The 72,089-nt window shown below is 43.9% G+C and overlaps 2 protein-coding genes across 2 annotated transcripts; one reads left to right on the top strand and one right to left on the bottom strand.

The window, feature by feature from the left end:
- Positions 1 to 391: 391 nt before the first annotated feature.
- Positions 392 to 775, bottom strand: LOC308326305 (histone H2A-like; the record flags this gene model as incomplete). The annotated part of the gene is made up of 1 exon (XM_080779111.1): positions 392 to 775. The coding sequence occupies one exon, from the start codon at positions 773 to 775 to the stop codon at positions 392 to 394; it is 384 nt and encodes a 127-aa protein (XP_080635237.1).
- A 36,684-nt stretch (positions 776 to 37,459) lies between these two features.
- Positions 37,460 to 55,510, top strand: LOC308326304 (C2 calcium-dependent domain-containing protein 4C-like; the record flags this gene model as incomplete). The annotated part of the gene is made up of 5 exons (XM_080779110.1): positions 37,460 to 37,802; positions 46,242 to 46,650; positions 48,442 to 48,817; positions 52,868 to 53,104; positions 55,157 to 55,510. The coding sequence occupies 5 exons, from the start codon at positions 37,460 to 37,462 to the stop codon at positions 55,508 to 55,510; spliced, it is 1,719 nt and encodes a 572-aa protein (XP_080635236.1).
- Positions 55,511 to 72,089: the final 16,579 nt, after the last annotated feature.

The raw sequence follows: 72,089 nt of genomic DNA, 5'->3' as shown, positions 1-72,089 counted from the left end.
AAGCAGCAACATGGAATCTTATAAATTAAAGTATTGTGGTTACATGTGATAGAAAATTACTAGATATCATGCAAGCATTACACAAACGGCATTTGGAGCATGAATGTACATTAAACATTTACGACCTTATGTAGAATAGAGCGGGAATGAAAATGGGAAAATAATGCATTAACTACCACGAAACAGTGTGGGTTCAATTTTCCATTCAAACTGAAGAAATTAAGCAATGAACCGCTGTGATGTGATGATTGCAGACATGTGGACAGACTGGATAAATAGAAAGTTAAGCTATAAAATGCGCATTTAGAATATTGGAAATTGCTCTTATGTAGAAACAGTGGGTGGCTCTTAAAAGAGCCTTTGTGGGAGTTTTCAGTCGAGTTAAGTAGATTTATTTCTTGGACGCTTTCTCGGTCTTCTTGGGCAGCAGAACAGCCTGGATGTTGGGCAGCACACCGCCCTGAGCGATGGTCACTCCACCCAGCAGTTTGTTCAGCTCCTCGTCGTTGCGGACGGCCAGCTGGAGGTGACGGGGGATGATACGACTCTTCTTGTTGTCGCGGGCAGCGTTTCCAGCCAACTCCAGGATCTCAGCGGTCAGATACTCGAGGACAGCCGCCAGATAGACCGGGGCGCCGGCACCGACTCTCTGGGCATAGTTCCCTTTACGCAGCAGCCTGTGGACACGACCCACGGGGAACTGGAGCCCGGCACGGGATGAGCGGGTCTTGGCCTTCTGCCTCACCTTTCCTCCGGTTTTGCCTCGACCGCTCATTTTTAAGTAGGTTAGGTTTATTACTAGAATAATAAGCACTCGAAGAGATATGCTGGGGTAGAGCATAGAGTTATTATACAATAGAGAAGACACCCAGAGGAAATCCTGAAGCGCAATGGACATAGTGGCCGAAGAAGGTATTGCAGTTTGGTAAGGTTTTGCCCTCAAACACATGAACGCGCACTAGGCTCCGTCCACTCTGCCGGTCGCTCGCGCGTTCATGTGTTTGAGGGCAAAAATCCAGAATGCACAGGGCTCCTAAACCGGAAGGAGGAGTGGATTCGCCTCATGCGCTTCTGAGCAACTCAATGCAAGTGGACGGGAGGAGAACTTGGGTGTCTTCTCTATTGTATATATACTCTAAGGGGTAGAGGCGTGCGAGACCTTTTATATATTCAGCTTAGTAAAGTATAGTGTGGGGCTGTGCGCCCCACCAATCATAGAGACGGATGAGAACGCGGGCTGAGTGTATGAGTTTCCCACCAATCACTGCTAGTGGTGTGATCGGTTCCTCCCAGTCTAAACTCTGACAACTAAAGACAAGTGATGTGCACTTATCCCTGTGTCACGTGTTATTTTGTCACAACAAGTAAAAACGTTTATTTATTTGCGCCCATAGCGCAAAGGGCGCAAATAAATGCTGAAAACTATTAATCCATAGCTATTACAGCAGCCCCAAAGAGTTCCCCTCCAATCGGTACCAGTGATGCATGGTACCTCCCTAAACAAGGAGTTAATGCACTTTTTTCTACTTTTCTGTGCTTCGAAAGCAGAAGTGCGCGCGCGCGCACACACATTAAGTGAGAGTTTGATTTATTTTAATAATTTTAATCTAATTACATATTTATTTAAATATGATTGTGGGTTTCATTGATGTGTGTGACGTTTAGAAGATGATAAGCATGTGTTTTATGGGTGCTGTTGTAAATGTAAATAGTCTAACTGGCTTCTTATATATCTATTTCTACATATAAATACGGTATGTAGTAATATGTAGACTCGCTGAATGTGTGGACATACACTTTGCTTGAATTTCAAAGGTTTTACTGAACCATTGGATTCAGTACATTATCCAGTCACTGTACAAAATAATGAAAATATGATGGTCTTATTTCTGCTATAGATCTGTAAAGGTAACAGTGCACGATGATGGAATGATGCGTCATTGAAATAAACCTGTCAAACATCCCTTTAGCATCTAATAACAATTCATTAACAATATGTCATAGTATTGTGACATTAGACAGAATTACATGTTATATTATAGAATTCTATTCCTAATGTTGGAGCCAAATTGCCATCCCGTTTTATTTTGTTGCGTTTATTTAAATGAATGGTAGTGACCTCGCTAAACAGTGATGATGACATCATGTCAATCAATCTGGCTGGTTACTATGGCTACCGTGTGATGGCTTGCAGGTGTGCAATGGGAGAATTTAGCCACACGGTTTTCCACTGTGTGTTGCTGCAGCGTTCAATGTAATATTATCAAGTGAGTTTTATGTTTATCTGAATGGCTTTCATGTGCATAAACGGATTGACATAGCCAAAGAAGACACAACAACTCTGGACATTGAAATATTATGTGCACGTGTGTCAAACTATACTTTCAAACTTTTCCGTCGAAGTTTCCCTTATGTTTTTGAGACCGCTGCTGTCCGCTACCGTAAAGTTTGAAAAAAGGACGAAGAAAGGCGCAACAGTTTTCTCAGTGCTCCACGTGTCAAACTAGTCACATACCAGTTTCCCCTCGCTGCAGCATCTAAAGGTGAGGCTCTACACTACACAATAGAAAACAAGGTTACATTTTAACCGGGTGTTGTTGGTAAGGTAAGGGACCTGGGATATTAAATGGGGGCACTGGTCCAAACACCACAACTCTTACACTTGCTTTGTACAGAAGTTTCACATTCCAGGACTATTAATATTTAGTATCTGCTGGTTTTGGTGTGAGCTGTTTAGTTCAACACAATGAAAACAATGCCTCCCCTCCCCCACAGGGTGGAGCTGTAGGACTGCATGTGATTTAGGCGATCCAAGTACTTTTCATGTAGAAGGATCACAAATTGAAATCCATTTGGTTTTGGCTTAATTTCATTTTGTGTAATTATTATTTCTGATCAAACCAGTAAGGGACCCGGATATTGGATAGGGGCCCCCCAAAAAGATTGAGAAACACAGCTGGTTGAGGCAGATTTGTATGTTTTGTTTTTGTATCCTTTGATTGTATGTTTTTTATTTGAGCTAATTGAGCTAATCGAATGAAAACAGCATTGTAGACCAAGGACCTCAAAAAGAACAAAGTTTGCAAGTAACTTGTTTAATTGTAGACACACACACTGTGATTGTGTAATGACTTTAGTCCATGCGATCCAAAGTTTGACCGTCACTTAACACCATACAGCTGATGGAGACATCTCAGGGAAAGAACCAGTTGATTGTGTTTTATACCGTATGTTGGGTATGTGATGCATGCTGTTGCTGTGGTGTGTGTGTGCGTGCGTGTGTGTGTGTGTGTGTGTGTGTGTGTGTGTGTGTGTGTGTGTGTGTGTGTGTGTGTTGGCGCTGTTGTGACAGTACAATAATAGAATATGCATACTATGTTGTGTTGTTGAAGTTGTGACAGTGTAGACTAGAGTATACGTATACTAGGGTCAGTGTGCAGTATATGTATATTAGCACCGAAGTCTGACGTCCCTTTCAGTAGAGGGCGCCAATACACAGGTTCATGTATTTTTTTATTTGCAAAATGAAATCTCCATGATTTTAAGGTTGCTTCATATAAGAACTGTGTTTAATATGATTGGGTTGATGGAAACACCTTTCTTTCTTTCTTTCTTTCTTTCTTTCTTTCTTTCTTTCTTTCTTCCAATCTTCAGCATTGTGTTGTTGGTTGGTTATTGTTGCACACTGGGGGAGGGGGGGCAGTGTGGTCTAGACTCTGTGGTGTCGCTCCAAACTCCCCTCTCCACACTACTGCATAGTGTGGTCTGTCAGATCTGCTCTATGCACTGTGGACAACACACTGCATATCTTGTCATAGGCTGTTTTATTTTCGGGTTTTAAGAGAAGGTGTAATAGTAGTGAGTAACATGAAATGACGTATTGAGTATGAACATGAACAGTGAGGTAGGTATAGCAGCAGTAATTGGGAGCAATGTAATGAGCAGGGGGACAGTGGTTTTAAAGAACAGTACAAAAATATCTTCAAGAATGAATGAATAATGAATGTCGTCAAGGATGAAGGATAATTAGTCCTTAGGAATACAGGTGGTATAGGTAGGCAAAACTCTGCAACATAAACTGTAACAAAGAATGAGACAGTTGCAACTGTTTATAGCAGTCTACCTAAACGAATAGTGGAAACACCTAAATGTAAGAAAGAGGGCAGTGTGTTTGTGCAGGTTGATGTAAACACGGCACAGTGACATGCTATGATTGTAAAGATCAACAATAACTTAAAAAAGGATGCAAAGTGTGACGTTTTCTGTTTGCATAGCAGCAGTAGAAGTGAAAATGTGTGCAACATGAACAATAACAAAACAATGATATGAAGTGTGTTTGTAGAGCAGCAGTAGCAGTACAAATCTGTGCAACATTAACAGTCTCAGAAGAATTATGCAGTCTGAAGTATGATTTATGGATAATTGGAGTAGTTCAGTGTAAACAATGTTGTCAGTTTTGCCCTTCATCATTATCCACTATTAGAACTTTGACAGCGCTGGCTTTCTGTTCCCCTAGAAAATGCCGTGTACAGTTAGTTGCCCATGAGCAAAAACAGGCTTAGGCAAGTATAGATGCCAACTCGGTCCATTGACCTGGTGTGTGTGTGTGTGTGTGTGTGCGTGTGTGTGTGTGTGTGTGTGTGTGTGTGTCTGCGTCTGCGTCTGCCCGTCTTCTTGAAGGCAATGGTGTACATCTGAGAAGTGAGATGGCAAGTGTGTCTTTGTTAGTGGTGTTGGCACACACGCACACACAGCAGGGGAGTTTGACTTAGCGGGGGAGGTGTGACACTGGTGTACACACACACACACACACACACACACATGACTCTCTCTCTCACATGCACAGTCACACACATTGGCCGTAGAACGTAACGGTGGAATATAATGAAACTATCAAGTCTACAAAAAGTGCTATCTAAGACTAAGGGGGTAGGGTAAGTCAAAGTGCCACGGGCCATGATGGAGTCTGAAGAGGAGTGGAATTTGCCTTCAGCGTGCAGTTTGATGTGCACGTGTAGCGCGTGCGTGAAATGGCACACACACAACACAACAGTGTGCATGGGCGTGTATGAGGCAACGTGCGCAGAGTAAATGGTGAGTTAACGTATGATGGAGGTGAGTTAACTACTTTGCTGACTACGGCGGAAGATTGGGAGTGGACACACACACAGTCACACACACACACACACACACACACAGGGTGGGGTGGGGATTTTGTCATGGCTGCGGTCCTGTGGAATTGACGCTTACACTTTGCATTGCAGCTCCCATAAAGTGAAAGTGATGGTCGTTTTCTTCGTGGCATGTTGTTTGTTGTATGTAGTAATTGTGTCGATGCGTACTGTTACTAAGGCAGAGTGTTCGCCTCAATCGCCTGTCCGGGCACAGGACAGCAGCCAGAGGGGGAGGGGCCTGAGGTGGTGTGGGAGCAGATCAGCGAGTTTGGACATTGAGGGGTTGGAAATATCCCGGTCACTGTGAAGGCCCTAGACTACAATGAGCCTTTGGACTGGCCCCATGAAGTGAACGGAGTTGGCTTTAAGTGGGCAAAGTGATGAGGATTATGACGTATAGGCTGGTGGTGTTGTGCAAGAATGTGTTCTTTCATATAAATGGGTATTATACTGTAAATATGACAGTTGCATGGATGCAAAGCAGTGGTTGATGTCTGGACAGGCATGCTGTTGGTGTTGTGCATGGTGAGATGTGTGCAGACAGTGTGGTTTGGTAGGAGAAGGGGGTGTTGTGCACGGTGAGATGTGTGCAGACGGTGTGGTTTGGTAGGAGAAGGGGGTGTTGTGCATGGTGAGATGTGTGCAGACGGTGTGGTTTGGTAGGAGAAGGGGGTGTTGTGCATGGTGAGATGTGTGCAGACGGTGTGGTTTGGTAGGAGAACGGGGTGTTGTGCATGGTGAGATGTGTGCAGACGGTGTGGTTTGGTAGGAGAAGGGGATGCTGTGCATGGTGAGATGTGTGCAGACGGTGTGGTTTGGTAGGAGACGGGGGTGTTGTGCATGGTGAGATGTGTGCAGACGGTGTGGTTTGGTAGGAGAAGGCGGACAAAGGATGGGGTGTTGCGCTGGCTATTGGTGTGGCAGGATTCACGATAATCAACACTATATAACACTTTAATTTAGAACACGCCCAAATCAAATCCTAGTAGGATACGTGTACTGTTCAATCAATTATTCAATCAAAGCAAACGGCTCTAACAATATTAGTCTGCCTCTTCTACAGAAATGAAAGTTACAAGTTATACTGTCGCGTGTTGACATTCTCTTGTACTTGTATTATTTCCCACCACGGAGCACCCTTGCATCTCAGAGGAAAGGCAAGAGCGGCAATTAATGTCGGTAACTCCCCCACCCCCCCCACCCCCACTGTAGAGTACATGTGCACATCTTGTTACCGGGGTGACCGCGGGGGGTGTTCCAAATCACACAAATCACTGAATGATCCTTTGAAGGACGACTTCAATCATGTTCAACCATATCTTCATATAATTGGTCCTCATACTATGATGGCATTTCTGTCAACTCTGCCAGTGTCTCATCATAGGAGGAGGGCTGTGCAGAGTTTGAGAAACACACCTATACCGTTGACAGTTTGATGGGGAATCCAAGCTTATAGAATGCAAACATGGAAGCCATTTGTTGTCGCGTTGACATCACATCTACCTTGGTATAAACGCACCATGGGCTGTATTTTGCGTGTCTTAAGTACCAGGTCTTATTCCCTAACTTGAGTAAACTAAAGACCTGGAGGCGTGGTCAATGCTCTTTGGCCACTCAGAATAGCCAAATGGCATTGATCACACCTCCAGGTCTTTAGTTTACTCAAGTTAGGGAATAAGACCTGGTACTTAAGACACGCAAAATACAGCCCCATGTCTCTGTACGTAAGTGTGTATGGCTGTAATCCACGTAACTCCAGAACCGTTCGTCCCACCTACTTCAGATTCGACCCACGCGTTCCACACCCCCACAGGGACGGCAGTGCCCGGTGTCGAGACGGTCGGACCCACGGTTGTCCAGAACGGCCCCCAAAAAGCCCCTGCCCTGCAAGGTCCATATGTAGTTTTCAACAATGTAGTACAGTTTGAACATACTATATATTTCTTTTCTCCCTCCCCCCATCCCTCCCCCCACAGTTATCGTCATCATTAAACAATATAGAAAATAACAATTGAGTACAGACATACAAAAACAACCATGTATATTTGACATATAATATGAACAGTAGGAAACAAAAATAATAATTTAAGCACAGATAACAAAAACCATAACAATATAAATAACAAAAAAATAAAAAAAATAAAACAAAAATACAATTATGAGTTGGGTTATTTGAGTTCAAAAGAGTTACAAGTTATGTTGGAAAATATTGTGTTGAATCGGAACGTTGTCATACAGCACCCTCTATACAGAAGCTGGCCTGTTCAGACACCACAGTATCTACAGCCCTCCTATGAGACACAGACCCCAGTAGAAGATATTTTTTTAAATAATGAGCACTATTATGGACTAGAGCAGTGGTTCCCAAAGTGGGGTCCGGGGACCCCCAGGGGTACCTGAGGGAGTTCCAGGGGGGACCCATCTATTTTGTTCATGTTCATAAAGTGCTAAAGTGTTTAAAGCAGTGGTTCCCAAACTTTTTCATGTCAAGGACCCCCAAATTGACACTACTTAGCCTGTGGACCCCCATTTGAAAAGATATGCCAGGGACCCCCATAAGAGAAGACGTACACATTTAGACGTCTACATTTAGACGTCTACATTTAGACGTCTACATTTAGACGTCTGTATACATTTAGACGTCTACATTTAAAATTGCGGCCTGTGCCCAGCACCATGCCAAAGCTTTTTCCTGCAGGAAACACTGCTTGTGGTTGTAAATATATTGTTATCCGTGTTGCGAGGATGAGGGGGTACCTGGAAAAATATCTACCCCAAAAGGGGTACCTGGTCCAAAAAAGTTTGGGAACACCTGGACTAGAGGACTGGAGGACCGATGAAGATATCTTGAAAATGGAAGATGTCGTCCTTTAAGTGCAGTACTTGAGTAAATGTATTTAGTTACTTTCCACCACTCTGTGTCAGACGTTTAACCCATTCTGAACGGGAACCCCTTTTGGTGTCAGCATCATGTCATGCTTTAGCTATTGAAAAATAGCAGATCTACAAGCTCATAGCGCGCCACCGAGTGGCGCGCTACGAGCTTGTAGGTCTGCTATTTTTTGAAAAATCGAAGAACGACTGACATTTTTAGAATCTGATCTCAGGTCAGAATGGGTTCATCAGACCAGTGTGTGTCCAGTGGAAACCTCGTATGAATCTGATCTCAGGTCAGAATGGGTTCATCAGACCAGTGTGTGTCCAGTGGAAACCTCGTATGAATCTGATCTCAGGTCAGAATGGGTTAAGGAGGATGAGGGGGAGGCAGAAGGAGGAAAGTACAGAAGGAATGAGATTAATTCATATAATGAACCAAAGTCTATGACAGAGAATGTGTCAGGTCCTTCCTACAAGCCATCTAATTAAACACCTTCTCACCCAGCCTGTGTGTGTGTGTGTGTGTGTGTGTGTGTGTGTGTGTGTGTGTGTGTGTGTGTGTGTGTGTCTTAAAAAAAAGAATAATAGTGAAGCATGTCACGGGCCCATGCTGGTGATGTCATGAAAACTATGTTGGATACCGTTCAAATAACGAGGTGTGTGTGTGTGTGTGTGTGTGTGTGTGTGTGTGTGTGTGTGTGTGTGTGTGTGTGTGTGTGTGTGTGCGCAGAGCTTTAATTAAAATAGCGCGGTAATAAGGTCACCTACTGACATTCACATCGTATATAAGCTCTGAATTAGGGAGCATAACTCTTGTCCATTTTGTCGAGGCCTGTGAATGAAAGCTCGTTTCCACGCTGATTAATTTCTTCATGAAGGGCCGAAAGAAAACGGTGTGGTTTAACTATATACTGATTCTCAACGTCCGGTGCCGGGTCCACCAGGGATCCGAATTGACCCCCGTCTGACGGGTCTGTCAGTGTACAAATTAAACCATTTGAGTTCCATTCCATGTACCTTGGAAAGTCTCGTGACTCGAGATTATAGGTGTGTGTGCATCTTCTCTTGACGGCCAGGCTACACCGGGCGGTTTTGTGCGTGTGTTTACGCAAATATGCACACGCGTGTGCACACGCTTTTAGGTCAGTCCTATTTGTAAGTGCGTGTACGCGTAAACGTGCGCAAAAAGCCTGGTGTAGCTTAATTGGCCTTCAATCTAGGGGGACGCGTTCTAGCGTACACGCACGTGCACCGGTCCGTTCCGTACCTGCGCGTGGGCACGTCACATTTTTTTTTTTTGTACCATGGCGTGGTACTGCATTTTACGAGCATGGCAGCCTAGAGCTTTTGATAGTGTCGGTCCCTGGGCATGATGACCATATAAACATAACTTATGGTGGCACGCGCCTGCAGGAACGGCTGAGATACACTCTCGCTGGTGTTTTTTCGCTGTTTGTTTTTGATTGCCCCAAAAAGTGTCTCTGCATGTCGGCCAAAGCAAAAACACCAACATACAGTGAGAAGGCAATGTGTTTCTGCAGGTTAACGCCACACACTAACACAGGGAAGCTGTCGGAAACCTTCCCTGAAACATCCTGGACAGCGCTCCACACGTCCCAGACTCTTCTCCCTTCTGACTCCCAAACTGTGGAACAAACTCCCTGATGCAGTTAGCTAGAACGTATACCTTCCGCCGTAATCTGTACTACTACTTCGACCTTAGCCCATATAGCACATTGACCTATAGACTTGACGACCATTCACTCGTATGCAAAGGTCACATTTTAATTTAGAGGTTTAGACAGATGCCATGTTCATCTGTTTAACTGGCATCGTATAGTTTATATTACTAGTCCTTACCCGTTCTAATATTATATGAACAGCAAACCATGTTCAGTGTGGTGTCAAAACAGCACGTGCATGCCCCGTACATGCCCCGTACATGCCCCGTACATGCCCCGTACATGCCCCGTACATGCCCCGTGCATGCACCGCCCGAGTTGTTTTCCCCGCGTGGGTTTGTTACGCGGAAGTTCCCCATGTGGGTCTGTTAAGCGGAAAAGTGTCCCAGTATTAATCTGTGTCCGTCCCAACTAGGGGTGCAACGGTTTTCAACCGAAAAGTTCGGTTCCACATACACGGTTCAATGCGCTCTAATGAACCGCGCTATTTCGGTTTGCATTAATTCATTTATTACAGCTGCGAAGAATGTATTTCTCGGTCACACACTGGCCTACTTAGAAGTCTAGCACTCTATCGGTCACACACCGTCCTACTAAGAAGTCTAGAACTCTTTCGGTCACAGAAGTGTAGCACTCTGTCGGCCCACCCCCTACACACACACACACACACACACACACAGAGAGAGAGAGACGGCATGATGAGGAGAATCCAGCACTCGTCTTTAAACGTCGTTCTTGGAATAATTATTGATCGTCATACACAGAGACACACACAGCGGAGTAACCTCGCGCCAACAGGCTTCTAAGCACGGTCGTTGTAAGTTTGTTCAGATCTGATTCTGCATCTGCACTCGCTGTTTGAGTGCTAATTAAGAGGGAGTGAGAGCATAAACAACCCGCAGCAGGACATTCATTCCGTCAGAAAAGTACTAACAAAATACTCCCATGTCCAATCCATGACTGTAGATAGAAGCCCTTCTTCTAATAATATAAGCATAATATCCTTAAATCCTCATGTAGACTTATTGTAAACTTTTGTAGGCTATTTTTCTGAGACACGACGCATTCACTGTGAATGACTCCCCTCCCAGGAGGCACTCTCCTCTCCTCTTTCCTGCATGTGCTTAATGCCCCGTGTGAGCGCATAGGTGCATTTATTTCCCCTTGAAAATAATGATGAGGCACATTAAAATAGCAATATAAGGTATTTTTCCCCCTTTAAAATAATGAAAAGGCAGAAATGCCTAATAAAATAATATATGCTAAAAAAAGAGAAGAAAAGAAAATGCTATAAAGAAACTTTTTTGAGTGGTGCAAGCCACTGCCTGGCTGGCTGGCTGGGTATGAGCATGAAAACAGCATGGTTGTTTTTCACCACCTGTGCACAACCTAACACACACGCACATTATTAACTGTATATATGATGATTTCGTGTGTGCCAGTACAGTGACACTAGTACAGTACAGTACAGTAGAGGGTACAGTAGGGCGCGTTCCTGGGGGTCACTTCACAAGGGGGTATTTTTTTTTACTGTACCGAAACCGAACCGAAACCGTGGCCCCCATACCGAGGTTCGAACCGAACCGTGGTTTAACTGAACCGTTGCACCCCTAGTCCCAACATGCATTTCACTGGTGACACACAGCGATCGGTGAATTTAGTAATGATGATAGTATACCAATGTACAGGTAATATGTTTGATATCATATTGTTTAGGTTTAGACACACTGTCTCTCTGCATCCGATGTATGCGTTTACCAGTTTACTGATGCACTACACTGTCTCTCTGCATTCGATGTATGCGTTTACCAGTTTACTGATGCACTGTGACTACACTGTCTCTCTGCGTTCTGTGTAGGCTTGTGTTTACCTTGCTTACTGTAAGTCACTCAGGATAAAGAGTATCTGTGCATGTGTTGTAAATTGTACACTACTCCACTACACCAAATCTTGACTACTTCTGCCACCACTCTGCAGTATATCATCCACAAAAAAAGAGCTGCACGGTGGATTAAAAATGATGATGATAACACGGAAGGAAAAACAGTTGCCTATAGGAACCACATGGGTTAAATCTGGATCTGGTGTAAATCTAGTAACCACCCTCACCCCCCCCCCCCCCCCCCCCCCAACGCCACAACCCCCCAGGAACAGGCGTCTCCACAGGAGATCAGATCACATGCCACCAGGAAAAAAAAAAGTTAGGGTGATCTGTCTCGCTGTTTCTAAGCAACAAGGCAACAAGTTGTGTTTGTCTCAGGCTTTGGCCATTTCTCTGTGCCTGGTGGGAGCATGCATTATACTGAAGGAAAAGTAGTATATAGAAGTAGTCTGTCATTTAAAATGTACAAAAGTATTGGCATCTAAATGTCCTTAAAACACCAGTACTCAGTATGCAGAATGTTTTCAAATGCATGAAAATATTTTGAAAATAGAGTAGCAGCTCTGCAATCTAAATCTAACCAGATTCTAAAAGGTCTTATGGAATATGGAAAACTTATGTTTCTATATCAGTAGTTTTCATAATTTTTCATGTCAAGGACCCCTAACATGATTTGGTCACGGATCTCAAGCTTTATTTTTTTAACCCATTCTGACCTGAGATCAGATTCTATACGAGGTTTCCACTGGACACACACTGGTCTGATGAACCCATTCTGACCTGAGATCAGATTATAAAAATGTCAGTCGTTCTTCGTTTTTTCAAAGATAGCAGACCTACAAGCTCGTAGCGCGCCACTCGGTGGCGCGCTATGAGCTTGTAGATCTGCTATTTTTCAATAGCTAAAGCATAACATGATGCCAACATCAAAATGGGTTCCCGTTCAGAATGGGTTAAACAAGAGTCTGTCAAATAGTTTAATAAAGCCTTGACTGGGAGCTTTACAAAGTTACAGTGTGCAGACTTTTATTTTATATATTGTCTATCTCCACTGCACTTGCCATCCAGTATAGATGTGCCAGTTCTACTGTTTCTCTTTGATTTAATGCCACCCCTGCTCTGTGAAATCCTGGATTTGATCTCAGATGTATACCTTTTAATGCGTGCTCAGTGTCTTTGCGACTTTCCATGCAAGACCTTTCCAGCTCGGGCTCCGGGGATGAGCTCTGGGTATAATTATCAAAGGCCCACTTTAACAGAAGACCGTCACCTGTAGAACGGAGGGCTGTGTGTTGAACAAAGTCCACTCAAAACTCAAACACTCTCTGCAAATGGAAGGAGATGGAGGATTTCCCCCGTTGATGTGGGAGAAGACATGCACTCAAAATGTATCTGCTCTTTCACAGTGGTGGGAAGTAACTAAATGCATTTACTTAAAGGACCACTTGCACCACTTGTCAACCTATCTTCATATAATAGGTCCTCACTAATAATCATGATAAAATGGCACAATTGTTTTCTACTCAGTCTCATAGGAGATTTTGAAAAATCGTGAAAATGTGGCTTAAATCTTTCAATATATATTCTTTCAGAGCGAACGTTTTTAACTAAAATATTTGCTTCTGGGAGGGTCACTGGAACAACATATTTTCAGATGGGGGGGTGGGGGGGGGGGGTCGGTGGCCAATTACATATAATTTCTGTGGTCCTTGACATGAAATATTGAGCTGATAGAAACATATGGTATTTCAGAAAACTGAAAGACATGTTTTAATTGTTGACGTCAGGCCAACATTTGATAAACGCTTGACAAAGCCAGATACACTGCGGCCATTTTCAAATGACCAAAATTAGGGATGTCCCGATCAAGTGTTTTTTCTTTGCTCCCGATACGATTCCGATCATTTGATTTTGAGTATCTGCCCGCACCGATTTTTATATATTTTTATAGAACACTTAATGCCATAGCACCATAGTACAATATACCCAAAATCAAAAGTACAATATTTCGATCTGAGATGTAGTGGAGTAGAAGTATAATAAAGTATTGGAAATTGGGAAGTACTCAAGTAAAACACAAATGCCTCACAATTGTACTTACGTACAGTACTTAAGTGAATGCTTGGTAGTTACTTTCCCAACACTGCATTTCAAAGCCTCTATACTATAGCTTCTCCATAATATGTATAAGAACTTGTTTCCAACTGTTCCTTGGGGTTGAAGTGTCGTGACATTTTGCAGACGAGGAGCAGCTTCAGTGTTGGAAAAGCACAGTACAGTAATAATGAGAGACTGAATTCCTTCCCAGGCATGTCACTGTGAGTAGCCTAGTGGATAACTGACGCTGAGAGTGGTTGTGTCGAACAAACGTATAAAAGTAATAGGGATAAATATAGCGTATAAATCTCCTTAGGGAGACACTCTGGATCCTGTGGAGTTAGTTGCTTCCAGCACAACGGGCGGGAAAAGAATAGAATCAAATATGAATTCAGCATATATATACTGTACGTTAGCATATTGTTGCTCACAAACGGTTTCTACTATTCAGGAATAAATTCAACAGCAGCAAAAAAAATAAAATAATTTTGGATACTGTAACTGATACTGTTGTATGATTAACTATAGGGCATTCATTTACAGTGTTGAAAAGTATCCAAAGTACTACTTAAAGTACAAGTTTTCCACTACTAGTAATATAACGAATTACTTTTGAGCAGTAATATTATTAACTGCCAACTTAACTTGATCCAGGGAAAATTCCCACATGTCGACTCCCGCCCGCACAGAGTACAAAACTCTGTTGCTGGCATTAAAAGCAACCAAAGGTATGGCTCCCCCATGTCTTGTAAGTCTGATCGAACCCTAAAAAACCCTCCTGCGCGCTCAGATCAGCCAACGTAGGGAAGCTGGAAGTACTTTCACTAACGACACCTGAACAACAACTGAACAACGCTCCACACCTCCCAAACTATAGTCTCCCCATATGGCTCTAGTCTCGCGTAGCCAGACAACTATTCTATAATCTCCCGGGTGCTAGAGTCTGGAACTCTAGACCACATGAGCTGAGTAAAGGAAGCTGCCATTTCCCTTCACGAAAACTTTTAAAATTGTAAAAATGTGGATTGAATTGTTAAAATTGTAACTTTTCTAGTTTTTTTTCCCCCTTATTTTCACAAGCCTTATACTGTGGGTTTGAGTGTTTAATTATAATGGTAGACTGGGTTGGGATGGAGTTGCTTTGCAGGCTGCTGGTCTGGTCTAGATCTAGACTCTATAGAGCTATACGGAAACGATGCTCACTGGTCTGTGGCTAGGCAGGCTTTAAACCGTCCAGAACAACTGGGTAGTGTAACACTATGGGAGATAAAAAATAAAGTAATACTTAGTAATACTTTACTTTTGGCAGGGAGTAATATTTAAAGCCTAATATTACATTTTTAAGTAACAACAGTAAAAAAAACATTGTACGTTTTCCAACCCTATTTATTCATGAAAAAAATTCACAAACGTGTGAACTGAGTGGTGCAATCTCTCTCTCTCTCTCTCTCTCTCTCTCTCATTAGCAGGCAGCAGACACAGCACTACCCCTCTCTCTGTTTCTGGCGCCCCCTACCGGTATTAATGAGTCATATACTCGTGCTCACTTACACAGGTACACAGGTACACGAACATTGCTGGTTGTAGGAGTGGTTGCACCACTCAATAAGCCATACAAATATGGAGATGAGAGGGTTCTACAAGAGAGCACTGAGGGTTACAGAGCATTTGAGCGTGAACGAGAGAGACAGAGGGTCAGAGAACAGAAAAACATGTCTGTCTGTCTGTCTGTCTGTCTGTCTGTCTGTCTGTCTGTCTGTCTGTCTGTCTGTCTGTCTGTCTGTCAATACAATCATGTTGGTCTCTTTGTTAGCCAAGGCAGTGAACTGACAGTGAATCACTGGGTGTGTGTGTGTGTGTGTGTGTGTGTGTGTGTGTGTGTGTGTGTGTGTGTGTGTGTGTGATGCTTGCGTGCGATGCTTTGCCGTCCATGCACGTTGTAACTGGCTGCTCTCCCACTGTCAAACTGCACTGGCAGTGTTTATGTCCTTTGTACAGTAACAAGGTATTCCTGTACTTCTCATTATGTGGACATAAATAAACATTTCAAATGTGTGTGTGTGTGTGTGTGTGTGTGTGTGTGTGTGTGTGTGTGTGTGTGTGTGTGTGTGTGTGTGTGTGTGTGTGTGTGTGTGTGTGTGTGTGTGTGTGTGTGTGTGTGTGTGTGTGTGTGTGTGTGTGTGTGTGTGTGTGTGTGTGTGTGTGTGTGTGTGTGTGTGTGTGTGTGTGTGTGTGTGTGTGTGTGTGTGTGTGTGTGTGTGTGTGTGTGTGTGTGTGTGTGTGTGAAGAACACAGACCCCAGAGTTGAAGCAGCAAGCACATTGCTGCAGAGTGCAAATGAAAGGTCTGGGTGTGGGCGAGATGTTAAAGTATAATAACTCAATGTTATTTCCAAATCAGTGGAGTTGAGACGTGCAAAGCAGCATGCTGTATACTGTATAAAGATGAAGGCAGAAAACTTTGTCCGTTATAAATATAGATATTCTTTTAAATGGCCACTGCAGTTGGCACAAAGTCTTGTAACCATGTTCTTTCTTTCTTTTTTTTGCTAATGGTACTCTAAGCCTGATGGTATAAGAGATCAGCTTCAGGGCAAAGAGTGTGGGTAGAGTCATTGTGAATCCGAACTGGCTTTTTGTTTATGGAGCGTGCACGTTTAATATATTGGAATGCTTCCAGCAGTCGATGATGACCGTCGAGATTGTGTTAGGCGAAGACAATTTGTGTGAAGCGAAAACAGGAAGGGGTCCAACTCCTACTCCCTGGTCGACCCGGTACATTTGGGGTTATTAAGTGTTGAACTACACAACCTGTCACAGGTTGGCTGATTGGCTGCAGGCCCATCACCAAATGAATGTGCACAGGGGATTTTGGAGAGGGACAACACAACAAGGAGATGGACATATAACTTCTGACAGGAATGCACTAGACACGCTCATATCACATTCTCGCCGAGATATATTTTCGAGTTAATAAAAAAGGAAAAAAAAATATATATATTTTTTTTTATATATAAAAAACGAATGGTTCCAACCCATTAATTAAGATTCGAGTGCCAACCCTAACGAGCGAACATTTGAACCTTGAATGTTTGGGGACAGCCTTAGCGTACGCACGCGTGGCGCACACACACACACACACACACACACACACACACACACACACACACACACACACACACACACACACACAGAAAATAATCGGTCATAACTACAAGGCTGGACAATATCATTGAGAAGCAAAAAATAATAATAAAATAAATTAAATTGCTCACAGTAGAAACGGAAGTAAAATGCCATTCCACATATTACTGAAAGAGCCTATTTTATCCATCTTCTAGTTGCCATGGCTTTCTCTTTTGCAGTTATTTCTGAACTCAAAAACAAAGATCTCAGTCAGTGACACTCTGATTCTTGGTGCTAATTTTATATATTGGTTGTCAAGTGACAAACATAGGCCTGGTTCCGCATTTCTATGACGCCTTTCTCCAAACTCCAAGTACGTGCTGCCGATACAAACATGTTGGTCTCTTTGTTATAGCCAAGGCATTGAACTGACAGTGAATCACTGGTTGTGTATGAGAGATAGAGAAGGCATTTCTAAGAGCTACAGAGAGAGGACTGGACGACTGGTGTAATATGATCTCTGGAACGGGTATTGGTAAGCAGACGGGCAGCTGAGTTCTGGACATATTGAAGTTCATTGAGGACTTTGAAGGTGGTGCCGTAGTGGATACTGTTGCAATATAATCAAGGCGGAATGTGATGAAGGCGTGGTCCTGGTCTTGTGTGTTTATGTCCACTTGTATCTGTCGATGTTCTGTTGTCCAGTAGTTTTATGTCATGTGTCCCATTATGTTGTACCGAGTCAATTTCCCTTTGGAGATTAATATAGTATATCTCATCTCATAATCAGATGAATTACATCGTGCCATGCAGAGCACGAGGCAAAATACACTAAAGTAGGTCAATGCAATTTACTGAAGCGGACTTTGAAGCTCACGACTAACTGACCAGCTCGCCTTGACATTCAAACCATAAATATGACGTATATGATGTAGAATTGAACCTTCACTTTGTTCAGCAACAGTTATGATCAGGCCTATACTCTCATTCTGCATGTCCACCTACAAAAGTTGGATTAATTCTTCAAAATGAAGAATGAAGAAATGAATAGCACAGGCAGACTCTTACTACTACTACTTACGTACTAGATAATGTCTGAAATACGTGTCAGAGCTGAAATCAACATGTAAATATGAAATAAATGCTTTAACATTACACCTAGCTATACATGTTTGAGACCACAGAAGTGAACCTTTCAAGCCTGTTTTTTTTTCAAGCCTGCAAGACATTATTTTATAAGCCTCCAAAACTGGTGGGTCAAACTGAACAACCATATGACATGAAAAAACGAAAATTCTAAAAAGTCCAGTCCCTCAGTCAAATTTGGTCACAAATGGACCGGCGATCACAGAGGCAGCTATACAATTTAAGGTACTGCCAAGTAATTAACAATAATCCAGTAGACCGTATTGGATGTGATTTCTCCATCGCAACACTTTCTCCATCCCAACACATGGAATACATACTCAATTTGCTCATATTATTGTACTTGTTAAAAGCAACATTTGATTAAGACATGACCGTAATATGGGTGCAAAATGGAAATGTGTGATAAAAAAGTTAATATCACAATTAAAAAAATATTAAATCAAACCATATTTGATTTAGCCTACAACACGTTTAGTAAGGGCAGACCAGTTTAATCGTGTAACCAAATATGCACGTGCACCCGCACGGCAGAAACATGATGTCAGTCAGTCAGGAATCTCCATTGATGTCATTGGTAGGCAGGTTTCTCAACTGTCCAAAGCCCACCAATGAGACAGCGTCATTACACGGAAAGGTTGTCATCTTAAAAATGATCTGCCTGTACCCACACTGGGTTATAGACGACGCTACAAGCGTAATTTACATTTAAAAAGTCGTCCAGCCGGGGAAACTCCCCCCCCCCCCCCCCCCCCTGTCAGGTGAAAAGAAGCAGCTTGGTTGGCAGAGGAAGTGTGGCGCCCAGGATTACATTTGATAATTGACACTAGGTGAAAAAACGTGTTGCAAAATTGTGCGATAAAGAAAAAGAACTGGAGACGCTCAGAGAGACTCATTTCGTCCTCACATTGTGTATAGGGACGCAAAGTCATTAGAATTATTAGTTAAAAAGGTGGGTGAAGTGCCCCTTTAATTAAGATGCATGCGAGAGGGACTTGATGCAGACTTTTGAGACTCTGCCATGAATACAACACACATTCTGGAGAACACGTTGCCTTGCCAACCACTCCCCCCCCCCCACAGCCTTGCGAGGGTTAACCCATTTTGTCCGGGAACCCGTTTTGGTGTCAGCATCATGTTATGCTTTAGCTATTGAAAAACAGCAGATCTACAAGCTCATAGCGCGCCACCGAGTGGCGCGCTACGAGCTTGTAGGTCTGCTATTTTTGAAAAATCGAAGAACGACTGACATTTGTTAGAATCTGATCTCAGCTCAGAATGGGTTAATCAGACCAGTGTGTGTCCAGTGGAAACCTCGTATGAATCTGATCTCAGGTCAGAATGGGTTAATATGTACGATGGTTCTCATGCCAATGCAAATATAGCCAGGGTTGTGCCAGCCATCTGTTTTCACAACAACACTGAGACTCATTCACACTCCAAGACAAAGGAATTAATAACAATCAAATATATAGATATATTGCATTGTTTCGATCGCATACTATAGTGTGTATATACCCTAAAGGCATTGGACAAAAAATTATGACATACGTGGATATTATAATAATTATGTAACCCTGGCTTAGACAACAATAGGTATTACATATGGTGGGTCGACGGGCAGAAACCTCTTATCCGCATATTCAAACTTCTTGTCTTTGTTAACCCATTCTGACCTGAGATCAGATTCATACGAGGTTTCCACTGGACACACACTGGTCTGATGAACCCATTCTGACCTGAGATCAGATTCTAAAAAATGTCAGTCGTTCTTCGATTTTTCAAAAATAGCAGACCTACAAGCTCGTAGCGTGCCACTCGGTGGCGCGCTATGAGCTTGTAGATCTGCTATTTTTCAATAGCTAAAGCATAACATGATGCCAACACCAAAATGGGATCCCGTTCAGAATGGGTTAATTATTTTTGTTTTTATTAAATGTATCTATACTTGATCGTACTACGGCGACATACAACAGCAAACGTAGCAGATCTTCAAGCACAAAATGCGCCTCGAAGCGAGGCATTTTGAGCTTGTAGATCGGCTACTTTGAATTTGAATCCTGAGAAGGCCCGGTTTAAAAAAAATAAAAAAAAACATGCAAAAGGTTTGTACTTGGGGTTTAACGATATAGTAACTGCATTGAAACATTATTATTATAATTTCAGGAATTATAGGAAAGTATAATCGAAATGGAAACTCAACATATCGTATCGTTTGACTTTGTATTGTATCGTTTTGAAATGCAAATAATTGATTGTATCAATACGAAGAGCTTATTTGTATTTAGCAAATTTAAGGAGAAAAAAGTAAAAGAGGAGTTTAATTACGTTTCCACATATCGCTACACTTGCTCTATATCGATAAATATGTGTATTCGCTACATGTGTTCATGTCAAGATGCAGGTTCGTCCATAATGTGTTCAAATATAATGTCCATGCATTTGCCAGTGAATCACTGTGTACTTTATATCCATGATAACAAATGTTTCCCTTAAAAAACCTGCTCGATCCACGTTTCACACCTGCTCTATCCACCCCTAGTTTCTACGATAACATCGACAATATGGTCTTCCCAGCATGCAACATGGTACTTTTTATAGCTGTGGCCAATAAAGACATTAACTCATTTTGGCCTGACGTCGAAAATTTAAATGTCTTCTAAAATCATAACAGTTTTCTGAAAGTGCTCATCTCCGCAGAATAGGAATATTCCACACAGACTCTACATGTCCGTTTGCAAAAAAAGAGCCGGTGATCTGTAAGGATAACGAGGCGTTCTGTTACAGATGGTGTGAGATAATGAACAAATGTTCATTTGATCTAATGGCTCCTCCGCTAGAACATTCTGAACAACTAACGAAGGTTGAGTCACACTTTTAACAACGGAGTATGTCAAAGAGTTTAATAAATGCTGCAGAGCTTTACAAAGTTACAGTGTGTGGACTTCTATTTTAAATTATGATACATCAAAAGACAAGCTGTCAATTTTTTTTATTATGGTGAGGTGTTTGTGTCTGCAGCCTAATCCCACGGCATTCAATTAACCCAGACGGAGAGTACATTTTCAAAAGCTGGTTCTGTTTTGCATGGACGGCCATGCTCATCGCAGCCGCAGGGCCTGTGCAGAGACCGCCGGAGACCCGGGGGGGCAGGTGCTCAAATGTCATCGAAAGGACACATCGAGCAACATTTAATGAAGCAATAAGCCACGAGAGGTCTCAGGTTACCGGGTGTTTTACAATGGCTGGGAGGCATAGGCAGACCCCACGCGCAGCGGAGGGTCTTCTACCCTTGTGTCCAAGAGGCATGCTATACAGCCCCCACTGTCTCTGTTCTGTGTCCTAGTAGCATGCTACATGTCCCCACTGTCTCTGTCCTGTGTCCAAGAGGCATGCTACAGCCCCCACTGTCTCTGTTCTGTGTCCTAGTGGCATGCTACAGCCCCCACTGTCTCTGTCCTGTGTCCTAGTGGCATGCTACAGCCCCCACTGTCTCTGTCCTGTGTCCTAGTGGCATGCTACAGCCCCCACTGTCTCTGTCCTCTGTCCAAGTGGCATGCTAAATGTCCCCACTGTCTCTGTCCTGTGTCCTAGTGGCATGCTACAGCCCCCACTGTCTCTGTCCTGTGTCCTAGTGGCATGCTACAGCCCCCACTGTCTCTGTCCTGTGTCCTAGAGGCATGCTACAGCCCCCACTGTCTCTGTCCTGTGTCCTAGAGGCATGCTACAGCCCCCACTGTCTCTGTCCTGTGTCCAAGAGGCATGCTACACTACAGCCCCCACTGTCTCTGACCTGTGTCCAAGGGACATGCTACAGCCCCCACTGTCTGTCCTGTGTCCTAGTGGCATGCTACAGCCCCCACTGTCTGTCCTGTGTCCTAGTGGCATGCTACAGTCCCCCACTGTCTCTGTCCTGTGTCCTAGTGGCATGCTACAGCCCCCACTGTCTCTGTCCTGTGTCCTAGTGGCATGCTACAGCCCCCACTGTCTCTGTCCTGTGTCCAAGAGGCATGCTACAGCCCCCACTGTCTCTGTCCTGTGTCCAAGAGGCATGCTACAGCCCCCACTGTCTCTGTCCTGTGTCCTAGTGGCATGCTACACTACAGCCCCCACTGTCTCTGTCCTGTGTCCTAGTGGCATGCTACAGCCCCCACTGTCTCTGTCCTGTGTCCTAGTGGCATGCTACAGCCCCCACTGTCTCTGTCCTGTGTCCAAGAGGCATGCTACAGCCCCCACTGTCTCTGTCCTGTGTCCTAGTGGCATGCTACAGCCCTCACTGTCTCTGTCCTGTGTCCAAGAGGCATGCTACAGCCCCCACTGTCTCTGTCCTGTGTCCTAGTGGCATGCTACAGCCCCCCACTGTCTCTGCCCTGTGTCCAAGTGGCATGCTACACTACAGCCCCCACTGTCTCTGTCCTCTGTCCAAGTGGCATGCTACAGCCCCCACTGTCTCTGTCCTCTGTCCAAGTGGCATGCTACAGCCCCCACTGTCTCTGTCCTCTGTCCAAGTGGCATGCTACAGCCCCCACTGTCTCTGTCCTCTGTCCAAGTGGCATGCTACACTACAGCCCCCACTGTCTCTGTCCTGTGTCCAAGTGGCATGCTACAGCCCCCACTGTCTCTGTCCTCTGTCCAAGTGGCATGCTACAGCCCCCACTGTCTCTGTCCTCTGTCCAAGTAGTATGACAGCTTCCGCTGTCTCTGTCCTGCATGGTGCATTTATCGAGCTCCTTTATCCAAGGTATGCTATCAGACGAATGCAGCTATAGAGGTGTCCAGATATAGCTGAGCTCACCTCCTCCTGAGCCATTATGATGCGTTGTGTTTCCGTCAGTCGGTACATGACTCACCACCTTCAGAACATCATCAGCGCTAGTAGACACATCATCACCTGCTGTGTTTGCAGTGGCGGAAGTCAAGAAGTACTCCACTTCTTTTAACTTATAAAGACCTTTTATGACGGGTACAAAGGGGGGTAATCCATGAGATATCTGATTAAAACAAATGACTGGAGTGCATTTTATATGATACAACAGTGTGACAGCAGTGCTGTCACAGCACACATGAGCACTTCAACCCATACATCAGGTATTTTTTAAGTCTCGTATAGGTGTCCCTGCAGGGCACAAAATATTTTCCGATGAGAGTCCAAATAATTTGGGGGGTCCTTGACATAAACAATGTGTGAGAACCTGCAAAGCATGCAAGCCCAAACAAGAAACAACACTTTAGATAGAGATAGAGAGATAGACAAACAAAAAAGCTATACCTGCAAATATTAATATTTTCAAGCGACTTTACAGTGAAAACGAGCCCAAAGTTCACTTCTATATAGTAAGGGGACATGCAGGCAACGCTGAGTGGGACGGATGAGGGGCAGACTGAGACCTTTGGGTTCAAGAGGATCAGATGAGGGCTTGGAAGGGATTGAAGAGCTTTCTGTTGATACACTGAAATACATGCAGTCCTCCTTCCATTGGTTTAGAAGCATTCACAAGGGTAATCATGACTGTATTAATATGCCAGTGGGCATTAGAATTAAGCCACGTGTGGGGGGGGGGGGGTGGTATTGGTTTTTTGTTTTTGTGTAATCTCCAAACGATGTTATTCTGCATGAAATAAATAAGTGGGAGAGGGAGAGAGTAAGAAGAATCGAACATATCTATACATATACACAGCAAGCGGCAGTACTCTACTCCGAGTCTCTCTCGCGTGACTGAACTTCTCACCCTATATCTCTACGGGCGATGCCAGCCACCCGTCTAAGAAAACTCATTTCAGCCACTTGTATCCGCGACCTTATTCTTTCGGTCATGACCCACACTTCATGACCATAGAGGTGAGAGTAGGATCACTCCATGACCATAGAGGTGAGAGTAGGATCACTTCATGACCATAGAGGTGAGAGTAGGATGGAAGATTGCTCGGTAGACAGAGAGCTTTGCCTTCTGGCTCGGCTCTCTTTTCGTCAGTGCGGTTCAGCGACTGCAATATTGTCCCTGCTGCTCCGATTCGCCGGCTGATCTCCACTTTAAAAAAGTGTTCTCACCTTCTCTATGCTTGTCTGGTTTGGTCACACAACCTCTCAAGACAAATCAAAGCTGGAAAGAGTAGTAGCAGCCTCCCTACACTTTCCTCACTCTATTCCACCAGAATAATTAGGAAGGCAAATAAAATCATTGCAGACAACTCCCATCCTGCACATCACCTCTTCAATCTCCTCCCATCAGGCAGGAGATATAGAAGTATCCAGAGATCAACATGTCGCTTCAGGGATAGCACTTACCCCGTAGCCATTAGACATCTGAACTCATAGGATATGCATATAGCACTTTAAAAAACTGGATGTAATTTCCTATGCTGCTGGTTTTTGTTTTTGTATTGTACTGTCCTTCTTGTTTGTGTATCTATGGTTGTCTGTATATGTTGAGTATGAACCAAGACAAATTCCTATCAACTTGTTGACATGGCAAATAAATTATTGAATTGAATTGAATTAGAGTAAAAGTACAATATGAGGTGATGATGATGAGCCTCTGATATATAGTGTAGTAGAAGTAAAAAATATTGAGGAAATACTAAAGTAAAAACAGACTGTAAGTGCAGTATACTTGTAAATGTACTTTTTGCTTTCCACCACAAGCACAACTGCACAAAACCTATACTGTGTGTGTGTGTGTGTGTGTGTGTGTGTGTGTGTGTGTGTGTGTGTGTGTGTGTGTGTGTGTGTGTGTGTGTGTGTGTGTGTGTGTGTGTGTGTGTGTGTGTGTGTGTGTGTGTGTGTGTGTGTGTGTGTGTGTGTGTGTGTGTGTGTGTGTGTGTGTGTGTGTGTGTGTGTGTGTGTGTGTGTGTGTACAATACAATCATGTTGGTCTCTTTGTTATAGCCAAGGCAGTGAACTGACAGTGAATCACTGGTTGTGTATGAGAGCTTGTGTGTGTGTGTGTGTGTGTGTGTGTGTGACCCACACACCGTTCATCATCAAAATACAGAATGCAGGCCTAATTGGCTGCTTTTACAGAGAGAGAGAGAGAGAGAGAGAGAGAGAGAGAGAGCATCAGTAGATTGATGGATATAGGGCCAGGCGGACGTACTGTACAGTTTGGGACAGAACTCAATGAGATGAAAGAACAGGATGACAGACAGATCCTCAGGGTGAGGTGAGGACACTGGTTCCCTCAGGGTGAGGACACTGGTTCCCTCTCAGATCCACAGGGTGAGGTGAGGACACTGGTTCCCTCAGGGTGAGGACACTGGTTCCCTCAGGGTGAGGTGAGGACACTGGTTCCCTCAGGGTGAGGACACTGGTTCCCTCAGGGTGAGGTTAGGACACTGGTTCCCTCAGGGTGAGGACACTGGTTCCCTCAGGGTGAGGACACTGGTTCCCTCAGGGTGAGGTGAGGACACTGATTCCCTCAGGGTGAGGACACTGGTTCCCTCAGGGTGAGGACACTGGTTCCCTCAGGGTGAGGTGAGGACACTGGTTCCCTCAGGGTGAGGTGAGGACACTGGTTCCCTCAGGGTGAGGACACTGGTTCCCTCAGGGTGAGGACACTGGTTCCCTCAGGGTGAGGTGAGGACACTGGTTCCCTCAGGGTGAGGTGAGGACACTGGTTCCCTCTCAGATCCAGGGTGAGGTGAGGACACTGGTTCCCTCTCAGACCCTCAGGGTGAGGTGAGGACACTGGTTCCCTCAGGGTGAGGTGAGGACACTGGTTCCCTCAGGGTGAGGTGAGGACACTGGTTCCCTCAGGGTGAGGTGAGGACACTGGTTCCCTCTCAGACCCTCAGGGTGAGGTGAGGACACTGGTTCCCTCTCAGACCCTCAGGGTGAGGTGAGGACACTGGTTCCCTCTCAGATCCTCAGGGTGAGGTGAGGACACTGGTTCCCTCTCAGACCCTCAGGGTGAGGTGAGGACACTGGTTCCCTCTCCACGTCATTAGGCATCTATAACGTAGTGTTGTGAACCTGGAACCGTTGGGTGTTTCTGGCGCTTACCTGATGCGTTGTATTATATCAGTTCAATCATCTAAAATCCAGTAAAGAGGCTGTGGAGTAGACAGAGGTGGAATATGAACAGCAAATGAACATGAATAAAAGGCAAGCAGATACGACTTGTTATATTGCGAATCTAGCTCAAGCACCCTGGCTTTGATGTGTGGACGTGCCTGCCAGGGACCCCTAAGGGACCCCCACATTCATGTGTTTTTACTGCCAGGGACCCCTAAGGGACCCCCACATTCATATGTTTTTACTGCCAGGGTTTCTCTATAGAGCGTCGCAGTTCCGCCCCCTCCAGAGACCCGGAAAAAAATAATTCCCCATAGACTTTTTAAAAAGTATTTACCGGTATTTAAAGACGTTTACGCTGCGGACAAAGCAAACTGGAGTTGTGACACATCATGACAATAAACACAATGTTTTGGGCCAAACAAATGATTAGAAAGAAGAAACAAACGGCAGGTTGTTTTTCTTCTTTGTAATTATTTGTTTGGTCCAAAATATTGGGTTTGTTGTCATGATCATGCCACAACTCTAGCTGGCTTTGTACGACGCTTAAGAGGTCTTTAAATAAATACTTTTTGAAATGTCTATGGTAAAAAATGCATTGGGAATTATTTCCTGGGCCTGGCGTCGTCATGAAAGGGGGCGGGACTGCGACACTGAGTCTATAGTCTACAAGAACAGTGTTCAAAAGAAAGACGAGAGTCTCTACTTTCACCGGGAAAGAAAAGTGTCTTCACTGCGATGTTCCGTTCTTCATCGGCATGCAGTTGAATATGTTTTCACCGCAAAGAGAGGGCGTAAAATTACACTACATTACACTCAATGGCATTTTTTTACATACTCTCAACACTTATATTATTGTCAAACATCTGCATGGAATTGTGGAACACAATCTTATCCAACAAAAATATGAATTTGTTTTCGGTCTGAGAGGCTATATAAATCTCGTCAAATGGTGCTCTGTGGCTTCAAAAGGTCGACTGAATAACAAACCTTGATGTGAAAAAGGGTTGAAACCCACTGGTGTGTGAGTGTAATCCAGTGAACTGGTAAAAGAGCAGCATCAGTGCTTGTTTCCAGACTGGAGGGGAGAGGGTGGAACCCACCTCATTATAAACAGAATCAGGACCGGTGCCATCCGTCGGTCCAATTAAAACTGACAACTGCAGCACTACAAGAGGTCATGCTGGCCCTGTGTCGCTGTGTGCACTGTTTGTGTGTGTGTGTGTGTGTGTGTGTGTGTGTGTGTGTGTGTGTGTGTGTGTGTGTGTGTGCGCGCGCTGTGTGCACTGTGTGTGTGTGCGCTCCTGACATACAGGCCACATTTGGGGACAAGTGTTGGACATGAAACCAGTTGATTGGGGTCGTCATGTCATGTTGGGACATAATTTGTCGTGCCCCCGGTTGGATTTGTGCTTCAGTGTCATAAGGTCAGGGTGGGGGCGGGGCTAGGCGAATATGATATGATTATAAAGTGTGCGTCTGCAGACACGCACGCACACAGACACACACACACAGACATAATGTGCGCGCACGCACACACACACACACACACGCGCACACACAGTCATGGATATTTGTTCAAATATATATATTTGTTCAAATAAATCAGCTGGCCACTCTCTGACCTTAATCGTTAAGTACTAGTCTGGAACAATGTGTTCCAGACGTGCGCACGCACGCGCGCACGCACGCACACACACACACACACACACACACACACACAAAACACTTTATTTTTCATGCATCAGATCAAGTCAAACTTTATTGATATAGCGCATGTAAAACAGCCAAAGTGGACCAAAGTACTGCAGAAGGATGGAGTGCATTGTCGCGGCGCATTGACGCGGCGCTGCCGGGGGGGAGGGGGCGGGGGGGGGGAGGGGATTATGTCACTCCACTGCTGCTCCGTTTGGCGACCGCCGGTCCAGACGCCTCAACTATACCGATATACCAGCCGTCATGGGGTTAACGGGGTGTTAGAACTCACCCGTGACTCCTGACATGCATTGCATGCGTCGTGCTTTACGGTTATAGGGTTAGGGTTTTGGGGTATAGGGTGTCGGACCGATGCCTCCGAGAAACCCTGCCGCGTGCCGCGGGTGTTGCCGCGGGTGTTGTTGACACCCCGCTGCTGATGCCGCTGCCGGAAAAAATGCACTCGCTTCTCCCTCAAGTACTGAATAAGACACTGGTGTGAAGTGAGATCATTAAAAGTCCATAGATTTGACTGGGGTCCAGTTTGTTTGGGGCGGGTGCTCTTTTATGTCAAACATTAACTCATTGACCGCCATCTAGTGGTGAGTCAGTGCCAACTCAATGGGCGAGGCTCTTAGATTGAAAGGAAGTAAAAATCCCCTATTTAACGGCTGCCGCAAATGTCATTTAATTCACACAAAACATACTTTTTGTAAGCGAGGATCATTGAGAAATGAGGCGCAAATCTAGCGTGTTTTGATATTCACGTTCAAAAAGCTACGTCCCCATAGACGGCATAAGCCAGCGACATTCCCATTTCTGTTTGGTTTTTTTTTCTTATCGGACCCTTACCGGAGTGGTATGACCACTTACAGGACACGTGATTTTGGCGCCCGGTGCCTTTGGAAAACAGGCGGTTTTGGTGATACAGTAAATGAGTCCATAGCTGTTATTTTGTTGGGGGGGGGGGGGGGGGGGGCATATTGAAAAATGCAATACTTTCAGATTTCAATCAGAAATGTATGAACATCACATGGTGCAGTCAGAATTGTTTGTCTAAAAAAGGCTCCTCTTCACTCCTCTCACGCTGTTTCACAGAGCACCGAATCAGAGTTATTGGCCTAAAGACATGTTTCAGCCGTGCCAGAGTGTGTTTCGCTGGGAATCCATGATGTGTGAATTGTGGCGGTGGGATGGGAGCGCGTTTCTCATCATCAAATGCCCCTTTTTCTCTGTTCCTTCCAATTAAGACATTCTGACCTGAGATCAGATTCATACGAGGTTTCCACTGGACACACACTGGTCGGATTAACCCATTCTGACCTGAGATCAGATTCTAAAAATGTCAGAAATATCAGACCTACAAGCTCGTAGCGCGCCACTCGGTGGCGCGCTATGAGCTTGTAGATCTGATATTTTTCAATAGATAAAGCATAACATGATGCTGACACCAAAATGGGTTCCCGGTCAGAATGGGTTAAGACATTCCTGCGTGAGTGCAACCTATTACTGATGTGCAGGTGTTGACTTGAGCCGGTCGCCATGGCTACAAGTCAAAGCCCTCTTGTGCTCTCTCCATACGTACATGCACATCACATCCGCTCATTACATCACGCCGATAAATGCACGCACGGTCGCACGCACACAAACACATATATAGGCCTATGTATATATGAATCTTCTGGAATGCCTCCCTGTGGAGATCAGGCTGTGCCCCCGCGGCCCCCCGGGGCCCCTGTTCACATGTCTGTTCCAACTCACGTATAAATCCTGCAGGACAAAACAAGTCCACGACGACACCAAGTCTAAACTATAGTTTGTATAGTTGTTGTTGTTGTTGTGTTTTTCGCTGCCTTTCATTGAGTTATTTTCGAGGGGCGCTAGCCCCTCCCATAAACAGCTATAGTCTAGATTCTGTCTGAACGTAAACATTAAATGCCGTCGACAATGAATGGAGAATTCACGACATACTGTATGTGTCTGAGCAAATCGGTTGGGTATGTCGGTGGCCACCCCTTGGCCAATAAGGGACCAGGTTTCTTTATTTTTATTTTTTATAAAGTATATTTATTGGGTTTTTTTTTTTTAAGACAAACAGACATTATACAACAAGAACATAACAAATAAAAGAAAATAAAAACAAAAACAGCTCAGGCACAACAGTATTATAAATAAAAAGATTGAATATACAAAGACATGACAAGGACAATGAACCATAATGACAAGTGGCTTTTGAATTCAGGAAATACAGTACAAATATTAAAAAGGCAGACAACAGTTATCATAGGCACAAAGTAACTAAGGTTGGTACGGAAAACCTCCAAGTATCGTGGCAGACAGTGTGGTTCCAATATGATTCAAATAAGGGTCCCAAATTTTGTAGAAAGTGTCCAATTTAGAATGCAGCATGCAAGTAATGTATTCACAAGGAATACAGTCCATTATAATGTTATGCCATGATTTCTTTGATGGAGCAACATCCTTGATCCAAAACAAAAGAATATTTTTTCTAGCAGCAAACGTTAATAAGTTGAACAACCTCTTATGTTTGTCATCAATGACATGATCATCCGGAAGACCAAGTAAAAGACACAACGGATCTAAATCGATCGAGACACCAAAAATAACAGAGAGTTCTGACACAATGTCATACCAATAGTTCTGAAGCTTCACACAGGACCAAAGACAGTGAACATAATTACCAATCTCTGTCTTGCACTTAAAGCAAAATGGGGACGCACTGACATCCATGGCTAGGGTTCATGTGGTGCCGTCCTGCGCGCCAGTGTTGTTTTCGTCGACTAAAACTAAGACGAAAAATGTCCGTCGACTACCCTTTTTCACTGACTAAAACTAAATAAAAATGAATCTATGATGACTAAAACTAAGACTAAATATTTCGTCAACAAATTAAAACTAGACTAAAATCTTAGGAAGGGACTAGTGGACAAGAGATCCAGTTTTATGCTGGGTTGCATGCTGAAAATAGCAGATATACAATCTCACGATCTCTGCGAGATTGTAGATCTGCTATTTTCAGCATGCAACCAAAGTGTAAAATATGTCATTACAACGACATCAAGGCCTGTCAAAACACATTGTCGTCAGCTTGCAGATCGTCTATTTTCGGCGACAAGGTTTGGTGTAGAGGGAAGAATTAGCAGACCAATATACTGTTTGAGCATGAATTCAACAAATTAATCGAAAAGATAATGTGCAAGCATCACAACTCTGATGATAGTGCTGTCAAACAAGTATATGCAGTTTAATCTGCAACACAACTGTATTCAAGTACATAGTGAGGCTTCATCTGTCTCACTGGCCCTGATAAAACATTGAAGACCTGGATTAGACGGCATAAAACTGGCCTCTGAACTACTTCATTTCTCCCCCTGAGAGAAAAACCTTCTGTTCTGCTGGGGGGGGGGAAGTAAATGAGCCGTTTTGTTGCTATAGCAGCACGCGAACATGTAGAAACCTCAATTACAGTAAATGCCAGTAAATGCTTTGCAGCGGTCGCCGGTCGCTCCCCTCATCAGAACAGGCAGAACGTACATGTTCGGAACGGGCAATGAAAGACAGCGATGGACCAAAAGTACCAGTACCGAACCAGTGTTGTTTTTTGGCAGCAAAATTCAATTTTAGTTTAGTCAAATTCTTTGGAATGAAACTTAATTTTAGTCATATTTTAGTCACCTGGAATGTTTTAGTGTTAGTCGACTAAAGATCATAAGATTTTAGTTGACAAATCTACAGGTGATTTAGTTGACTACATGTGACTGATTTTACAGTATAAAAATAGCAGATCTGCAAGCTCACACAACGTGTCGCAGCGTGACACGTTGAGAGCTTGTAGATCTGCTAGATTTTCAGCATGCAACCAAGTGTAAAATGACTTATAGTGGATCTCTTGTCCACTAGTCCCTTCCTAACATTTTAGTCTAGTTTTTATGTGTTGACGAAATTGTCAGTATATTTTTAGCCTTAGTTTTAGTCATCATAGCTTAGTTTTTATTTAGTTTCCATTCGGTGAAAAAAGGTAGTCGACGGACATTGATCGTCATAGTTTTAGTCAACGAAATCAACACCGCAACGCACCATCCTTTCCATACTGCATGTATTTTACCTTTTTTAACTGTATACATGATTTAATTTTTGTTTTCCTTTTTTCATAGAAGTGTATATTTGTATACATCATTAATGTTCTGATGAATTGGACATGGAGGACCCTTATGTAAACAAGGCGTTGTGCTTTCCGAGGGGTGCTAGCCCCTCCTATAAACAGCTATAGTGTATAGATTATGCCTCGATACCCAGGCTTTCATTTCGTCTGCGCGAAAAATGAAAGCCTGGAGGAACGCATTGGCTGCCTCGGTCTAAAAGTGGGAGTCAACGCTTTCCGGGTGGGCGTCGCTCCAAATGATGTGACGTAGCGCTTCACTAGGTGGGAGAGAGGAGTGGCCAGGGCTGACGGACAGATCGGTGAGATCCAATCAGGGCGTGCGCAAATCTCAGCCGCGACCCACCCCCTATAGACCAGAAACTTAACACGTTAGCTCAGGCTCGAACACACGTGAGTTGTTGTGACTCTTATGTGCTGCTGTGTTGTACCGAAGCTTTTCAGTAAACTTTACTATTTTGATTATAGTCCTTGTCAAATTTGCAGGATTTCAGTGTCCTGTCAATGCCTTCTGGCTTCTGAATGTAGTTTGTAATCATCTCTCTTATCATGAAATGATGACTCACTGTATGGCTGTTGTATGTGTGCGTGTGCGCGTGCGTGCATGCGTGTAGAGGTTAGGGCATTGTATAAAAACGGAAAAATAATGAATACAAATCCCCCCAGACATTCCCCCCCCCCCCCTGGGGTCAAGTTCAAGCTACGTGATGTCGGTATATGTCGGTGGCCACCCTTAGCCAATAAGGGACCACAATTCTCCATAATGACGTGCGGTGATGTACGGTGATTTCACACACTTCACACTGGTGTGATTTTCTGATTCTATCCTCAAACGACAGTTTTTGTATCGACCTGTTCCACTGAAAATGTACCCATTGTGTATACTGTGAAATTTAAATTTCAATCAACCAAACCGCAGTGTAGAAATATTAATAAGTATAGCTAGCCTATAGTCCGGTATTCAAACATGTACCGTTTAAAAGTACAATAGTATTGGCATCTGTAGAATATCCCCATTTCCTCACACACGTTTTCAGATGTGTATATAGATTTTTTTTTAAATAGCTGATCTACACGTTGTGTCGATCTGTAGAGCTTCTATTTTCAAATAGCCAAAGTGCATAGTATATGTCTAAACCTACAAAGTAACTAGAAACTAGAACGCTTTCAAATGATTGTAGAGGAGTACAAAATGTTCCCCTTAGATTGGAGTACAAGTAAAAGTATTGAAAATTGGAGGGGAAAAACTCCAGTAAAGAGTAAAATTGTAGGCCAGTACAGTACTTGAGTAGATTCTACCTTAGTTCCTTTTCTCCACTGATTGCAGTGGCTGGTCCTGGTGCACCAGAACAGGCCGGTGCTGTGCTCAAAATAGCCCATAACAGAGTTTGCTTCATATCCTGTTTCAGGGGAAGGCAACCTCAGGGACGTGTTGGATGGAGCCCGCACACAGCAGGGTACAAAAATACTTTCTTAATCCATTTTGGGGCAGGAACTCCTTTTGGTGTTTTAAGCATTATGTTGAAAAAGCTGTTGAAAAATAGCAGATCTACAAGCTCAAGCTACGAGCTTGTAGTATAGGTCTGCTATTTTTGAAAAATCGTGAAAATGTGCCTCAAATCTTGGAATACAGTATATCTTGTTACGGAGTGAACATTTTAACTAAAATCTTTGCTTTTCTGGGGAGGTCCCGAACAACATATTTTCAGATGGGGGGCGGAGGCATATTACATATAATTTTTGGGGTCCTAATTGACATGAAATATTGACCACCGCTGATATAGAAACATAAGGTTTTTCAGAAAACTGTCAGGATTTAGAAGACGTGAGACCTAAATGGGTTGAGTCAACATCTTGTCAACATGGGCACAGTGGAGGGTTTTGTTTGTTTTATTAAAACAATTCAAACCTCGTCGAATCATTTAAGTCCGCACTCACATCTGTATACAAAGTATATCCTGCACATAATTCTATATTCATTCAAAACTCTGAACTCTGACTGGGGAGGGAGTCTGGGGTTATTGCTCTGGAACTAATGATCATTACTTCCTGAAAATAGTTTAACCCATTTGGATTAGCACGATTCTACAAATGTTTTCTAACCTAAATCATGACAGTTTTCTGAATGTTTCTATGTCAGTCACTCAAACATTTTCATGTCAAGGACCCCCAGAATTATAATGTAATTGGCCGCCGACCCCCATTAAAAAATATGTTGTTTCAGGGACCCCCCCCCCCATGCAGAAGCATATATTTGAGTTAAAAACGTTCGCTCTGAAAGAATATCTGTTCAAAGATTTGCGCCACATTTTCACGATTTCTCAAAGATTTGCACCACAGCTCACAAACACAGCAGTTCATGTCAAAAAGGTTGCCGACCCCTAAATCAGGTTGTTTTTGCGTGTGATTAAAGAGTGCTCTTATAAACGCTGTTCCCTGGCCTGCATACAGTATATTGAGCTGCCTAGTAAACAGCTCTTAATCAGACCAGTGTGTGTCCAGTGGAAACCTCGTATGAATCTGATCTCAGGTCAGAATGGGTTAAGAATACTGAATAACAACACCATTATACAAAAGATAAATACTGAGTACTGCATTGCATGGTACAGTTTATTTTCCCCTCTCTCACTTTGGATGTCCCTTTCGTCGTCCTACTTCGGAAAACAAAATAATAAAAGTTTGCATCATATAAACATGAAAAAACATCACTAATGGAAAAACACATTAACGTGGCGATGCCAGGTTAGAGCAGCACTCACCAGGGTACCTTTACTGCCCATGACGATGGGAGACAGAGATTAGTGTTAGATTAATATGAATTTATCTTTTTTACAGAGAGGGGTAAACATTAATCAAAAATATAAAATATATTGCTGTCGTTGTGGGCAGAAAGCTTCAATCTGCATAATATCAATTACTTTTTTTTTCAGTAAATAAATGTTCTGCTTCTTTTGCAAGAGTGCCTCGCAAAGGTAACGGACAGAAATCTGTCACGCTCGCAAAGCCTTGCATCGAGAGTTCGAGACGCATTATGAGCTATTTTTATGAAGAACAAAATTAAACGAAGAGTGTGTTAAGTGTATCTGTGGCTTTCAGAATTTTTTGTGGCATTTCCTTTTTGCATTTCCTTTCAAAAACTGTCCACAACCGTCCTCTTGAGACACAGGAGTGAGTAGACATTAATTAGTTTGAAGAAATTAGTTTCCTGTTGGTTTGGGTGCTTAGTCACGTTCACTTGTTTGTTTCTGTATATCTCAATGTGTTTACTGTGTTTACATAGTGTTTTGGTCTTTGCTCTGTGTTAGTCTGTAATTCCCCTTGCAGAATCCTATGGGATCTTATTCTGGGTGCCTGCCATGCAATGGCAGAAACACAGGTTGAAATCCGCAACACATACTTAATCGTAATCGTATTTTGTAATAGTGTTCTTGTTCTTCCCATCTTGTCTCTGAACTAGGGATGGAGCTCGATAACCGATACCCGATAAAATCCGATAACAAGCTTATTGAGTACCCGTTATCAATAAGCTTTGGGCTTTTCAAGCCTGTTATTGAGCATATAGCGGCCCATGACGTCATGTTCAGACAATCATGGCAAGAGAGGCGATCAAGAAATAAATGTAATCATCCACGCTGGCTACAAACATGTCAGTCTAAAAGTGTATTGATTCCTGCCAAACAAAACAGCGCTGCCAGGGTAAACAAAATAACAATGTTTAAGTTTAACAGTTTCTTTAATATTATTTTATTGGTAAAATGGATTGCCTGTTAGAAATGTATTATTAGTAGTATTTGAAGGCCCTAGTAAAAGATACTGGTTCTGTTCTGAATTTATTGTCTCCGGTCTTTCCACAAAATAATAGTAAATGCTCGATAGTGGGCTCGATAAGAACCCGGCTCGATAAGCCTGATCGATAAGGTGATCGCTCCATCCCTATACTCTCCACCCTGATTATCTGTTAACCCATCACAGCCGATCACAGCACACCTTCCTGTTTGCGCCCCCATGAGCCTAACCTGTGTTGATTGTGTTTTGAATTCAGCTGTGTCTAGTTACTTATTCCGTCTATTTATACCCGTCTTTTTCACACGGTCTGTCAGTTTGTTAAACACTGTTTGATTGGAGGAGACAACGTGTGGGTTTTCTGTGTTGCCCCTGTTTATTTTTTTATTAAACCTTTAGTTAATAAAATATATATACCCTTTCTAGTTGAATGACTGCTTCAGTCAATATATATCTTATTTTAAGTGTGACCAAATAGGCTACAGCCTGTTGTTACGCTGCAGCAGCTGAACACAACGGTAAACATACACCAAGGTGATGTCACTGTTATGCTATTCAACACGGAAGTAACACAGGCTCGAAGCCTTTTATACAACGCTTCAGTGACGATTCACTGACAAATACTTGGTATCTTCTTTCGATGCAGTATTCCCTTCTCAGGTATATACGGTGGGACATGTAAATAAATGGTGCATTTATATAGCGCCTTTTTCCAAGGCGCTTTACAAAGATTGGGCATTATACATGCACCCATTCACACACCGATGGCAGAGGAAACCTGCATGTTGCAATAAGGCACCAACCAGCTCATCGAGAGCACAGCGGCACACTCCGACACTGTGGGGGCGCCTGGGTTTGAACTGCTGTGGAAACTATGAAACCATCATTTTTATAATTATTTGATTTTGGGTTTGGTTTCACTGTTGAAAATAATACACTGTCGCTCACTGTTAAATTAAGTCGTCTGGCTGCGCGTGTTTCCTTCATGATTCTGTATGGTGTTATTGTGTGTCTACTGTTTGTTCAGGGGTTGATATACAGTATTTATTTGTCTATCCCTTGTATACGGTGGTTGGGGCTGTTATTATTTCACTGGGTCTCTGACTGGCACCCCGGCGCCAGCTCACCCCAACGAACCGCTACACCTCATTTAATAACTGCATCATTATGGCATACTATATTCAGCTCACTTTAACTGGCCTGCAGGGGGTCTTAAGGCATGCATTCCACTGATCTGTTTCTCTCTCCTCTGTCCCTCTGCAAGTTTCTTCCTGACCAGCTGATCAAACATATTATACATGTCGGGGCTATATTAGCATTCTTAAGTAAGGAGTTGCCAGTGATTTCCCGTGTCTGTGTACACCAGCCCATGTAGTATACAGTATAGGTAACTCTGAATGTAAAGGTTTGGGGCAGCTGGCCACCACCACAGTGCTCAGCTTAGCTCAGCTCAGCCATGCAGGCTCCATGTGAGAGCTATAAGGCTATATGCTGTATTTGGTACTCTGTCTCTGAGTCTGAAATAAACCATCTCTGAGGAAAACACCACTGCGTCAATCCGTCTATACCGTGTCACAACTTTCTTCGAGTGCTCTCCCAGTTTTCAGTGCAGTGCCTAAAGTCCTACACTTAATGGCACTGCTGGTTGCAGACGGCACAGGTGGAAGTTCTGACGTGTGCCATGCAGTACAAACTGATCTCCATGCAGTACAAACTGATCTCCATGCAGTACAAACTGATCTCCATGCAGTACAAACTGATCTCCATGCAGTACAAACTGATCTCCATGCAGTAGAAACTGATCTCCATGCAGTACAAACTGATCTCCATGCAGTACAAACTGATCTCCATGCAGTACAAACTGATCTCCATGCAGTACAAACTGATCTCCATGCAGTACAAACTGATCTCCATGCAGTACAAACTGATCTCCATGCAGTACAAACTGATCTCCATGCAGTACAAACTGATCTCCATGCAGTACAAACTGATCTCCATGCAGTACAAACTGATCTCCATGCAGTACAAACTGATCTCCATGCAGTACAAACTGATCTCCATGCAGTACAAACTGATCTCCATGCAGTACAAACTGATCTCCATGCAGTACAAACTGATCTCCATGCAGTACAAACTGATCTCCACAACATGTCTGTTGAATTTAACTTTGCTTTATTCTCTGCAGTCATTTTCCTATACAACATACAGATAAAATAATAAGAAAGAAACGGTAACAAACACAGGGGGGACCAGCCCTCCTGAACACAGTAGAAAGCTGTTAGCCTCTGCCGTCTGCCAACTGGCAACACCTGAGCCTGATCAGGAGCCTGGTGGTTAAATACCTGGGCTGGCCCAGACGCTGACCACCAAGCTGCAGTGACACTGTCAATCAGCAAAACATTAGGCCATAATGGCTCTTACACTATGCATGGTACTATAGGGACTACACTTAATGGCACTGCTGGTTGCAGACGGCACAGGTGGAAGTTCTGACGTGTGCCATGCAGTACAAACTGATCTCCATGCAGTACAAACTGATCTCCATGCAGTACAAACTGATCTCCATGCAGTACAAACTGATCTCCATGCAGTACAAACTGATCTCCATGCAGTACAAACTGATCTCCATGCAGTACAAACTGATCTCCATGCAGTACAAACTGATCTCCATGCAGTACAAACTGATCTCCATGCAGTACAAACTGATCTCCATGTCTGTTGAATTTAACTGTGCTTTATTCTCTGCAGTCATTTTCCTATACAACATACAGATAGAATAATAAGAAAGAAACGGTAACACAAACACAGGGGGGACCAGCCCTCCTGAACACAGTAGAAAACTGTTAGCCTCTGCCGTCTGCCACTGCCAACACCTGTGCCTGATCAGGAGCCTGATGGTTAAATACCTGGGCTGGCCCAGACACTGACCACCAAGCTGCAGTGACACTGTCAATCAGCAACACATTAGGCTCTTACATAATGGCTCTTACACTATGCATGGTACTATAGGGACTATGGAGTGTCCCCAAAATAATATGCCACACTGGCAACCTTGCGGTTCCCATCCTGCCGCTGCGCATGTCTCACAGAGGGGCACCGGTCCACGTACCGGTATTTGAGAAAATATAGAGAATTGGAATTCATCATTGCACTCCAGCAGCGTCCTGTGTTGTTGTTGTTGTTGTCCCTCATGTTCGCCTTAGTCTTCTTGTTTTAAAAGCCCCGTTGTCTCCTCTGTTGGATCATCTGTTTATGAGGCCTGCTGTTTCTGTGTATGCCAGAGATGCTGTTATTAAGGAAGGCCTGTAAGCTGTTTTTTATTAGTGACTGTAAATTCGTGCCTGCAGCAAAATACTACTGCTGACGTTCTGTTCTGTTAACCCATTCTGAACGGGAATCCATTTTGGTGTTATAGCATCATGTTATGCTTTAGCTATTGGAAAATAGCAGATCTACAAGCTCATAGCGCGCCACCGAGTGGCGCGCTACGAGCTTGTAGGTCTGCTATTTTTGAAAAATCGAAGAACGACTGACATTTTTAGAATCTGATCTCAGGTAAGAATGGGTTCATCAGACCAGTGTGTGTCCAGTGGAAACCTCGTATGAATCTGATCTCAGGTCAGAATGGGTTAAATCCCCTGACACTGATGTGTGCCGTACGTGTCGCTGGCTTGAAGCACAGCCATGTGACTGACTCTGTCTATCTGTCTCTTTGACTGGCATGTCTCTCTGAGAGAATAAACCCGACTGAATCCAACTCAAAATGCGTAAAAAAGAAAGAAAGAAAGAAAGAAAGGTCTTCATAGATGTAGCTTGAGTCAAAATTTGTAGGAAAGTTTGTGCATTCCTAGAAAGTACAATTTACTCCAAACGTTAACCGCAGACTATATGGTGCATATTCCATGGGATTTATTATCTGTTGCCAAAGCTGTCATCACCAGTTGGATTATGTTACTGCCGTAACCTGGCAACAATGTGGTGGATCCCCTAGGAGGACATCAAGCCTTGGTTCAGATGGAATATCTGGTTGTAATGTGCTTGCCGTGCCGAAAGTGGTCATGAGGCAGAAGGTCCATTTTCGCATTGCAACTTTTCAGGACTAGAAAGCCTGCAGTTTCTATTATTAGCTTGTATTCCCCATCGATGATGTCACTGGAGGACGGTTTCTGAACTGCCCACAGCCCTCCTATGAGACACAGACCGAGTAGAAAAAAGGTTGAAAAGTGGTGAAGTGGTCCTTTTAACTTTTAAACGTTCTTCTTTTGAAATACTAGAGTGGTGTCCGTTGGGCGCTGGCCTACTTGGAATGATGGAAGTACAGTATGCCCCACCCAGATATTATGTCTGTGTCCGTATCATGCAGAGTTCTTTGTCTGGCATGCCCACACATGACATCTATGCTATTTTGTATTTGTATTTATTTATTCAGCACAGTATAAAACAAACACAGTGAACATATAAATATGAGAAGGGTAAGGTGCTAGGCTGAGGCAAAAAAGCCCAAGGGGCTTATACGAGGCCTCTACCTATATCAATTAAAATGAAACATTGTTTATGGGATATAGAATATCCAGAAAATATTATTGCAGTATATAAAACATAAACAAAACAAAACAAAAACACAACAAGAACATGATTAGAATTTTTGGTTATTTACATGATTAGAGAAAAGAATAGATGATACAAAGAAATATAATTAGGTGATCTGGTCAATTAAGTGGGTCCTAAACTTATGTTTGAATTTTTTTAATTAAGTAGAATTTGATGCGATTGCTTAGGTGTTCCAGCTGGGCCCTGATGGGCCTCTGATGGAGAACTGACACAGAGCAGTACGGTGTATCTGATGGAGAACTGACACAGAGCAGTACGGAACTCTGGGAGATGTAAATGATTTGACTGTCTCGTATTGAAGTGTGATGTCGGAATGATGTCAGAACAGGCCAGCTCCATATATGGGCAGTGGGCCCGGTCCAGAGCTCCATATATGGACACTGGGCAGTGGGCCCTGTCCAGAGCTCCATATATGGACACTGGGCAGTGGGCCCTGTCCAGAGCTCCATATATGGACACTGGGCAGTGGGCCCTGTCCAGAGCTCCATATATGGACACTGGGCAGTGGGCCCGGTCCAGAGCTCGGGCAGAGGAGTTTTTGTGGCGGTTCTGGACAACCGTGGGTCCGGACCGACTCGACAGCGGACACTGCACCACCCCCCCCTGTGGCGGGGTGGAACGCGTGTGTCGAATTTGAAGTCGGTGGGGTGACGTACAGACGTACATACAGTAGACTTGGTGCATTTATAGTTAGAATTACATGCAGGACGTTGCAGTGATCATTAGAATCAGAGCGACAACCCACCTAATCTCCCAGACTCTCTCCACCATGCAGTCAGATTACAGAGTTTGAATGAATGTAGAATTATGTGCGGGATGTCGTTTGCATACAGAGATGTGAGGGGACTTTTATTTGACCAAAATCCTCTTTCACACCCATGCCAGTGTGCCAGTATAATTATACCCTCCCCTGTGACAATGTAGGCAGTGGGCACCTGTAAATATATATACTTCTGCCCCAGACAGTGTAGAAGGTATTCAAAGTATTAGGGCGGCCATATACAATCGATTTCAATGGAGAAGAGGGGTCTTCAACGTTTTTCTTTTTTCAGTCCAAGGGAGATGAAGCAGTAACCTGACGCTGCCAGATCCAAGAAGCTTGCTACACAAATTTGTTTAACAGCTTATTTGGATCTGGGATCTCGGGAGCCAATTCGATGACGGGGCTGTTCCTTTTTTTCAAGATACTTGGTAGATGATTGGATGGGACCGTCTGTCTATCACCGTGTGGGCGTGCAAACACAACCAATCATATTGACGTGTCTGTATAGCTTCACATCCGCTTTTTCACATATCCCGCCCTTAGCTCACGCTGATTGGTTCGGTACGAAGCAGATCTGACTCAGCTCAACTCCGTCAGAGATCCCAGATGAGTGTTGTGTTGGGGAATATGTTTCCCCAATACCGCCCTCATCTGGCAGCGTCAGGTTAATGAAGCAGGGGCCCCCTGTATGAAATTGTGTTGCAGATTAAACATTTTCATTGATCGCTTTGTAGGCTTGTTTGACAGTCCTGTCGATGTGCAGCGTTTTGTTGGATTAATTTTGTATTCCCAGAGAGTTAACTTAAACACTCAACACTTAACTAGTGTCTGCTCTTTTTCTCCCCTACATCAAACCTCTTTGCCGAAGGTTGCCGATCTACAAGCTCACAATAACGCCTGGCGCAGCCCACTTGACAATGTTTTGTGGTTTATATCTGCATGCTATTGTCGGCTAATGTTCCCCTCAGAATAGGGATGCTATAGGGTTGAAGTGGTCAATGTATACAAAATAAATATAATGCTGTACTTTCTCTATACAAAGCTCAGCCCCGTTCCTTGAAGTTGAAATGATTGTGTGTGCAATTTACCATTTATACTTAATACCAGTTCTAGGCAATTTCGTCAACAAAATAGACTAAAATGTTAGGAAGGGAAAAGTGGACAAGAGATTCAGTATAAATAATTGTAGTTGCATGCGGAAAATAGCCGATCTACAAGCTCACAACACGTCGCGCTGCGACCCCTGATTTATCTGAAAATATACCTTATATCGTGTCTTATATATAATGTATCATATTGTATCTTATAGCATAAGCTGACTGTAGGACACACACACACACACCCAAACACGCACGCACACACGCACACACACCCAAACACGCACGCACACACGCATCCTGACGATCTTTACGTCTGTTTTGCTATGGTTGCCACGGTAACTGGCATTGTGGTATTCCACCACAGGTCTTTAACTACACTGGTGTAGTGGTGTCATTTGCATGTCTGTCTGTCTGTCTGTCTGTCTGTCTGTCTGTCATCCGTTCACGTTGCGAAAGCAAAAGTGGAACGAAAAACAATCAAGACAAAAATAATGCTGTACCGTCATGTAAAATTAAATGTGTAACTGTAAACACGTTGCAATTCAGAGAAAACTGTAACCATACAAAACCATGAGAATTGGAACATTCTCTGTCAGAAATAGATCGACATCATATAGGAAAGGTTAGCTTGGGTTAATCTCTCTCTCTCTCTCTCTCTCTCTCTCTCTCAATGTGTTAATGTAAACCTTAGGGTAAAAAAGAAGACCGGAGGGGACAGAGCCCCCACTTTATGGAATTGCTTCTGCGGGGATCCCTCAGGGATCATCCCTGGAACGACATATTTTCAATTGCCAAATACTGATAATTCCCTGGGGGTCCTTGACGTGAAAGAGGTTGAGCACCACTGACATAGAAACATAGGTTTTTCAGGAAACTGTTAGGATTTAGAAGCCTTTTAATTTTAATGTTTTCATGCCTCAGGTTTTGTCTCTTCTGGTAATAGTCCCGTGTCCAGATTATTTGAAATACAGCAAACTAACGATCCAGATGGCAACATTTTATTATATGGAAACTAATAAGATGGTTATAGATTCATTGCCAAAGAAAAAGAAAGAATTGCTTTAATGACTCACGGATTCACATACTGTACATACTGTAGCATGTTCAGTTTGGACATAGGAACTATAAATAGATGTGTGTAGGCCATGACAACAACAATATGCATAAAGCAGTCCTATGATGACAAACAGCACACTTCTGTTCCTCCACATTATCCTTTATTCTTCTGATGTGACGGTATGTATATTTACATACAGCTATATATTTTGGAAAGTAACTATAGAATACATTTTACTCAATTACGGCACTTAAGTACAATATTTAGGTATTTATTTTTTACTTTATTAAAAAGTAAGTATTTACAATTTCCAACACTTTTTGCCTATACATACAGTATACTTCCATGACATCTCAGAGGAAAGTACATTTTGAAAGCTGGACTTTTACTTGTACTGTATGTAACAGAGCATTTCTATATTGCATATTGATGCTTTTACCATTCTGGGCTGCAGGAACCCCTTTTGGTGTTTCAAGCATTATGATATACTGTACTTTAGCTATTGAAAAAAGCAGATCTACAAGCTCGTAGTGCGGCACTCGGTGCCGCGCTATGAACTTGTAGATCTGCTATTTTTCAAAAATTGTGAAAATGTGGCAAAAATCTTTGAATATATAGGCATATAGGGAGACATATAGGCTATAGTAGCAAACCCCCGCATCTGAAAATGTTGTGCAATGCGTGCAGGGATTGGAGTTGTTAAAATCTTTTTTTTAAAGCAAATTATGTTTTCTATTCTATTCTATTATTGGTTTCCCCTTCCTTTTCTTTCTTTATTTTGCAGATCTATTTAACATTAATTGTAACCAAGGATGCGCAGTATAGCCTAGAATCTGATGGCCTGGTCACGTGGTTATATAGGGGCCAACTTCTCTTGGTAGGGCAGAATATAGCAGCTCTTGAGAGTATAGGATTCTAGTAGCGACGTAAAGTATAGTCTCACTAATGTCGATCTGAATCTGCCTATATCCTGATTTAGGCCCACGGTCGTTATACATAGTCTTGGTGACATCGCTGTGACGTCACTGCGGTGACGTCTTGCTAGAGTTGTTACCCGTATCCGTGGGAACAACTCTCATCTCTCATCTCAACTCTCATTGTGGGCTTGTAGATCGGCTATTTTAACTGCATGTTGATAGACCCTCCCTATATGCACACTTTTTTTAGCTGAGGACCCCCCCTGAGGACCCCCTGCATGGAACCCCGACATGCAGGGGGTCCCCAGACCCCACTTTAAAGAGAACCTTTCTGTTCCGAGTCACTGAGGCGAGGAATGAAAAGAAAAACACCCAATTAACGAACACTTCACAGGCGGAGCTGTTTTAACGCTTGACACGAGCGCGCGTGTGTGTGTGTGTGTGTGTGTGTGTGTGACTGTGTGACTGTGTGTGTGTGTGTGTGTGTGTGTGTGTGTGTGTGTGTGTGTGTGTGTGTGTGTGTGTGTGTGAACTGTTGCGCCTGCATGTGCATGCATATACGCAGCGCGTGCAGGCTGTTCCAACACGCTCACATCTCTCCCTTCCTTTGGCTTCGTTAGAAGACACAGTAATCTCACATTGACGTTAAACCAACCGAGAGACGTCGACAGAGAGCCGAGTGGTCGCGTGCACGACAGTTTGAGGAGGGGGGGACTCGGGAGCAACGCACGCACGCACGCGCTCGTAAAGCGGTTTGGCACGCGACCACTCGGCTCTGTATAGTCGGTGCAGCCGCATTTTACGCGCGGGATTGATTGGAGAGATTGCTTGGAGCGGAGGAACGCCGCGCGGTGCCGTGCCCGGGGCGCATTGACTGGAAGCCCCGCAGCAGCGCTGTTGACCCAACAGGTAGGTTGACGTTCAGATAAAGTTGAACACGCGTGTCTTGTAATTTAGGACGTTTATTTACAATGACACACGTTTGTGTTGGAGTCCACATTTCCGTGCGTTCTCTGTTACTTTATTTGCAAACATGGTTTTAAATAGCCTAATTGACATTTCCCTATCGCTTATGAGTTCGCTAAATGTTATATCAAATATGTCCTTTTCCAGTGCACAGACAGGCTTATAGCCTATATAGGCTATTTTTTCGCATCTTAATTAAAGTTGTGTGAGACATTTGGATGGTGGAGATCTTATACGTGCCTTAATTGGCTTCACCGTCAAGTGGTGTTTGTGCCTCTCATTAATTCCATTGAATCAGACTGTTACATTTGTTCTGCGCGTGGCTTTAATGACAGGCCGTTAATTAAACAGGGAGCACTGAAAAATAACGCAAAAAAAATGCCTTTATTTATCAGTGTGTTTTTTTGTAAGATATAAGCCAGTGCCAGTGGTTCCCAAAGTGCGGTCCGGGGACCCCCAGGGCCGCGGGTACCGGTTCCAGGGGGTCCCCATGCTAAATGATATATAGTTCTAGGAACCAAATGGACCCTTATGGGTCTGTAACACTCAGAGTGTTACTGTACACTCTCAGAGTTAGATTAACACTCTCAGAGTTAGATTAACATTGATTTTACAATAATAAATTGGGGGTCCCAGAGATTATAATGTCATTAAATATGAGCATCCGTACTAGACTAATGTCAAACTGGGGGTCCTTGAAATGAAACGGGTTGAGAATCACTGCTAGAGCCGTAAAACTCTTCTCTCATGGGGGTCCTTAATTGGCATATTATGTTTTTCAAATGGGGGTCCGCGGGGCTGATTAGTGTCAATGTGGGGGTCCTTGACGTGATAAAGTTTAGGAACCTGCACTGAATTATATTAAAGCAAAACCTCCTTCTGCTCATCATTAGCGTTCCATATACGCTGTTGGACAGATGTTCTCAGCGTGGGGTCTGCAGGGACCCCCGCAGGGGGTCCTCCAGGGGGTTCCATGATGCAGGATGAAACCAAATGGGGGGTTCCATGATGCCCTTTGGCTATTCTGAGTGGCCAAAGAGCATTGACCACGCCTCCAGGTCTTTAGTTTACTCAAGTTAGGGAATAAGACCTGGTACTTAAGACACGCAAAATACAGCCCTATAGATGTGCACTTTACTTCAGTAAACCATGCTCTGCTCTCCCCGCCCCTGAAGGCTCCATGTGGCTGCTGGACAAACTGCGAGGCTCCGTGGAGCGCTGCGGGTCCAAGAAGACCCAGAGCTCCGCCTCCTCCTCCTCCTCCTCCAATCAGGAGCCGGAGCTGCAGCAGGGCGTTCCCGTCTTCGTCTACGCCAACGTCCTGACGCCGGCCAAGATCCCCGACTTCTTCATCCCCCCGAAGCATCCCGCCGGCCTCGAAGCGGAGCCCGACCCGCTCCTCCTGCTGACCCCGGAGCCCCAGCGGCGTGGGGGCCTCGTGGGGCCCTCGCGGTCGGACCACGAGGCCCTCTGCAGCCGCGGCCACAAGGGGGCGCCGAGGAGCCCCCTCAAGAGCCCCCTCTTCAGCCGCAGCCTGGTGAGGTCGGCCAACCGACACATCATCCAGATAGAGAGCGTGGACAAGTAAGTATAAAGGAATTTATTCAACCCATTCTGACCTGAGATCAGATTCATATACGAGGTTTCCACTGTGGACACACACTGGTCTGATTAACCCATTCTGACCTGAGATCAGATTCATACGAGGTTTTCCACTGGACACACACACTGGTCTGATTAACCCATTCTGACCTGAGATCAGATTCTAAAAATGTCACAGTCGTTTTTTCGATTTTTCAAAAATAGCAGACCTACAAGCTCGTAGCGCGCCACTCGGTGGCGCGCTATGAGCTTGTAGATCTGCTATTTTTCAATAGCTGAAGCATAACATGATGCTAAGTATAAGGAATTTATTTAAGCAATATTACACGAGAGGGTGTGCGTTACTGTCACTATAACGGCACGCCTGTGTTTTGCTGCGAGAAGGAGCTGAAGGTGGTGAGTTCTCTAAGCAGTGCAGACAGTTTCTATAATCTATATCAGTGGTTCATAAACTATTTCATGTCAAGGAGCCCCATGAGAGAAACAAATATTTGAGTTTAAAGAATATATATATTCAAAGATTTGAGCCACAATTTCACGATTGAAATAAAATAGCAGACCTACAAGCTCGTATAGCAGCTAAAGTTTAAAAAGATGGTTAAGTGGTTATAAGCTATAAGGTGACACGGATGCGGCCTCAGGTCTAAATGGGTCCAGGCATCACAATAAATTGCATGACGATGAGTCAATAACATAACAAAATTCAACTTTTTCAATTTATTTTGTGTGTTTTTGGGGCTCCCATTATGTGTTTTCCATCCCCACAAATGAGCAATTTTGAACAATCAGGCTTTCATGTCATATCATTATAGGTGCTTTAATGGAAATTGCTCTCAGGAACAGCTCAACTGACTTTGTCCTCATCGTGATGTCCTCAGTGTCACCCTACTTTGTATAATTCCTCCTCTTCTTCAGTCTTCAGTTCCAAATTTGCATTTCCACTTTGTTTACAATGTCCGCCATTGTTGATTTTCCAAGCTGGCATGTAATGGAAACAAGCCTGGTTTTATCTAGCATCAGTATTATAATGACTCAAATACTAAATAATCTGCAGCAACTTAGAAATAAGTTTGAGGGACATAGAAAAGATGATATTAAATATTAAAAACACTTTTAAAATGCATGTTATTTGCTGCTATTTATATTCTGCTTTAACCCATTTAGACCTGAGGTCTATACAAATCTTGACAGTTTTCTGGAAAACCTATGTTTCTATATTAGTGGTTCTCAAATGATTTCATGTCAAGGACCCCATAGATTTTATTAAATTGGCTGCCGAACCCCATCTAAAAATATGTTGTTCCAGGGAAAAAATAATAGCAGACAAAAACAATAGCAGACCTACACAGTGCCGCGCTACGAGCTTGAGTGCCGCGCTACGAGCTTGTAGATCTGCTATTTTTAAGTGGTGCAACCACTTCTACAACCAGCTCGCAATGTCCATGTACCTGTTTGTGTACGTGTGTACGTCAATGAGCACGAGTATGTTACTTATTTATACCAGTAGGGGGCGCCAGAAACAGAGAGAGGGGTAGTGCTGTGTCTCTAATGAGAGAGAGAGAGAGAGAGAGAGAGGGGAGTTGCACCACTTGGTTCACACAGGTGTGATTTTTCAATATCTAAAGCATAGCATAATGCTCGGAACACCAAACGGGGTTTCCCGGGCCAGGATGGGTGTTAAACTGTGGCGAGTGGACCAGGATGGGTGTTAAACTGTGGCGAGTGGACCAGGATGGGTGTTAAACTGTGGCGAGTGGTTGTTTTATCCAACAGCCCCGCGGACCCCCCGGACACCCCCAACACCAACGCCGACCCGCTGTCCCAGACGGCCATGTCTCTGCCCTACGTCCCCAAGGCCCAGACGTCCTACGGGTTCTCCACGCTGGTGGAGTCGCCCCACACCCGCCGCAAGGAGAGCCTGTTCCACAGCGACCCGGGCGCCAGCCCGCTCACCTCGCCCAACGCCCAGAGGCGTGGCCCCACTGCGGGGGGCGGGGCCACCCTGGCGCCCGCCGACAGCCCCTACCGCTACTTCAGCGGCGGCGAGAGCGACACCTGCTCGTCGGGCGAGTCGTCGCCCTTCACCTCCCCGCTGCTGTCCCGCTCCGCCTCCATCCTCCGCTCCATCAGCCAGGAGACGCAGGCTAAGGTGAGCCCGCCGCGACCCCCCTGACCTCAGCATGACCCCCCCTGACCTCAGCATGACCCCCCCGGACCTCAGCATGACCCCCCTGTCTGACCTGTCCATGACCTCCTGACCTGTCCATGACCCCCCTGACCTGTCCATGACCCCCCTGTCCTGTCCATGACCCCCCCTGACCTGTCCATGACCCCCCTGTCCTGTCCATGACCCCCCCCCCGTTTCAACAATACCAATCCTTTTAACAACATATTAATCTGAGGGTCCTTCACATGAACCATTGGTCAAGTCAACCACATCTCCCCTGCAAGTTACTTATAATGAAAACAAGCCCAAGCAAGTCACTTGTAATTATAGACAGACATGGTAGCATGACTTCCAGCGCGACACAACAGATACTTCTAATTCCTGCCTTTATACAGCCTCGTATAATTATTACATATTGACTACAACAGCCAACAAGAATAATGCACACTACACTCCGAATCAAAGCCTGACCACTGTGATTATAAAAGAAACAACCTGAACCTGGATTCCTTGAGAACAGCAGAGCTGGTTTGTGGTTTCCTTGATTAATCCCGAGGACCCGACGTGAGTGACATCTACTTGCTTCCTGTCTAACGATAAACAATCTAATGGACGTCTGCTCTGCTGTGAACTGGTAATGTGTGGAGTGTGGTGTGTTAATGTGTGAAATGACTGTTTGAAAAGCTGTCACACAGTAGAGGCACAGAGCAGCAAACTGCAGGCGCCATGTTCAGTTCACACGTGTGCATGTGACAGCTCCGCCCACAAAGGTTGTGGTATTTAGAAAAACATGACGAGGGGGAGGTGCGTGGGTGGGTGCGTCCCGTGCGATATAGATATACGTCACACTATCAGTGTTTATTTCATTGGCCCGTTTGACTGTCAAGGGTTCAGCCTCCAGGAAGACATTCTAAATACAAAGTAAATACACCATTGCACATAAAACGACTCCAGGGTGTCTAATTGGATTTAGATTTAATTTAATTGAAAAACTGGTAAAATGCAACAACTGTGGCACTCTTTAATTAAGGCCTTTTTAATTAAATCCCGAGGGTCACTGGAAAATGTAATATATAATATTGCGCGTCATAACACAACCCACATACACACACACTCACACCAGGGGGGCAGTGGAGCCAATAGCCAAAATGTTTATAAACAAATCACAAATGTTTATAAACAAATCACAAATGTTTATAAACAAATCACAAATGTTAATAAACAAATCACAAATGTTTATAAACAAATACCAAAATGTTTATAAACAAATCCCATGAGACTTGGTCCTACCCCCCCGACCATGAGACTTACTACAGGCCAACTGGTAGTGGTCCTACCCCCCCCATGAGACTTACAAATCCCAAATGTTTATAAACAAATCCCAAATGTTTGTAAACAAATCCCAAATGTTTATAAACAAATCCCAAAATGTTTATAAACAAATCACAAATGTTTATAAACAAATCACAAATGTTTATAAACAAATCACAAATGTTTATAAACAAATACCAAAATGTTTATAAACAAATCCCATGAGACTTGGTCCTACCCCCCCGACCATGAGACTTACTACAGGCCAACTGGTAGTGGTCCTACCCCCCCGACCATGAGACGTACTACAGGTCAACTGGTAGTGGTCCTACCCGACAGTGGTGATCAATATTTCATGTCAAGAACCCCAGAAATGATTATGTAATTGGCTGCTGCTGAAAATATGTTATTCCAGGAACGCAACGCGATAATAAGGTTCACCTTATATGGCAATGACGGAAGGCTGGATAGACGGAACGTTTGACATGTAAAAAAATAAATATAGAGGAGACTCACTCTTGTTCTCTGGTGCTAACATTTGATTATTCCATATTCCATAGTTTGAATGTCCTCATAGCAGGCGATATAAACAAATTGCAAAGTGTAAAATGAGCTCCTGTATTTTAGCTTGACTCTGTGTGTGTGTGTGTGTGTGTGTGTGTGCGCGCTCGCGCGTGCGTGCGTGCGTGCGTGCATAACCTCACCTCATATTAGTCTTAACCGCGGCCACGTAAGTCAGTTTCATGATGTTTTGGGTTCCGTGGCAGTAATGTCACGTTTCCTGATCACAGACAGGTCACATGCTGCTCCAGGTTAGCCTGCTGGCTCAACTGCATTGGAGTGATATAAGTAACCATGGTGATTATTATTATTATTATTGGAGTGATATAAGTAACCATGGTGATTATTATTATTATTATTGGAGTGATATAAGTAACCATGGTGATTATTATTATTATTATTGGAGTGATATAAGTAACCATGGTGATTATTATTATTATTGGAGTGATATAAGTAACCATGGTGATTATTATTATTATTATTGGAGTGATATAAGTAACCATGGTGATTATTATTATTATTATTGGAGTGATATAAGTAACCATGGTGATTATTATTATTATTATTGGAGTGATATAAGTAACCATGGTGATTATTATTATTATTATTGGAGTGATATAAGTAACCATGGTGATTATTATTATTATTATTGGAGTGATATAAGTAACCATGGTGATTATTATTATTATTATTGGAGTGATATAAGTAACCATGGTGATTATTATTATTATTATTGGAGTGATATAAGTAACCATGGTGATTATTATTATTATTATTGGAGTGATATAAGTAACCATGGTGATTATTATTATTATTATTGGAGTGATATAAGTAACCATGGTGATTATTATTATTATTATTGGAGTGATATAAGTAACCATGGTGATTATCGCTTCATCACATTCGAAGCGGGTGACAGACGAATTATTACAAATGCCATTTAACCCATTTTGGGCGGGAACCCCTTTTGGTGTTTGAAGCATCATGTTATACTTTAGCTGTTGAAAAATAGCAGATCTACAAGTTCATATATACGCGGGTCTGCTATTTTAGAAAAAATCGTGAAAATGTGCCTGAAATCTTTGAATATATATTATTACAGAGTTTCAGTTTTAAACTCAAATCTTTGCTTCTGGGGGGGGGGGGGGGGGGGGGGGGGGGTCCCTGGAACAACATATTTTCAGATGGGGGTCCCTGGAACAACATATTTTCAGATGGGGGGTCGGTGGCCAATTACATATAATTTTCACACTGGTAAAAGTCACACTGGAATGATAAATGCCGACAATGGCCCATGGCAAAACATGACTGAATGACTGACTGACTGACTGACTGACTGACTGACTGACTGACTGATTGATGTGTTTAGCTGCATGTGGTGGTTTTTCAAGGTAATATGTTCTGTGCCAGATGTGTATTGATATAATTTCATCCGGTATTCATATATGCCCCTCGGCCCACCAGGTGCCCCGTGCCACAAGCGCTCCCTCACCCTAACCCCTCCCGCCCACCAGGTGCCCCGTGCCACAAGCGCTCCCTAACCCTAACCCCTCCCACCCCACCAGGTGTTCCGTGCCAAGCGCTCCCTAACCCTAACCCCTCCCCGCCCACCAGGTGACCCGTGCCACAAGCGCTCCCTAACCCTAACCCCTCCCGCCCACCAGGTGCCCCGTGCCAAGCGCTCCCTAACCCTAACCCCTCCCGACCCACCAGGTGTTCCGTGCCAAGCGCTCCCTAACCCTAACCCCTCCCGACCCACCAGGTGTTCCGTGCCAAGCGCTCCCTAACCCTAACCCCTCCCGACCCACCAGGTGTTCCGTGCCAAGCGCTCCCTAACCCTAACCCCTCCCGCCCCACCAGGTGTTCCGTGCCAAGCGCTCCCTAACCCTAACCCCTCCCCGCCCACCAGGTGACCCGTGCCACAAGCGCTCCCTAACCCTAACCCCTCCCCCCACCAGGTGTTCCGTGCCAAGCGCTCCCTAACCCTAACCCCTCCCGCCCACCAGGTGCCCCGTGCCACAAGCGCTCCCTAACCCTAACCCCTCCCCGCCCACCAGCTGCCCTGTGCCACAAGCGCTCCCTAACCCTAACCCCTCCCGGCCCACCAGGTGTTCCGTGCCAAGCGCTCCCTAACCCTAACCCCTCCCCTCGGCCCACCAGGTGTTCCGTGCCAAGCGCTCCCTGGCGCGCCACAGCTCTCTCTCCACAGACGAGACGTGCAGCTCGGCCGACAACAGCCCCAACGAGCAGCGGCGGCGGCTGCGCTGCTCCCCCTCCCTCAGCCCCTTCCGCGGCAGAAAGGGCGGAGCCAGCAGCCCCGGCGGCGGCGGCAGGGGCGTGGCCACGGGGGGGTCCTCGGACCTGCTGCAGCGAGCGCACACCGTCAACCTCCGCAAGGTAGGGACGACGGGACCGTATTATATGTTACGATTATCCATCCATCTTCAACCGCTTATCCGTAGTCGGGTCGCGGGGGCAGCGTGCTCCAGACTTCCCTCTCATTAGTGAGGGGGATCCCGAGACGTTCCAAGGCCAGTGAGTCGATGTGTTTCCTCCAACCTTGGTCTGCCCCGGGGTCTCCTCCCAGTGGGACGTGGTCCTTGGTCTGCCCCCGGCGGTCTCCTCCCAGTGGGACGTGGTCCTTGGTCTGCCCCCGGGGGTCTCCTCCCAGTGGGACGTGGTCCTTGGTCTGCCCCGGGGTCTCCTCCCAGTGGGACGTGGTCCTTGGTCTGCCCCGGGGGTCTCCTCCCAGTGGGACGTGGTCCTTGGTCTGCCCCGGGGTCTCCTCCCAGTGGGACGTGGTCCTTGGTCTGCCCCGGGGTCTCCTCCCAGTGGGACGTGGTCCTTGGTCTGCCCCGGGGTCTCCTCCCAGTGGGACGTGGTCCTTGGTCTGCCCCCGGGGGTCTCCTCCCAGTGGGACGTGGTCCTTGGTCTGCCCCCGGGGGTCTCCTCCCAGTGGGACGTGGTCCTTGGTCTGCCCCCGGGGGTCTCCTCCCAGTGGGACGTGGTCCTTGGTCTGCCCCCGGGGGTCTCCTCCCAGTGGGACGTGGTCCTTGGTCTGCCCCCGGGGGTCTCCTCCCAGTGGGACGTGGTCCTTGGTCTGCCCGGGGGTCTCCTCCCAGTGGGACGTGGTCCTTGGTCTGCCCCCCGGGGGTCTCCTCCCAGTGGGACGTGGTCCTTGGCCTGCCCCGGGGGTCTCCTCCCAGTGGGACGTGATCCTTGGTCTGCCCGGGGGTCTCCTCCCAGTGGGACGTGGTCCTTGGTCTGCCCCGGGGTCTCCTCCCAGTGGGACGTGGTCCTTGGTCTGCCCCGGGGTCTCCTCCCAGTGGGACGTGGTCCTTGGTCTGCCCGGGGGTCTCCTCCCAGTGGGACGTGGTCCTTGGTCTGCCCCGGGGTCTCCTCCCAGTGGGACGTGGTCCTTGGTCTGCCCCGGGGGTCTCCTCCCAGTGGGACGTGGTCCTTGGTCTGCCCGGGGGTCTCCTCCCAGTGGGACGTGGTCCTTGGTCTGCCCGGGGGTCTCCTCCCAGTGGGACGTGGTCCTTGGTCTGCCCGGGGGTCTCCTCCCAGTGGGACGTGGTCCTTGGTCTGCCCCGGGGGTCTCCTCCCAGTGGGACGTGGTCCTTGGTCTGCCCGGGGGTCTCCTCCCAGTGGGACGTGGTCCTTGGTCTGCCCGGGGGTCTCCTCCCAGTGGGACGTGGTCCTTGGTCTGCCCGGGGGTCTCCTCCCAGTGGGACGTGGTCCTTGGTCTGCCCGGGGGTCTCCTCCCAGTGGGACGTGGTCCTTGGTCTGCCCCGGGGGTCTCCTCCCAGTGGGACGTGATCCTTGGTCTCCTCCCAGTGGGACGTGCCTCAAGGACTTTTTGTCAACCACTTCAACCTCCAGCATCGCTATTCTGGGGGGAACATTCTCCAAAATTTGAGTGATAGAGTGAAATAAGAGTGTACCAAATGTACACATACCTGTACTTTACTTTTATATGTTTCATTTCAGGGACCCCCCAGTTTGACATGCATTAGGCTATACGGACCCCCATTCAATGCCATGTCTATCTCTGGGACCCACAATTTATATTGTAAAATCAATGTTATTTAACTCTGAGAGTGTACATTTGTACACTCTCAGAGTTACAGACCCATAAGGGTCCATTTGGTTCCAAACTATCATTTAGCTATGGGGACCCCCTGGAACTCCCTCAAGGACCCCTGGGGGTCCCCCGGACCCCATTCTGGGACCCACTGATATAGAGGGTTTAAAATAAATGGTACTGAATTTGCAGCTCATCAAAAGCAAATTCCTATAGTTTACGACGGAGGAGAATCCCACAATAAATTAAAATCTCCACGATACGATTATTATTATTATTATTATTATTATTATTATTATTATTTTTTTAATCACGATAATAACGATCATCGTCCCTGCATATATTATCCCGTATATAACCCGTAGGGTGGCCGCGGCACGCTGAGGCTGAGCACCCACTACGACGCGGAGGCCTCGCGGCTGCGCGTGCGCGTGCTGGCCGCGCAGGACCTGTACGACCGCGCCGCCGACCTCAAGAGCATCAACTGCTGCGTGGCGCTCTACCTCAACCCGGGCAAGACGCAGCGGCAGCGCAGCACCATCATCAAGAACAGCCGCCACCCCGTCTTCAACGAGGACTTCTTCTTCGACGCGGTGCCCCGCGCCGCGCTGCGCGACCTGGCGCTCAAGATGAAGGTTCTGAACAAAGGCACGTCCCTGAAGAGGGACGTGTTGCTGGGGGAGCGGGAGGTGCTGCTCAGTGAGCTGCTGTTGGGCTGAGAGGAGGACGCGGTGAGGAAGAGAGGGTGCACTGCACTTAACCCATTCTGACCTGAGATCAGATTCATACGAGGTTTCCACTGGACACACATTGGTCTGATTAACCCATTCTGACCTGAGATCAGATTTTAAAAAATGTCAAGTCGTTCTTCGATTTTTCAAAAATAGCAGACCTACAAGCTCATAGCGCGCGACTCGGTGGCGCGCTATGAGCTTGTAGATCTGCTATTTTTCAATAGCTAAAGCATAACATGATGCTATAACACCAAAATGGGTTCCCGTTCAGAATGGGTTAACTATAGACATGTTTACCACTAGGGTTGTCCCGATCGGATCGGTGTGATCGGAAATCGTATAGGCCGATCATCACGTAATTTCCAAATGATCGGAATCAGATCGGGAGCCAAAAAAATCTGATCGGGGACATCATCGGTATCAATTTTTATAGCCACATCATGATATTAGACTGGAAATTGTCTGTGATTTTTGGGATATTGTATATTTGTGATATTATGGCATAAACATGTTCGTGTCGGTATCGATGCTCAAAATCAAATGATCGGAATCGGATCGGGAGCAGGGGGCAAAGGAACGTGATCGGGACATCCCTAGTTACCCCCATACACTATTACTATAGACCATACATGGGCAACTGGCCACATGCGGCCCCGGCCTTCACTGAATGCAGCCCGCAGGTTAATATCACAGTAGCCACAGAGATGCACCCATATGGAGATTCTGGTAACCAGAAGAGTCAGCGCATGCATGGGCACTGAGGAAGAGTGTGTAGTGTACCTCCGTGTTAAATTGGCAAATGTTTTCCAAAGGATGACTTACCTTCATCTTCATATAATTGGTCTTCACTAATGCTCATCATGATAATATGGTATACCTTTTTGTCTACTCACTCTGTGTCTCAGAGGAGGGCTGTGGACAGTTCAGAAACCTGTCTACTCACTCTGTGTCTCAGAGGAGGGCTGTGGACAGTTCAGAAACCTGTCTACTCACTCTGTGTCTCAGAGGAGGGCTGTGGACAGTTCAGAAACCTGTCTACTCACTCTGTGTCTCAGAGGAGGGCTGTGGACAGTTCAGAAACCTGTCTACTCACTGTGTGTCTCAGAGGAGAGCTGTGGACAGTTCAGAAACCCGTCTACTCACTCTGTGTCTCAGAGGAGGGCTGTGGACAGTTCAGAAACCTGTCTACTCACTCTGTGTCTCAGAGGAGGGCTGTGGACAGTTCAGAAACCTGTCTACTTTTTTTTAGAAATACACATGTGGAATTTCTAGTCGATGCCAATTGAATTGATCACATCATTGCTGTTTTGATCGATAACCAATATGTACTGATGTCCGGATATTATCTGTAACAAAAACATTTTGTCCATTCTGAACACAAAAAAAACAGGGATGTGCCATGTTGAAATTGTGGCCAATTCACAAACCGAAACAATTTAGTGAAAATGTACTGTACTAGTATTTTTATTTAACATTTTTCCAACTCGCTGACCCTTTTGAAATTCCACAGCAAACAGTGATTGAATCTGCAGCCTGCATCATCACAGCTTCAACATCACATTCAAACATAAATCTAAAATAAAATATCACCCAAACCAGACATTATATTTTTTATCAATTTGATACCGATATATAGCATTTCTAAAGGCCTATATTGCCAATACCAACATCTCTCTCTATAGGTCGTCCTCAGAGAGAGTTGACGGTATCGGCAATATAGACCTTTAAAAAATGAAATATAAGATGATGGCCGATAGAACGTGTCTCCCCTTATTGTTGGAGTATGTCTGTGTGCATCTGACTTAATAAAGGTGTTTCTATCTGCCTTCGTCGGTCCTTGTGCCGTGGCTGAGTTTCCATAGCCTGGTTAATAAACCAGACCGAATTAGCCGTTGGCAAAAAAAAATTGCCTGCCGGCGGATTACGGTCTGGAGAGGCTCAATTGTACGCCCATTTCCTACACCAGAGAAATGGGGTGGCCAATCGGGACACGGTATGCAATATGGGCGGGCTTTGGTACAGTGACTTTCAATGCTTGAGACCTTTGACTGACAGTAGCTCTGACCAATTGCGTCAAAGAGAAAATGTTTCAACCCGCAGCCCTGGAAATGAAATCCAAGCTGAGCCTCCCCAGACTAATATCCCGCGGTCCGTGCGATATTAGTCTGGTTTATTAACCAGGCTAGAGTTTCCACTCACTTGTGATAAGCCGGAGTGATAACCTGATTTAACGTCCTAATGTTTGTTTTTCATCACTGCAGTGACTTTTGACGACGTTCGCATTTTCTTGCATGCAAACAGCGCCGGTGTTTCCATGAATGAAACTGATTTTTTCTATGTCCAAATCGAGAGGTTTCTATTTGGGGGAATGTGCTTTGCTATAATGGCTGTGATGTCAATCTAACCGATGTTTCAAGTGATATTGCTGTTTAATAAATGAGTAAAACAATTAATTAGCTCAGTCGTGGCATGTTGTAGCTGACTATTAAACCTCAGTATCTGGTTCATGAGACAGTGCACGCAATGTGTAGCAAAGTAGCCCTGCCTGAAGCCCATATTTGTGTTGTTTGGTGGCTGGGGATTTCCCTTTTTCCTCTGAGAGTGTAGAACCATTCAGTCCACGTGTTTCCATTTGTACATTTGTCTCGGAATGAATGAACATAGGATTTTACAAGTTTGGGGTCATGGATAAATAAAATTGTATCAAATGTGAGACCTAGACATTTAAAAAGGTTGAGAAATAAGAATCACTGCTTTAGCTTTTAGGTAAGGCATTTTTATTTTTATATCACATAAAAAATAAAAAAAAACAGTCTACTGAAGATGAATGCATGGAAAAGTTTTTCTAAATGCTTGTTACATCCCAGTAGTTCATGTTTAAATGTCACAGAGGAGTTCGTGATGTTTTTTCATTAGATTAGATAGAAAAGCATTGAAACCCACAGCATTTCGAGGATTACACAAGAAGACTTATTTCCATTGGGGTCCTCTCACTCACGGTAAAGAAATTAATACGTTAAAAATACATACACTATATCAGTCAACAGATTATTAATGGGGTGATGCAGGCTTGGCTGTGAAGCCTGATGCTACTGGCACAACATAACGGTTCATAACCCATTCTGGGCAGGAACCCCTTTTGGTGTTTTAAGCATTGCGTTATACTGTAGCTATTGGAAAATAGCATATCTACAAGCTCATAGCGTGCGCTACGAGCTTGTAGATCTGCTATTTTTGACAAATCTTGAAAATGTGCATGCCACTGATATAGAAACATTATGTATTTCAGAAAACTGTCAGGATTTAGAAGACTTTTTTTTTCCTTTTTCTCGACGTCAGGCCTAAGTGGGTTGTCAAGTCACAGACTGTGTTTTGTTCTGTATACACTGACACGAAAACGCGTATTCAGGGAAGTTGTGATTTGCTCTCGTTCACTGCAATGCAATTTGCTGCATTTCCAAAACAATATTGCACAGAGTATAGCGATTATCAAACGTATTTGCAATGCCATCCGTTGAAAGATCTGTTGCCCCCGTGGACAAGGCGCGTTACCTCCGCAAGTTTGATTGTCGGCATAGATGTTTGTCCGTCTGTGATTAAGGATTGGAAAAAGTTGCATTGGCAGCCGTAGAAAATTCTGCCCAGGGTAAAAAAACGGATGTGACGTTTTTGGGGCGTTCCTGTCTTGTTTTTCGTGTCAGTGTATGAGGATGCAGTCTGAGGCAGACGATGAGGAGATCCTCATCCCCACTAGCACATCACTGTGACCCCTTTTCCACCGGTTGGTTCCCAGTGGGAACCGGTTCAGTTCTTTTCCACCGCTTGGTTCCCAATGGGAACCGGTTCAGTTCTTTTTGGTTTTTAGTCCATGAGCCAGAGCTCCAAAATTGGTGGGCAAACTATACCCTATATATTAAATGGTTTATAGGATCAATACAAGTAAATGAATACATGATAACCCTTCCACAGTAGTAGATTTTTCATATTTTTTCATATTTTGCATATTTTCCTACATAATGAGTCATTTGCATATTTAAAAATGTTAAATTGGTAATACAATAAATCATTGTCTTCGTGTAAGTACTCAATTGGGGAAGTTTAATGGTGATAACAATCTAATATTGGTATGGTTTAACACACTCAATTCATAATTAATGTTTCAATTTTGGAGCTCTGGCTCATGGACTAAGAACCAAAAATAACTGAACCGGTTCTCAGAATCAGATGGAACTGTCTGGAGAACTGTGGTTGAAATGTGTTTTTGTGCAAAGCTCCATTGTTTTTTATTGTTCGCAGGAAGAGAAAGAAAATAAAGAAGGGGGTGGACAGGATAATTGGGGGGAGGGGGGGGGGGGGGAGAATGACTCAAAACAGAGACAACACGTTAGTTACATATCTGCACATAGCATTAGCATATCCATCCAAACCTTTTGTTCATGATGTTTAGAAATAAGGTGCATGAGGTTTAGCAGCTGGTACAGTATATAGGCTACTGTTCATCATAGACATTAGTGCAATACTGCAATTCAGTCAGACAACTCTCTTGGAGTGAATTTAGAATGTTTTGAGCATAATGAAGCATGGATTGACGTCAGAGCTCTGTCCCTGTTCCCTGTAACATTAACATTTTAGTTAAATTACAAGCCAAGTAGAATCACAGGGAATGAAGAAGACCCCCATGCAGGGAGATCTAGAAACGTTGCATCCCTCCAGGCTATGGGGTCTCAAAGTCTGTGACTTCCTCCTGCATGTGAATTCAGTTTGTAAACAAAGTGACAGGGAGACATGAGGACAAGTCAGCGGATTATTTCTAACCTATACACAACCTACATCGGCCTACATATTTTAGCGTGATGATTACGTTTAAAACAAGTAATACACTGTCTGGATGTCATCTTGAATGAGATTAAAAACGGAGTATAGTTATTTCATCAAAACCAGCTGTGTGGAGGAGGACAAGAAGCATAATGGGAAACAAACTGGTGAGCTTCATTTTTATTGGCTTTTATTGATGTGTATATCTACATTCTACATGTCATCACGCAGCACGTTTTCATTTTCAGGAAGTAATTTAAAAATATATATATTTATTGATGGAGTTTTGGGGGAAGGTCGGGCAGGAAATACAGAAGATTTATTTGTCAATAAATATTGTACCAGAACCAAAGTTCTTCCTGCTCCGTCTTTATACCCAGAGGGACACAAGATAAAGAGAAATGAACAAATGTTTATCGATACATGTCTTTTACAAGCTAAGAGAATGATAGCATTGACCTGGAAGAGGCCAGACAAACCAAGTATTACACAGTGGATCAAGGAATTATGTTTATGTTTACCTTTGGAAAAGATTTCATACATTCTTAAGGACAAACAAGCAAAGTTTCAGGAGGTGTGTGGGGGGACGTTTTATAAGTTATATAAAGAACAAAAATGTGTCACATTTAATGGATGGAGCTGAAGAGGAGTGCTGTTGTTGTTTGGTTTTGTTTTGTTTTTTGTGGTTGTTTTGTTTTGCTTTCTTTGTACCAGTAATTGTCTTGTAATGTTCATTGTTGGTTTTTTTATGTTTGTATTGTCAGTTGTGTGTGTAAAAAAATAATATATATATATATATATATATATATATTAGAGCTGGGACTCGATTAAAAAAAAAATCTAATTAATCAGAGGCTTTGTAGTTAATTAATCTAGATTAATCACATTTTAATCGCATATCAATATTCAACCTGAGAACAGCGAGAAACCTTTTTTTTTAATGTTTTTTGGTATCCCAGTGAATCAATGAATAGTGACTACAGGATACCACTCATTTTCAACATTTTACTGTCATTAATATACCCGTTGTGGAAATAATAATAAAAAGTCACCCCATTCTGTGTTGCCTAGAACTGGAGGTCTGAAAAAAAATTAGTAACAGTAACAAGTACATCTCAGTGACATCACAAAGCTGTACTTACTTCATATTGTTACTGTTTTTTGTCAGACCTCCAGTTCTAGGCAACACAAAATGGGGTGACAGTTTTCAGTACTATAGAAAAGCGCCCAGTGAGAAATGTTCCGCGGTGAAAAAAAAGGTGCGATTAATTTATCTGTAGTTAATCGCGATTCATTTTTCTGTAGTTAATTAATCTAAATTAATCGCAATTAGTCCCGGCCCTAATATATATATATATATTTGTAAAACACACAAAAATGAGAGTTTGCCCATTTGTTTGGCATCCATTGTTCTATGTATGCCCATATTATGACCACGGATATGGTCTAAAAGTGTGGAAAAACTTATTTTGCATTTCACTATACGCCTTTAAATAGCATCATGAAGATTAAAGTGGTGCGTTGTATACATGACATTAAGGTGGCGAGTATATCAGCAAGTTTCAAGTTCAGCCAAAGGTTGCTTTACCGGTATAGTCCACAGATATAGGAAAGCAAACACTCATGCATTACTCAAAGTATTCAAAGTAAATGTACTTATTACGTTATTTTCATATATCCACATCCACATGATTAATTTGGCTCCAACTGCAGCTTCATGCAAAACCACAGAACTCTACAAAGCAACATGCAGTCAGGATATTAACCACATTAAACCACAGAACTCAACAAAGCAAGTCATGCAGTCAGGATATTAACCACATTAAAACACAGAACTCTACAAAGCAACATGCAGTCAGGATATTAACCACATTAAAACACTTAAAAATGTCTAAATGATATCCAAACCAATAACAATTTGCCCTTTTTTCCACTTTCTGCAAGGTAACATTTTTGGGTTTCCATCCAACAGCAGCAGCAGTCACATCTAAATTAACCGACCAGTGAGACCCAGTACTGTTTTATCTCCACGCTCCTAAACTCTGAAATGTATTGTTAATGTTCTCCTAATGTAATCTCTCAAGACACATTCTGCTAATGGCAGAGGCTGTCAGCACGGCACCACTGCCTAGTTAACACATGAGGAGCTATAGAGGCCGATTCTCTGAATCTGAATCACAATAGTTCTCTCAAAATATGTTGTGACATGGACCGGCCCTAAAATAACTGTAGCCTATACATTTGGCAGCGGACCTTCGTCTGAACATGTTTTGTGCCACATGATGTTCTCAGACAGTCTCAGGCTGGCTGCTGCTTTCTTAACCCCGCGGTGCCCGGGCCGTGGGGCGTCGCTTTTCAATTTGGAACTTTCCCCATCCGGCCGGCTCCCCTGGTGAGATTCAAATGGTGGGTATTAAGAATGCCTGCAGGCACCAGAAACCATCCTGGCTCTGTCCTGGCATTACCATGCACTTTGTCTGTCTGTCTGTCTGTCTGTCTGCCTGCCTGCCTGCCTGTCTGTGCATGCAACACGTACTATGTAAACTCTTAATTTCCAATTGCAAGAGGGTATTCGCATGCATAATGTGAATGGCAAATCGAGTGTCAAAGTGAGTGTCAAGGTGAATTTAATGTCGTTTAACATCGTTAGGACTTTTCCGTTTGGAGTGGACATATGGACTGTCAAGGACAGAAAGTAGGTTTTCTGCTTATAACTTCCGGGTATAATGATGATGTTTTAAAGATAATTTGCTAAATTGCTGGGGTTTTTATTTAAGTGTGAGTTAGAAAGGACGGGGCACACTGACCCAGTGCTGCTGCTGCTGTCGTCAGAGTCTTCTCCTGGAGGTACAGTACTGTAATTTAGAATGTTTTGGAGTACAGAGTCTGCTCCTGGAGGTACAGGCTACACTACAGTACAGTACTGTAATTTAGAATGTTTTGTAGTACAGAGTCTGCTCCTGGAGGTATAGGCTACACTACAGTACAGTACAGTACTGTAATTTAGAATGTTTTGGAGTACAGAGTCTCCAATCAGTTGTAACCACTACGGAACTACTACTTGCACCAGACACTTCATTCAGGAGTGGTGGTTTCTTGATGGTTCTGCAGGCTCCACCTGGGCAGACATTTACTTGATTGCAACAGAGTATATTTCTACATTGCAGTATTGATACTTTTACTTACGGTATAAGTAAAACATTTGAGTACTTTTTCCACCACTGGTATAGAGACCACATTGATCCCTGCATGGGTCTGACTCCTGCTCGCTTCATGTTCAAGTGTCCTTCACCGAGACACGCTGTCCCTAGTTCAATTATGTGTATGTGTGTGTGTGTGTGTGTGTGTGTCACAGTGTGTGTGTGTGTGTGTGTGTGTGTGTGTGTGTGACTGTGTGCATGCGTGCGTGTCTGCGTGTCTGTGCGTCTGTGTGTCATGTGCATGCGTGTGCACCATAGACTGTAAAAGAAATATGGACAAAGCGTTCTCCGGGTCCACCAGTATTTGACTATGAGTACCAGTAGGGGCGCTGTTGTGCCAGAAACAGAGAGAGGGATAGGGCTGCACTGTTGCCTGCTAATGAGAGAGAGAGAGAGAGAGAGAGAGAGAGAGAGGTGGGGGGAGTTTTATTTTGACTCGAGCAGGGGGTGGATCCCGATCATAGACTGTAAAGGTAGCCACGCCCCTCAGAACATACTCGACTTTATGGTAATTATTTTAATAAATGGGACCATACTTTTCCAAAAAGAATATTATGACATGATAAATGAGACCTTAAACTATAGTGACTGGAAGCAGGAAGTATTCATGACCATGTTTATTAAGGTAATACAGTCTAGGTGAAGTTGGGCCCAAATACAAACAAACATACTATTTGCCAGTGTTGGACAAAAAAACTACTTGACCTGTACTGTATCTTAAAGTATAAATACTGCAAGGTAGGAAATACTCTGTTAAGTATAAGTGGCTATTTTCAAAAGGCCGAAATGTACAGTAATGTATATATATATATATATATATATATATATAAGGCTGAAGTGGCTGAAGTATATGTTTTGTAATCAAAATATACAAATTAACAAGTAAATATAACGTTATAAAATAATTGTAGTGGAGTAAAAGTAGCCTACAATATAGTGGAGTAGAAGTAAAAGTACTGGAAATTGTAAATACTCGAGTAAATATATGTAGAGATCTCAATATTGTACTTAACCATACTGTACGTAAATGTACTTGAGCTGTTTGCTGTCATGTTACTATATTTATGGACTAAACCGCGTGGGAGCTTTTCTCTGAGCTTTTCATTAATATATTTGTTCAAATACAAATTAACCCATTCTGACCGGGCACCCATTCTGGTGTTAGCATCATGTTATGCTTTAGCTATTGAAAAATAGCAGATCTACAAGCTCATAGCGCGCCACCGAGTGGCGCGCTATGAGCTTGTAGGTCTGCTATTTTTGAAAAATCGAAGAACAACAGACATTTTTAGAATCTGATCTCAGGTCAGAATGGGTTCATCAGACCAGTGTGTGTCCAGTAGAAACCTCGTATGAATCTGATCTCAGGTCAGAATGGGTTAAATGAATTGAAACAAAACTGTATTCATATTGAACTGTACCCATAACAACCAGGAACCTTTTTCCTACAGCCACCCATGAATGATGAAAGCTCCGTTTGTCTGTTTGAGGATTGCTGTGACCAGGCTGTTCCACTGGGTGGCGCTAATGTAAGTAAAATGTTCCCTTTCAAAAACTTTGAGTTCTACATTTATGCAGTCACTATAGGTACTATTGATTGATTGTTGATTGACGTACGAATATACACAACTATATAGTAAAAACAGGAGGTGAAAAGGGAAAATAAACATATATACAGTGAGGGGGAACTCGCCCTGTAAAATCTGAATCCCCCATGTCACTCCCAGTGATGTCTTAACAACCAGTCAGTTCTGTAGTACTGGTGCTGCAGGCTATATTTCTTGCCTTCTTTCAATAAGTCATACCAACAACATCAAAACTGTCAAATAAACCCAATGAACAGTGATCCGCCATCAGTCAGAACTGCAATAAAGCATAAAGATAATATATAAATAATAAATATAAATATATAAAGATAATTAAATAAAATGCACAAAACACACGTATTCACCTCACTTGGCTGCACGTAGGATCGAATGGAATGAAGTGGTTTTGGAACCCATATTATGAACAAACAACCATGCAAACTGAAAAGACACAAAACGATCAATACACCTCATCATGAAATACAACATAATAACTCAGACAAATAGCTTAAAACCAATTGGGACAACAAACAACAAAACGAACCTTAAACTTAGTTGTGTGTGACACGCTGTCTTCAAACATTCCAAGCATAATTATCATGCTTATGTGTGAGCCTTGTCAAAGATATACCCATATAAGGGCAGGGCACCAGAAATGACACAACCAACTTCCGGAAACCAGAACAAATATTATTATGTTACCCAAATAAGTAAGTATTAAACAAAAATGTAGAAAATCATGTCATTACGGCAGTCACACCCCACCCACCCCTCGGTGGGGGATTCAGATTTTACAGGGGCCAGTTTCACACACGAGATCTTAGTAAAAGCAAAAGTCTATAGTCTATATATTCTGACTAGAGTTTCATTAATGAGGAGAAAAATCAAATGATTCCCATACATAATGAAAAAGGAGATCCCAACCGCATGGCTTTAAACGGTATTCTTTACTATTTATTGCCATTATTGCACAGTTAATTTATATAGGCGTATAGCTTTAATTATTTAATATAATTGATATTCCACTTTCATGGCCAAGAGCGGAGTGGATATCGGAGATCTCGCCGGTTTATACCAACTCGCCGCAGCGAAATTTCAAGTTCAATGTCTTCATCGTTAAATGCTAACATGCTGTCTTCATCAGTGTAGTATGTCAAACCCACAGCTGTTCATTTCCAACGTGATACATTTATTTTGTGCAATTAAATGGTCAGCTAGATAATGATAAAAAGGTTAGTATGTGAATACCAATTGATTGCGAACGCAGTGAGCACTTACTATGAGACCTAGCAGATCATGTCTGTCTGTCTGTGTGTCTGTCTGTCCCGCTATCCAAATAGTGTGTTGCATCAGCAATCACTCAGCTCCATATATGGGCACAAAAGGGGCCAGGTCCACTCAGCTCCATATATGGGCACAAAAGGGGCCAGGTCCACACAGTAACAGCGGGACAGACACACAGACAGACAGACAGACAGACATGATCTGCAGGGTCTCAGCTGCGTTCGCTTCCCGCGTTTGCGCGTCTTACTGGTTGTATACTGTCATTACTTGATTTACTGTATATCCTGAATCTTGAATAAACAAAACTGTGGGGGAAAAAAAATAAAAAAGGTCCTGCATGTGCACATCAATATAGACCTTTTACCGTTGGCGTATTTTCAGAAATTAACCCATTTAGACCCGACGCCGATTTAAAAAAGGCTTCTAAATCAGACAGACATTGAGTGAATTATAGTTTGATACATAAAATAGGGTCAAACGTTATCTCTCCCTCACTTGCCCTCTCTCTTTCTCTCTCTCCTGCTTTCTCACAATACCTTCCTACATACTAAATGCTTGGTCAGGGACAACATGCAATACCTTCACGGACCACCAGTTAGAAAGCCATGCCCTAGTAGTTTATCCTTTATGTTCTTTAGAAAATACTCCCCCCCCCCCCCCCCCCCCCATCACAAAAAAGGCAAGTCAAAAGTTGCATTTTACTTTTATTTGAGTGTCACAAAAAGGTCTCGATCGGCCAAATGATGTATTATTGAAGACGATGGTGACTCTGGGTTTCCCCTGGAGCTGTGGAAGAAGTGCATTAACACGTTAATATAGAGATAGTGGCATGTTGTTATTATTATTAGTTTATAAAGACATGACTTTATACAAGTGGAACTTCCATTTACTATAACTACATGGACCGTGTCAGTACAAACGATATAGGGCTTGTTGACTTCCTGTGCTCACCTCTCCATCAGGCCAGCGGGAAACATCTCATCACCGGATCATCATCACTGTGCCTTATCCTCATGCTTCTCACCAAAAGGGAAGAATTCTGCCTTATCCTCATTCTTCTCACCAAAAGGGAAGAATTCTGCCTTATCCTCATTCTTCTCACCAAAAGGGAAGAATTCTGCCTTATCCTCATTCTTCTCACCAAAAGGGAAGAATTCTGCCTTATCCTCATTCTTCTCACCAAAAGGGAAGAATTCTGCCTTATCCTCATGCTTCTCACCAAAAGGGAAGAATTCTGCCTTATCCTCATTCTTCTCACCAAAAGGGAAGAATTCTGCCTTATCCTCATTCTTCTCACCAAAAGGGAAGAATTCTGCCTTATCCTCATTCTTCTCACCAAAAGGGAAGAATTCTGCCTTATCCTCATTCTTCTCACCAAAAGGGAAGAATTCTGCCTTATCCTCATTCTTCTCACCAAAAGGGAAGAATTCTGCCTTATCCTCATGCTTCTCACCAAAAGGGAAGAATTCTGCCTTATCCTCATTCTTCTCACCAAAAGGGAAGAATTCTGCCTTATCCTCATTCTTCTCACCAAAAGGGAAGAATTCTGCCTTATCCTCATTCTTCTCACCAAAAGGGAAGAATTCTGCCTTATCCTCATTCTTCTCACCAAAAGGGAAGAATTCTGCCTTATCCTCATTCTTCTCACCAAAAGGGAAGAATTCTGCCTTATCCTCATCCTTCTCACCAAAAGGGAAGAATTCTGCCTTATCCTCATTCTTCTCACCAAAAGGGAAGAATTCTGCCTTATCCTCATTCTTCTCACCAAAAGGGAAGAATTCTGCCTTATCCTCATCCTTCTCACCAAAAGGGAAGAATTCTGCCTTATCCTCATTCTTCTCACCAAAAGGGAAGAATTCTGCCTTATCCTCATCCTTCAACTGTGCCTCATCTCCAAAAAGGAGATGTAAGAATTCTGCCTTATCCTCATCCTTCAACTGTGCCTCATCTCCAAAAAGGAGATGTAAGAATTCTGCCTTATCCTCATCCTTCAACTGTGCCTCATCTCCAAGAAAATTTGTAATACCCTTCAAGGCACTGTGTGCGGCATTCCAGATATGGCTTAAGAATTCTGCCTTATCCTCATCCTTCAACTGTGCCTCATCTCCAAATAAACTTGTAACACCCTTCACGGCATGGTGTATGAGACCGAGTAAGAATTCTGCCTTATCCTCATGCTTCTTATGGCCCATCTCAGCAGGTTTAGGGGCGTCTTCCACCTTCACAGCAGCTACAGCAGCATAATGAGAAGTATCACAGGGTAAGTGTACAGTGTAGAATAATAAAGGATATTTTTGCTGTATATTGGAATACGATTGGAATTGACTATGGATTTGTACCTTGACTATGGATTAGACTGTGGATTTGATTTGACCTCCCAGCCAGCTCAATTTAAGTATATAATCAAGCTGTACTGGAGATGCGGCGTACGGCATGGATTACTATAGGCAGTTCTAACATGAACATAAATTGCTGCGTTCAAGTTCAGGAGAGTAAGGAAGGGGCAATTCTCATGAATGCTGCCTTCGAGTAGGGCATGGAGAGAGGGCATTTCACCACAGTAAATACTGCATCCCTGGTCTAGGGGGGCACTTTTTACCGATGGGTAAAGGGGCAGCTAGAGGGCAGAAGCCCCCTTGCACGTGGCTGGTGCTGTATGCATGGGTCAAGTCTGTATCCTCAACAATTAGACCTTTATCCTTTAACACATGGCAATGCAGGTTGCCAAACAGGTGTTTCACAAAATTACTTAAGGTATTAGGTTCTATATACAAAATATCATCAAATATTGGTACATCCAGCCCTGAATCGCTAGCCACGGCCATTACAAAATCATGTTCTGGCAATTCAGGTCCATGGTGACTCGGTATATGGCAACTTTCCATCATTTAGCTGGGGACCACCTGGAACCCCCTCAGGGACCACTGGTGGCCCTCCGGACTGGTGGTTGAAAACCACTGCTTTAAGTAAAGTTACACGGCTTGACGTCACATCACACAAAATGACATCTTATGAAACTATAGTTACCTGGCTTATCCTCATGCTTCTCATGGCCCATCTCAGCAGGTTTAGGGGCGTCTTCCACCTTCACAGCAGCTACAGCAGCATAATGAGAAGTATCACAGGGTAAGTGTACAGTGTAGAATAATAAAGGATATTTTTGCTGTATATTGGAATACGATTGGAATTGACTATGGATTTGTACCTTGACTATGGATTAGACTGTGGATTTGATTTGACCTCCCAGCCAGCTCAATTTAAGTATAATCAAGCTGTACTGGAGATGCGGCGTACGGCATGGATTACTTCACCACAGTAAATACTGCATCCCTGGTCTAGGGGGGCACTTTTTACCGATGGGTAAAGGGGCAGCTAGAGGGCAGAAGCCCCCGTGCACGTGGCTGGTGCTGTATGCATGGGTCAAGTCTGTATCCTCAACAATTAGACCTTTATCCTTTAACACATGGCAATGCAGGTTGCCAAACAGGCGTTTCACAAAATGACTTAAGGTATTAGGTTCTATATACAAAATATCATCAAATATTGGTACATCCGTAGCCTGGCTCCAGCCCTGAATCGCTAGCCACGGCCATTACAAAATCATGTTCTGGCGATTCAGGTCCATGGTGACTCGGTATATGGCAACTTTCCATCATTTAGCTGGGGACCACCTGGAACCCCCTCAGGGACCACTGGTGGCCCTCCGGACTGGTGGTTGAAAACCACTGCTTTAAGTAAAGTTACACGGCTTGACGTCACATCACACAAAATGACATCTTATGAAACTATAGTTACCTGGCTTATCCTCGGCTTTGGCATTCTGCAATGATGCCGCGTTACTGATGGCCAGCACGGCGAAAAGAAGGATCACAATCTTCATTTTTCTGTGAGAACATAAAAAAGCTGTCAGTCAGTATAGTTGTTTGACTCTGTCTGTATGCCTTTGGATCTGCTACAGAGACAACTTATAAGAACATTGAATGTAACTGATGTCGTTCTCATTAGACAGTGTTTATCAACCTTTTCTGGGTCAGGAGGACCCACTTTAAGATCCTCAAAAACACATATTAAGGCCACTTAACACAGTAGCCTATATCGGTGTGCATTTCAAGAGCATGTTATGATCAATAAATCGATTGTAATTTCACTCTTCGAGGTTTGAAATACAAAATAAAATACTATGACATTTTTTGAACACATAACTTATCATTACAATCTCTGTGCTCTACCAATTATTTGACCCTGCAGCCTGCAGGTCAAGCATCGCTGTCATTGCAATTGCATACTAGCAAGAATCTTTGAGCTCACCTTCAGTAGTTTGGGGAAGTCCTCAGAGCTGAGAAGAACCACGTCAGTCAGCGATGTCTGTAATGTGTGAAGTCTATCCACCCTAGCTACTGCAATATATACTGCACTAACTGCCCCGAGTGTTTATTGAGTGCAGGCTTGCAAATACCTTGAACAATTATAAATATTGGTATATTTGTTTTAGGTATATTAGGCGTGTCAGCTTTTGACATGTCTAAAAGCTGAATTACACGTGAACACATGGTTGACGTAACCAAAAAATAAGTAGAACAAAAACGGAACTGGCCATTTGAAAATAGCCCATCTACAAGCTCACAATGCGTCGCAAATACTTTTTATACATTTGAAAACTTGAAATGGGACATTCTGCACGATGACTTTCTACTTTTGGCACTTTGACCCATTTAGGCCTGACATCGAAATTTAAAAAATGTCTTCTAAATCCTGACAGTTTTCTGAAAAACTGTATCAGTTTCTGTATTAAAAACTTTCGCTGTGAAAGAATATATATTCAATGATTTGCGCCACATTTTCACGATTTTTCAGAAATAGCAAGCTCGTAGTGCGGCACACGGTACCGCGCTATGACCTTGTAGATCTGATATTTCTCAATAGCTAAAGTATAACATAATGCTTTAAAACACCAAAAGGGGTTTCCCGGCCAAAATTCAGGATGGGAACCCCATTTTTTTGTGAACTGAGGCAGAAACAAAATGCGTTACTAGCGTGACGCAGACAACGCCCAGGCACACGGCTGCCCAGCCGTGCCGTCTGTAAAATGAAATTATAAACACATACATAAGTTGGCACTCACTGATCAGCCTACGTCGGGGCGGGGCCCACTGACATCTAGTTACGCGTCTGACTTCACATGCTACACATTACAGTACAAATTACACATTACAGTACATGTCAAATAATACATCCATGACGTACCTCAAGGAACCTATACAAAGTACACAACAAATCTCCAACAATGACCGGGCATAAGAAATTGGGCACAGAGTACTGTATATACACAATGTACATTTTAAAACAGGGAAAAAAATATGTAAGGGCCTATGCAAAGGCTATAGTGGCCTACATGTCCGAACATGTGCCGGTGTTGGACTGTACATTTAAGATGACTCTTGAAACTTTTGAGGCCAATTTTAGTCTGGATTGCAGGTCATCCCACGACCAGGAATGGAAAGGTTATACTTTAGCTTTTGAAAAAATAGCAGATCTACAAGCTCATAGCGCAGCACAGAGTGCCGTGATACGAGCTTGTAGATCTGCTATTTTTTGACAAATCGAGAAAACGTGGTGCAAATCTTTGAATATATATTCTTTCAGAACGTTTTTAACTCAAATCTTTGCTTCTGGGGGGTC

The sequence above is a fragment of the Protomyctophum bolini genome (genome assembly GCF_963924005.1).
Source record: "Protomyctophum bolini genome assembly, chromosome: 12".
NCBI lineage: Eukaryota > Metazoa > Chordata > Actinopteri > Myctophiformes > Myctophidae > Protomyctophum > Protomyctophum bolini.
This window is presented reverse-complemented; position numbering and strand designations above follow the sequence as displayed.